This window comes from Phragmites australis, chromosome 19 (assembly GCF_958298935.1).
Source record: "Phragmites australis chromosome 19, lpPhrAust1.1, whole genome shotgun sequence".
NCBI lineage: Eukaryota > Viridiplantae > Streptophyta > Magnoliopsida > Poales > Poaceae > Phragmites > Phragmites australis.
Genome location: NC_084939.1, coordinates 17835014 through 17907102, shown reverse-complemented (window position 1 = coordinate 17907102; position 72089 = coordinate 17835014). Strand labels below are relative to the sequence as shown.

The window sequence follows — 72089 nt, the reverse complement described above, 5'->3', positions numbered from 1 at the left end:
TTTCAAATTTCATGAAAACTGTATACGAAACAATGATCATGCAACAAAAAATGTGTACAATTAATTTCATTTTTCATCAAATAACATGGTTTATCACCACTACTTTTGCATAAAACATAGTAAGCACGGCCATAAACTGATCCTAGCATTATTATAACTTTCCAAGAAAGAATAGAAGACTTGAGGGGAGACAATCTCAAAAGACAACGACTATGCGTTTCCCTGTTTTGCATTTCATGAAGTTTTGGATCCTGCCGATGTCTACTGTTCCTTAGAAGGATCGAGCACATGCCCAGCAAAAACAGTGGCGCCCGACGTCTCCTCCACGATGAAGAAGGCGAACGGATGGTCGGCGACGAAGTTCACAGGCTCGGGCGATGTCACGTAGTCATCATAGAGTGAGTACCCCATGTCGTCGTCGGATTCCACGGTGACGGCCGCAGCCTCGCTCCCCTCCTCGTTCATCTCGATCACAGCCTTGTGGAGGACTCCGTTCACACTTAAGCCCCTCTTGTCTTCCTCAAGAAGCATGTCGGTCATGTTCGCCTTCTCGTCGTCGAACGGGAGGTGAAGGCCCAGATCATTAAGGTCATCGACGATGTTGCTCTCGAAGGTTAGCTTGAACTTCGGCAGCCGGAACTCGCCAACCGGGACATACTCCGTCGGGAGGTGGTTGTGCAGGAACTTGGGGGAGGACGCGATCTTTTCCACCACGCTTCGCAGGCCCTTGCGGTCGTTGGGGAGGAAGACGCACATGGAGAACTTCGGTAGGCTGCGGTACACCTCCCAGTTGTACTCGCGATCGTCCATCTCCTCGTACGGCAGCTTGAGAACCTTGAACCCCTTGTGGCAGGCGATGCACTTGGAGCACCAGCTCTGCAGGAAGGGAACCTCAATGGAGCTGCCGTCGAGGCGGTGGAACTCGCGGTCGAAGGTGTTCTCCTTCTTGAAGGGGAAGCGCCACTCGCCCTTGAAGTAGATGGCGTTGGCGACGACGTGCACCGTGTCCTGGTTTGGGTCGTCCGGGTCCATGACCTTGGTGATGAGGCCTCTGGTGGCCTAGGCCACCCATGCGTTGATCTGCTGTCTTGATTCAACTGGCTGCAAGCGCATAAAGAAAAAGATCTGATGTTAATAAGGTAAGAAAAAAACCCTTGATGTTAACAATCGATCAACAGAATAAAGATGCATGCGTGTTCATATACTGACATTGTTCTGGAAGTCGACGGCCCATGTGTTGCCCTTGAACGTCCCGACGACGGTGTCGACGTACGCGGGCCTGAGCGGCCAGCTCTTGTCGGTCCACGCGCCGCACGCGAACGAGAGGCTCGGCCCGCCGATGCCCGACCGGTCGGCGAGGACGCGGTCCACCACCATGGCCCTCACGAACGCGGCGAGCTCCTCCCGTGACGGCGCGCCGGCGACGCGGAGGATCTCGTCAAGGGTGTCCCCTGCGGCGGCAGTCGACATCAGCGCGAGCGCGACGTGGATGGACAGCGGCGAGAAGACGAGGTTGTAGCCCTTGTCTGCGGTGGCCGTCGAGATGCCCTTGAGCAGGCGCGCCGCAAGCGACGCCTGCCCGGTCTGGCAGGCGCTCGTGGCTTCCTTTTCCTTACCCGCCGCCATGGCCTGATCGATCTGGTGGGTCTGGCGTGCGAGAAACTTATGAGTCGTGTGGGTGCGTTCAGGTTGGGATGCGATAATTTGTAGGCCGGGAACGCGCGATAGGACGGGAGGCAGGCACAACACGAGTTGTTTTGCTGCACGGCGCCGTGGCGTTCTCCGTATGGGTTTTCCGAGGATGGCCCATCTACCTGGTTGAATGGAGAAGTCGGCCCGTTTTGTAGCACTACAGCTTTTATTGACAGGCTTGCAAAAACATACCTGGAAAATCTTCTTTATTTTTTTATTTTTATTTTTTAATATTTGCAAAACACACTGTGTTTTTCATTGCTCTTAAAATTCAAAACACTATCCAAATAGTTATAATTTTTTAAAAAAACTATGTTATAGAGAATATTATAAGCTACATCTTCAAAAAATTTTAACTAACAAACGACGATAACCTAGATGTGAAATATTTTGAAACGAACATATACTTTTGTAAATATTAAAAAGTAAAAATAAAAAAATAAAAAAGATTCTGCCGATTCATATATATGCGTTGCCCCATTTAAGCCCCTATCGGTTGGAACTGGCTCCTCTGACAGGAGCTCCCCGTGACTTTTCTCCTGTTGGGAGCTCTTGGATTGGAAATAGACCACACAAATTTGATGCTACAGTATCCATGCTACAGTGAAATTAGCGCATTATTTTCATCAACAGTAACTGTATTATAGAGTTTTACTGCAAAGCACTGTTCATTCACTCACAAACTACTATTCCTCATACTGTTTATCCGTGACTTTCCTTCTAAATGTCAGAGGATTCAGGTTCATATCGGTTTCTATCTGAGATTGTGCGATCGGGTGTTCGATGGCTCCAATTTGAGTAGGGAGAGGCCCACCGCACTTTTCCTATGCGACATGAGGGTGAGGGATTGAGCCAGCCGGGCCCGAGTGCCTTCGTGCTAGCACGTGCCACGTGGTGCGCCGGTCGTGCTCGCGCCCATGAGCCAGCGCACATCACATGTCCTCGCCCCATGCACCCCCTCCGTGCCCAACTACTAACCATTAGAGGCGTGACCAGGTACGGAGAACTACTGAAACAACTTCTGAAAAAACTACTAATACTACTGAATCAAACTACTAATACTATTGACAACTACTAACATAAACTACTGAACAAAATTTACTATGATTTAGAACAACTGAATAACTACTGACACTACTAACCACAAACTACTGACACTATTAAATAAACTACTTATACTACTGACAACTACTGACACTACTAAACACACTACTGGCCAAAAACTATTGAAACTACATAATAAATTACTGATACTACCGACATAAACTACTGACGACTATTGACACTGTTGAACAATTTTTCTATAGCTTAAAACTACTGAATAGCTAAACTACTGTGCACTATTACACTACTCAACTACTGAGCACTATTGCAAAACTACAAGGCTATTACTGAACTACAGAACGCTACTGGACTACAAACTACTCGGCGCATAGCACACAGGGACGTGTGGATCGCGTGTGGGTGAGCGGACGTTGGAACACATGGTGCACGGGTGCAGAACGAGTGGTGTGTGCGCGCGGGCCACGGGGACACGTGGCGTGCAGCGTAGCACGTGGGGTCGGGCGCGGGAGCGCACTAGCCGCCGAGACACATGGTGGCACACGGGCGTGCATGGGCGTGGGCTGGCGTGTGGGCAGGCGAGTACGCGTGGGGCTAGCGAGTTGAGCTATGCTGTGTGTGTATATAGTATTTATTCTGCACACGAGATATATATAGCACACGTGTGTATATACATAAAATATATTTATTTTGTAGGTATGCTCAACTCCCACGCATGTTGCGCACATGCACTCCCCATAGGTCAAATGTATCCCGTGAGCCAACTCCCATCACTCCATTCATGGTCAAAGGCTGGTCAAAGGAATCCAACAATCCCATCTCCTCATCAATCTAATTTTTTAAATAATTTTTCTCCTAAACCATAACTATGACTGGCGAACCAGTTAAAGCATCTTACTTTAAAAAGTATGCTTAACAAAATTAGATTCATCATCTATATGTTTTGACAAACTTTGAAACAATTACAACCCTATAGTAATTGTAACTATCCGTTACATCTATAAGCATACAACAGTCATAACTATATGCATAGCGAGATTGCAACTTACCTATCTAGACTGACTTATTGTAACTAATTACGACCATGTTGCAATCGATAATATTGTAACTATATTGTTCAGCATGTTGCAACTAGGGTGTCTACCATGTTGTAACTAGACCACACTCGACAATACATGTCATAATTAGATTACCCACCATGCTGTAAGTAGAGTATTCACCATGTTATAACTAGAGTGTCTATCATATTGTAATTAGTACTCACTCAATATTGTTGCGACCATGTTGCAACCATCAATGTTGTAACTATATTGTTCAGCATGTTGTAACTAGAGTGCCTACTATGTTATAACTAGACCACACTCAACAATGCATGTTGTAAATAGATTGTCTACCATATTGTAATTAGAGTATTCACCATGTTGTAACTAGAGTATCTACCATGTTGTAATTAGTACTCACTTAACATTGTTGCGACCATGTTGCAATCAACAATGTTGTAACTATATTGTTCAGCATATTATAACTAGAGTGTCTGCCATGTTGTAACTAATCCACACTCGATAATACATGTCACAACTAGATTATCTACCATGTTATACCTAGAGTATTCACCATGTTGTAGTTAGAGTGTTCACCATGTTGTAACTATAATACGATCCTAAAACTTCATCAAAATATAGCATTCATAGATTTCATTTTGTTAAGCACATTTTTGCCAGAAATATGCTTCAAACGTATCGAAATTCGGATCCGTGGTTCTAGAGATATTGCATTTTAATGATTCGAATCAACAAAACAAAGCCTGCATGCATGCATGCTTTCTCTGGTGGGTGGGTTTGAATGTGTACGTGGTATCAGTAGATTGGCTCACATGGTTTGTTTGGTCATAGGAGGTGGGAATCTGCTCGTCGACTAGATTGTGCACAACATGGGTCTATTCTACTCGTATGCGCAGAATAGACTCACCGTGTGTATATATATATTTGTAAAATTACATGCCTATTTAAAAATTTAGCAAAAATAGGCTATCGTTGCCCGCTGGATGGGTCACAGGGCGACACCTTGACGTGGCAGGCCAACGGATGACACCTTGACGTCACCCAATCAGAGGGTGTTAGCAAAATGTTGCCCATTGGATGGACGACACCTTGCTATCGCCCTACAAACAGGCGATATCTTACTTAATTAGGGTTTGAACCCACTGTCGCTTTGGTTTGCGGAAAAATAAGCATCGTCCGTGCGTTGCCATTCTTTGTTGTTGGTGTGTCCATTGTCATTCGATTTTTTTGAGATATTTTGGGTACGAGGTATTGACGAAAAAGGAAGGTTGAACATGGTGATTTTAATCAGAGCTGCAATATACACGGTGACATGTATGGTAGACGATCATTCTAACCTATAGAAACTTGAGAACATTTCCTATGTACTGCCATTATCCTATCTAGGGGAGCATTTAGGTTTTTATTGAGAGAGAATGGAAAGATTTTTGTTAGGAAAATGGTGAAATTTATGCTAGTTGGTCCAGTAGTGAGAAACCAAATGGACTAACACGTTTGCCAAGTATATGCTTTAGTAGGTTTCATGGATGCAACACATGAGGGAATCACCAAAGCCAGGACAAAGATTGGATTGAATTGGACAAGTCCCAATAAATATATATACACCGGATGGTCCAGCACAGAGGTGTTTGTACACACCGGATGATCCGGTGATGGAGAAATTATGCAAGTCGGAGCATCCCAGAAGTTGGGGTTCAAGTGTTCTACACGTCGGATGGTTCGGTGCTTGCAGTTGTTCAGGCCGGATGCTTCACCGGAGTATTTTCCAGAAGATCCTTCGGTTCAATGGAAGATGGAATTATACATGCCAGATGGTCCAGTGATTGAAGTTATAGACACTGGATGCTTGACCGGGGCATTTTCCAGAAGATTCTTTGGTTTAATGGAAGATGTAATTATACATGTCGGATGGTCCAGTGATTGAAGTTATGGACACTGGATGCTTCATCGAAGCATTTTCTAGAAGATTCCTTCGGTTCAATGGAAGATGGAATTATACACGCCGGATGGTCCGGTGATTGAAGTTATGGACACCGGATGCTTCATCGGAGCATTTTCCAGAAGTGTTCCTTCGGTTCGATGAGAGAAATGAAGTAATACACGTTGGATGTTCTGGTGCCTGTACTACTGCTAACGCTGGAACATCTAGTGTTCATGATTTTTTTATGAGCTTTTGATAGAGAATTATGACTAACTGGAGATGGAGAGAAATGGAGTTGGAGAAACTTGTGTGCTTGTCTTATGATGTGTAGGTCATGGATGCAACTTGGTAGTCGACGGCGGGATGATTGGGGCTAAGCACGGTGCTTGATGCTGGAAGATCAAGGAGGGCCTGGCAGAGTCTAGGGTGATCCTAGCGTACACGTGGAGAGCAAGCAAAGCGTGAGAAGATGGATGAAGATGGTGTGCTGCTAAGGTCAAGTGAAAGGGATGCCAGTGCAAGTGACAAGGCGCCCGAGGGATCCGAAGCGAGAGAGACTTGCCAGTGGTTGAGATCACAAGAAAAAGTACATGTGTTGCCATCAAGAAGGTTACTTGGGACGGAAGAAAGCTAGGTTACTTGGGGAGCGAGAAAACTAGATTACTTGGGGGCAAGGAATCTAGGAAACTTAGTATCTAAGGAAGCTCCCAAGACCTATAAATATGGGGGGAGGACTGTGAGAGCCTCCTTGAGCCAGCCATTTAAGAGTGGTGTGCTAGGGTTTTAGAAGAGAGAGATGAGAGCTTAGCCTATGGTTTAGGTGAGAATTGTGTATTCAAAAACATTTTGTAATCCGCCAAAAATAGGGCATTCCTCTGCAAGTAATGAATATTATGTTTCCTCTTATGCTTGTGTTCATCTCTTTCTAATTTCCTCTCTTGGCTCCCTCGCATGATTGAAGTTTTTCGGTTTCATTGTGATTTTTGTTTTTGAAGTTATTCTTCTTGTTGCTAGAGGGATAAGAATCATCTATAAGTTAGTCTTGAACCATCCCTTACCTCTAGATTCATCACCTTGGAGAATTTCTTCACCCTATGCCTAGTTCTTTGGATGTAAGTGTTTCTTTTTCCAGTTGCAAGTTTGTTTGAGCTATGACACATGGAATGGTTTTTTATGGAACCTAGGGTTCAGATCCATTCATTGGAGCTAGGTTCTTTACGAAGATTTTTGGTGTGATTTATTCTTGTTTCTCTCGGTTTCTAGTTTCCGTATTTTGATTTGAGGTGCGTTGGATGAAAGATTAGGATAGGCCATCCAAGAATTTGGTGAGGCTCTTATTCACCCCCCTCTAGTCGCCTTCCTTAATCCTACAAGTAGCATGTTTTGAAGTATACGATGATATTTTGTTGATAGTGTTGAGTCTTAGATGTCTCTAGTATTTTGCTTGGAAGCATGCTTGTCCTGATTTTTTTATCTAAACCCACTACTACAAAACTGGGTTTATATGCTGGCCCATCACTGCCGGTTCCTCATGGGCTGGCAGTGATGGGGAATCACTACCGGTTCATTAACCACGCAGAAAGAATCAACCATCATGGTGTATGAACCGGCAGTGATAAGGGTCATCACTGGCAGCTGATTGATTGAGCCGGCAGTGATGCACCCACACCTCATCACTGCCGGCTTAATCTACTGACCAGCAGTGATATTCTACATCACTGCCAATGGATTATATGAGTCGGCAGTGATATCCTCCTCTTTCCCACCTTCTTCTACCTTGAGCTAATAAAGCCATTTCAGTACTCTCTTCCTCACAAAATCTCCTACGGCAACAACCACTTCATCCCTTCTCCCGCACTGATTCCCCCACCACAACTCAATTTTGGTCAAGAAGGAGGTCTAGATGAGATCTCTCTAGCTATCAAAACAAAATCCCTTCTTTTCTCTCCATTTGCTCATTTTCCCTTTCTTCATTTTTAGGATAAGTAAACTCTGGTTTTTTCCCCAACAGTAAGTAAGCTTCTAGCAGGAGCCTCTTGAGCTCAAGTAAGTTGAAATCCCCAAGGTTAATCCTATATTTAGCATTTTAACTCAAAATGTTACCTCAAAAAGCCAAAGTTGATCTTATCCCTATAGAGACCTAGGCAAATCTTCAAAGTTGATCCTAATGAACCATAGGAATAAATTTAGAAGTGTACAATATAGAAACTTTAGGTATGAGCATATTTATTTTTGATTTTAAATGAATTAGAAAAATTAGCCATGATATTTAGGTATGTTGTAGGATCCAAATGTATTTTTTATATTTTATTTAATAGCAACCTCCAATATAGAATATTTAGGTATGAGCGTATTTATTTTTCATTTTTCCTTAATGAGTCCTAGATAAGGGTTGAATAATAAAGAAAATTTTTAGGAATGGCACCAACAAATACTCATCAGAAGCGGACACGAAGCATACAAAAGGCGGCTCCTCCAACCCGGGCCAATTGACGGTAGGAGATGGCGAGGTAATTTATTTGCTGGTGATTGCAAAATCTTCTATATATTTTGAATTTGGATTTACAATAATGATATAATTGTAGATGGACAGAAGATGAATGTACAATGCGAGCTGTGTGAGCGTAGAGTACATTAATGACGTGGAGGGTTTGCTGGTAGCCGCCGAGGCACACAAGTCAAATATAGAGTCTCAATACATGTGTTGTCCATGTGTCGATTGTGAGAACAAGAAGCAGTTCTCCACCACCCAGTAGATACATTCCCACTTGATGTCAAGGGAATTTATGCCTGGCTATACCCATTGCACTGAGCACGGTGAAGCTGAGATCGTACAGGAAGGGCAAGAGAAGACAAAGACATGTGAACCTATATGCCGGTCGATGAATACATCGATATGCTGCCTGCCGGAGATATGTTGGCCAATGATGATCTAGAGGAGATGTTGGCCGACGCCGCCATCAATGATCTAGAGCAGATGTTGCGTGATGTCCCGGCTTATGCCCTCCGCGCCGGAACACCACCCGCCGCCTCCTCCCCAACGCCGCTGTCCCTGGAGCCCTGCCGTCCCCATCCTGGAGGCCACCGTTCTTAGTCCCGGAGGCTGCTGTCTCCGTCCCCAACGCCTTCGTCCCCTGTCCCGCTCGTGCCACCGTCGTCCGCGCCTGCCTGCCTCGCCGACCGATAGAGCAAAGGTAAATTTATCATCACCTCCCTCCCTACTATGTTAATCTAGATAGCAGGTTACATGTGATTTATACTCTGTGATGAAAGAATGCACTGAGACTGGGCTTGATTTCTGAGTACACTAGCAAAGACTTGGATATTACTTGTTGTATGTTTGGTTCTATACTTGCATACTAAGAAATAGTTAAATTGATCCCTGGATGTGGGCTGCTAAGAGTTCAAAGTATGTATAATATACTTGATACTTGGTAAATTGTTATGTTAACTTCTTTAAGTAGTCATTTTGCAAACTGATATTCAGTTCTCCTACCTTGGCACTTTCTTATTTGTTCTGTTCAAAGTTTGTGCACTTTGTTGGCATAGTAGCTATGTCCATGATGATGTCTAAATTTTGAAGAACTAGATCAGGTTCTATTTGCTAGCTGAAATCTCAGAAATATTGCCCTCTCTATGATGTATTTACTATAACAATTCGGGAGTAGAACTTTAACAGTTCTGGGGCCAATTGTTACTCAATATCTGAGAGCACTTTTACACAAATTATGTTCCTGTTGTCTATTACTTTCTGTATACATGATGAGATATACTGTCCTTTATGGCTTGTTGTCTTTTTATCTCAAGATCATGTGTAATGAATACTCTTGAATATTCTCTTGTATTTTGATATGTCCAATAATATCCATGCTTTTGAAATACTAATTGGTTTGGCTATCCAGTGCAATACTAGTTCAGAGAGCATTAGTTTGGTTTGTAGTATATAATTTTTGCATATTCTTTGAAATTTAGGACTGCTATGATATGGTATATTGTTCATCGTGGTCGGCAAAATGGAGTGTTCTCCAGTTGGGAGGAATGCCACGCAAAAGTTAATAGATTCAAAGGGGCATGTTACAAAGGATACAAGTCCAAACATAAAGCTATTGCAGCATACAACAGTCAAATCTTCCAAGCCGAGCTAAAATTGGCTAACTTTGAAAATAAGAAGAAGTGTGATGTCACGTGTAAAGATGTTATAATCCTAGTTCATGTTGTAATCATCATTATTTGGTTGTGCAAGATGATGTGACTTGTAAGATCAATGTGTCAATTGTCAGTACCTTTATGCCTATTTTGCTTTGTTAGATGTGACATCTTTTTGTTAAATGTGGTCATAATGTACTCAATTACAATATTATATGTATATGCATTCTATCAGTCGACTCCTTCATGGTTATCTCACTCTTTCGATAGCTGTTCGCGCGGAGACGCGGTCCTCATCACGGGAGACGTAGAGGGATACTAGACTGGCTCAACTTGACCAACTTTTCAGGGGTGACCTGTGAGAACTATTATGTAAATATGTGTGACATGAATTACTATGTGTGACATGAATTACTATGTATTAACGTAGGTGCCTTTATTATTGATTTACATTACATATATCTCATTGTATGCATGTATTGAGTGGGAGAGAGATCGAGGAGAGAGAGGGAGGATAGGGCTAGAGTAGAAGGGGGGCACAACACTACTGACTGAAGCTTTCAACCGGCAGTGATGCCTTGGGAATCACTGTCGGTTGAAACCACCAGCCGGCAGTGATAATCCCCGACTATCACTACTCGTTACCCACTGTCGGCTCCAAAACCGGTAGTGAATGGGGTTTCTGTAGTAGCGATATGGTTTTAATAGATTATTGATGGCTTGTTTTAAACAGATATTTTCTAGTAAGAGCTTGCACCAGTGAATTTCTATCATATTATGCTTTATTCTAAAATGTCCAGATTAAAAGTGGACAATCCCTTTGACAAAAGCTCAAAAATTATTGTACCGCGTAGCTGTATTATCATATTTGAGCTACATATAAGCATTTTGTCCATGATTTGTAAACCGCTAATTTTACGAACTTGTAGATGAAGTAGGGAATACTTCTTACAGTTGAATCACACATCACGTACAGTGGTTTATACAGGTTTAGGTCTTCCTTAAGATAATAACCTTATATCATGTTTGTCTTGTATTGATCTTAGAGACTGTTTATAAGGGTGTTCTTGGCTAGCCTAGATGGATCTAAACCTAGTAGAGGTGGGTTGCTAATGTAGATCTAAAGTACAGAAGACTTGATGGGTCAAAGCTCCTGTAAGCTTGAATGGCTTGAATGAACTTATCCTCCATAGGCCCCCCTGACTCTATATATATAGGGGTCGTCGTGTGGTTTCTGAACACTCCCATCTTGTCATTCTTAAAGATAAACTTCCCTTTTTGAGAGATATCTTAGATACATACGGGTAGTTTCTATACCCTGAAATAGAGATATACCCAGATATAGAGATATACCTGAAAATATATTAAATCCTAGGGGATCTGGATACGGTAGTTTTATACTACCATCGTCACATTCTGTTTGCCATGTGAATACTGTCTTATGGTATCACTCAAGATGAGTCATTTTATTTGCGTAACCCATTGATCTGTAGCCAATGTTTTCGGTATTGCCTATTCTACACTGGAATGTGTGGAAACTATGCTGAATATCCCTCCGTTAACCACATTAATATCTTTTGAGTGAATATTACAAAACTACACTAAGATGGTTAAAACTATCACAAACCCATAATTTTAATGATCAATTTCACAAAGCTACACTTTTGTTGTTACTTCGTATCACAAAACCACACTTTTAAGAATCATTTTCATAGAACACAGTTATCCTAACATTATGTATCGCAAAGCTACACTTCTATAGACATTTTATATCACAAGACTACACTTTTTTGTCACTCGGTATCGGAAAACTTCACTTTTAGAAGTGTAATTTTCTGAAATGGAATGACAACATAAGTGTGGTTTTGTGATATAGATTCTTTAACATGTAGTTTTGAAACACAAAATGACAATGAAAGTGTAGTTTCATGAAATTTATTATTAAAAGTGTGGTTCTGTAATACATAAGGACAATAAAAGTGCAGTTATGAGTTTGGTAAAAGTGTAGTTTTGAAATAGTTTTTATAATTATAGTGTAGTTTTGTGAAATTTACTTGTATTTTTTTTGGTGTTATCGATCCCTTGGCAGAACTTATTCATGGATGAGTCCATTCTTGTCATTGCATGGCTTGGTCCAGAATTCTAGAACCACAGAAGACATACTGGAGGCATAGGCAACAACCCAGAAGAAAACATAAGGTAAATCGCAAACTGAGATTGTGCCACGTGGAACATGCCTATGAGCCTCGCGACACACCTGGCAAAAAGCTCCAGATGAGGTGAATTATATCGAGATATGATTCCAGAGGTGTTCAATTAGCATATGTACCATCAAGAAGGATCATTAGCAGACTAAAATATAAAAAAGATGGTTTGAAATCAAGATACACTCAAAAGATTAAGTGTGGGGGAGTTTGCTCCATCAAATCTTGAAGGTCATAGAAAGGGCAGGAAAGGAAGACAAAATCATCATGGTGGAGCATATCTACGACAAGTGCATTGACCTGAACTCCCTAACTATTCTAACCATGTGCAATCTAATAGCAGCGACATCACCTGTGCCTTGAGATCATTATTTTCCACTGGCACATGTCCACCATTTTAAAGCGTGTGTCTCTCTTCGTCAATCATTTTCTTCGAATGATCTTTTTAAAAGGAGCTCTAATTTCTATACCAATTACTTTTTTACTTCATAATACCTAGGCATTAGTTTGGCTATCTTTCTAAGATCCACATAAAGCTTTGAATTTGATGTAGGATGGTGAGGATTTGAAACACACTGCGCAATTTGAGAGTGAGTTTTTTTGTTAAAGAAGGTTAGTTTGTGATTCTTGAAGATTGGGGGAGACTATTTTCTTATATTTAAAACCCTGGTGCTGAGCTTTGAAAATAAATGCCTTTTTAACGTGAGTTTTTAGTTCTTGATTTTTACCATAGTAGTACGTGACCAGATAGTCAAGTTTGGGCCTTCCTTAAAGCAGACAAGGTGATGAGGAAGGATCCAAGGAAGCAACTGATGTAATTGTCTTTTACATTTTGCATTCCCTTGTCCTCTTAGGCCGGAATACTGACATTTTTCCTTTTGTTCAGGGCGCCGTAAAACTGATGGCTAGTACGAGTGAACTGTACATGAGGTATTGCTACTTCAAGGATGACTGGGTAGAGAAGAAGACAAAGCTGGAGAAGATGTAAGTTGAGTCACACCGCTCCAAGTCTGCTCTGTGCGTCTTCTTTTCTGGTCTAACCTTTTCTCCCGTTCTCATTGTAACAGAACTGCGACAAATGAGAATCCTCCTTCAGTTGAACTTCAAAGGGAACTCGATGAGAAGAACATGACCATAGAGGAGATGAAGGCCAACATCGAAGGATGGATGGAGCTTCTGGAGAAGGAGAAGACCACCGCTCATAAAGCCACAGATCGAGTGAAGGAGGAGCAGCGTAGGAATCGACTCTTGGCAGTAGCTCTTGTCCGGGGAGAGCAGTACATCGAAAGCTTAGAACAGGCTAACCTAAAGCTCCAACTCTCCTTCAAGGAAATTCAAGAAGATAGTGGAAGTAAGCACCTCAAACCGGTCTTTTCTTTGTACTCTTATCTATTTCGACTGAATTTTCTGGTCTTTAACTATTATCTACCTTTCTATAGGTGGTAAGACCAAGCTCGAGAAGCTAGGCACACTACTACAAAAGTTATTTTTTGAGACACCATAAGTTTTATTTTTACAGGCGGTTCATATGACAAACCGCCTGAGTACTCAGTTGCGGCTCTGTGCGGATGTGAACCACCTATGGAAACTAATTTTCACAAATAGTTTCTTATGTAAACCACATGTGGAAATAGCTCCATTTTCACAGACGATTCACATAAGGAAGCAAGTCGAAAAATATCTATTTTCGCATACGGTTCCTTATATGAACCACTTGTAGAAATAGAGCTATTTCAACAGACAATTTACATAACGAACTGCATGTAGAAACTAATTTCCACAGGCGGTTAGGAACCGCCTGTGAAAATATCTTCATAATTAGTGCCTATCCGTGGGGAGCTCGATTCAGACCGAGCTCACTATTGTTCGAACAATGCTCAAGAGGCGGCTGCGAAATTTGAAAACAAAGGGGGAAGATTTTTTTTTTTTTGAATTCCTTGGAGGAGACATTTAACGTAAGAGTATCTTATCCCTACATAGCATCTTTTTGAAGTTAGATTGATGGCTTATTTAGGGTTTGAATATGTTATAGAGTGCTTATGGTTCTAACCATTTAGGTCCTTAAATTAGTTAAAATTTGTAGCAATGTTGAGTTCATTGTGTAGATTCACATGATTATAGCATTATGTAGCTTCAATTTGATGTTTTTTAAGCCTCTAGGAGGTTTTTATCATGAATGGGGATTTTTTTATCTAGATCTAGATCTAGATGTAGAGGGAGAGAGAGTAATGAATCCACATTCTTTTAAGCCATAAATTTGCACCAATGTAGATTCAATTGCGTAAACATATTATAATCATAACATGCCCAATTTTTCTATATTTTTAAAAAATTATTTTTAATTATGATTTTATTATTAATTAATTAATTAATTTATATATCTAATTTTGTGGTTGAAGTTAAAGATGGTCAGAGCATGGATGTACGATGCACAATGATATGGAGAAATATACATCAAACGACTTTTGGCCTTTATTGAAGCCGCCGAGAAGGACGCTTTGACTAAGAAAATAAATGAAATGTATTGTCCATATTCTGACTGTAAAAACTAGAAATTATGGGTCAAATAAAGCATAATTAAATTACACTTGATCTTGAAAGGTTTTGTCGAGGATTACACATGTTGGTACAATCACGACGAACAACATACAAGCGAACCAAATAACGACGTCACTGCTGATGAAGTGGTTGGTGATGATGAGGGAGTCGAATGTGACATTGATGTTATGGTGGATGATGATACTAATTTTGATCTGGAGGAAATGTTGCGCCACGAAGAACCGCATGTTTTAAGGGACACGAGAGGTTTAGATAATTTCGAGGCGTTATAGAAGGCATCGAAGGAACTTTTGTATGAGGAATCGAAAGGCTGTGATAAGGAGTTTACAATGTTGCATTCGGTGCTTGAACTTCTAAGGTTGAAGGCCAGCAATGGATGGTCTGACAAGGGTTTCTCGAATCTATCGAGTCTCTTGGCAAACATGCTTCCAAAGCCTAACTCCTTGCCCATCACCACTTATCAGGCGAAGAAGTTTATCCACCCGTTGTCATTGGATGTAAAAAAAATACACGCATGTCTGAACCACTGTATCATTTACCGTAAAGAGTACGAAGCCATGGATAGATGCCCAGTAGGCAATGAGAGTTGGTACAAGAGGAATGATGATTGTGAGGACGAAGATGCTTCTGCCAACGCGAAGAAGAAGAAGAGTAATGCTGGTCGTGACGAAGAAGACACTTCTTCCGATGCAGAGAAGAAGAGAAAAGTCTTGCCATGGTGATATGGTACCTGCCAGTGATCTCCCACTTGCAGCGTTTGTGCTCGAACCCTAGGGACTTTGAACCGATGCATTGGCATTTCAATAAGTGCAAGAAAGATGGAACTAAGCTTCGACACTCCGCTGATGCTAAACAATGGAGAAAGTTCGATGCCATGTATCCAGATTTCGCTGAAAACAAAGGAATGTAAGGTTCATGTTGAGTAACGATGAAATGAATCCTTTCGGTGATATCAGCACCTCACATAGCACTTGGCCTATGGTTCTGGCCATCTACAACCTTTCTCCATGGCTATGCATGAAGCGTAAGTACCTTATACTGTCCATTCTTATCCAAGGGCTGAAACAACCTGGCATCGATATAGATGTGTTTCTGGAACCACTGATAGAAGATATGGCGAAACTATGAAACGATGGGGTCCAAGTGTGGGATGAGTTCCGACAACAGTACTTCATGTTGAAAGCCATGTTTGTTTGTTACCATCAGTGATTATCCTGCCCTCTTTTTCCTATCGGGACAGGTTAAAGGAAAGCAAGGATGTGTAGTATGCTTGGATGAAACACCGTCTATGTAACTTCCATACTCATAGAATGTAGTATACACACGACACCGACAGCACTTACTCAAAACTCACAGATACCACAAAATGAAGAAACATTTTGACAACACGATTGAGTAAGGTACTGGCCCAAAACCTCATAGCGGGGCACTAGTGTTTGAAATGGTCAGGAGCATCAAGGTTGTTTTTGGGAAGCCGTCAAAGGGTAAAAAGAGGAAGAAAAGTGAGACGCCGATCAGCATGCTGTGGAAGAAGATGCCGATTTTGTTTAAGTATTTTCCCTACTAGAAGGACTTGGACGTTCGCCACAGCATCGATGTCATGCACATTGAGAAGAATGCGTGTGATAGCATCCTTGGCCTCTGACTAGACATACCGGGCAAGACAAAGGACGGAATTAAGTCACATAAGGACTTGGTGCACTTTGGAATCAGGCCAGAGCTACGCCCTGAAGACAGACCAAATGAGAAACATTATCTTTCTTTGGCTAGCTACTCTATGACACCTGAGGAGAAAAAGGCATTGTGCAAGTGCTTACGTGGGGTGAGAGTCCTGACTGGTTACTCATCCAACATCAAGAAACTAGTCTCGATGAAAGATTTGAAGCTAATCGACATGAAGTCTCACGATTGTCATGTGAGGATGATGCAGATGCTCCCTATTGCAATCAGGGGTATCAAGCCAGGATATAAAAAGGTGGTCATCACACGGTTGTGTCACTTCTTTAACACAATTGCTTAGAAGGTGATCCAGAAAAACTGGGTGTTCTACATAGTTACTTGGTAGAGACTCTGTACCAACTTGAGATGTGTTTCCCTCCATCCTTTTTTGATGTCATGGTACACCTCTTAGTTCACATCGTGAATGAGATAATTGCACTGGGCCCTATATTCTTACATCAGATTTATGCGTTTGAGTGGTACATGGGCATTCTCAAGTGCTATGTACGGAATCGTGCTCACCCAGAGGGTTCCATGATCGAGGGCTACACTACCGAGGAAGTTGTTGAGTGTTGCATCGATTACATAAAAGATGCTAAACCGATTGGTGTACCTGTATCTTGACAAGAGGGGAGGTTGCCTGGGAGAGGGATCAAAGGAAAGAAAAGATTCATCGATCATGATTATAAAGTAGTGGAAGAAGCACATTTCACCATCTTGCAGCAGCTCTAGATAGTGGTACCGTACATCGAGCAACACCTGAATGAGCTTCACACAGAAAATCAAGATGGCTCACATGATTCGATTTTGAAAGAGCACAAACGTTGCTTCACCACATGATTAAAGAACCAAAACCTTGTAGATGGTGACTTCATAGATAAAAAATTGTGAAAATGTTGGCTTGTGGCCATCAAGTTTAGTTATGTCATGGCAAGCGTATGACAATAATGGGTACGCGTTTTATACCAAAGCAAAGGATAAGAAGAGCATGGCCCAAAACATCACTGTTCGGATAGAAGCCTATGACACAGCAGGGGGGGGGGGGAAGGTCACCTACTAAGGGTTCATACATGAAATCTGGAAACTCGACTATGGAGTGAATCTGCATATCCCAGTCTTTCGGTGCAAATGTGTAACACCCAAATGGCGTGGTGGTGGACAACTACAGGTTACAACTGTCAACCTCAGCATTGCAAAGGTTTTCTATATAAACGACCCCACAAATGAAAAGAAGCACATAGTTATTGATGGAAAATAAAAATTGTCAGAGTTGAGAATCTGGAGGATGAGGAAGAATACAATCAGTTCGAAGATGTGCTGCATTTCGGAGATCTAGAAAAGATCAAACTTGTAGAAGCAACCCTCGATAGATCTGTGATGCCCTACATGTGCCTTGATGGAGTAGGAAAAACAGTTCAAGGCAAATAGTGCCATGTTAGGTAACTTAGTTTCTAGCGTGATTTTCATGTCATGCAATTTCTTTTCCAATGTGACATTCATGTTATGTAGCTTAATACCGAGGGCATGTATGGAGTACTAAAATGCTTTAATTAATTTACGGGATTGTATTAAGGATATTTATTAAATATATGCATCTACCAGGAAAAATTAAAATGATTTTCACAGGTGGTTCATTGAGTCAACTGCATGTGGAAATTATTTCCATAGGTGGTTGACTTAAGAAACCGCATGTGAAGATGTACTACCATAATTGGTTTCTTAAATCAACCGCATGTGGGAATGCATTCTATATATATATAGCAACATGAGGCCCCCGGACCCCTAGTCCCATTGAAGAACACATCGCAACACGCCCACGCCGTCAGACTGCCTCTGTTTCGCCACCAAGCCCTCTCCCTCTTGCTACTGTTCTGTCACCGTCCGCCACCGCTGACACAGTCCCAGAGTGGGCCGCACACCTTTCGATGCCGAACCCTAGTACTCCTCTAAGTAGCGTGCCCTCTCCCTCTGGCCTCCGTTCCATTGCCGTCCGCCACTATCAACTCCGACACCGACGGCGACGCCTTCCTAGAGTTCGACGCCAACGACATCCCAGAGTCCAACGAGGAGCTGCCCGCGCCGCCATCCCCGTCACACCTAGTCTGGTCTACCTCCTTCGGTCCTCGCATCCAACTCACCACCAACACGCCGTCCACCTCGCTGTCGTGGTCAGTAGCCATCCCCTCCTCTCTCTCTGTATATACCCGACCGAGCCGTCGTAGCCAGTGCTCCGGCTGAGCCGTGGTCCTTCTTCTCTATGTGATGTCTGGCCATCATGCCGCTGTGGTCACTGTGAACAATGGGTTCGGGGGCATTAAGCAGCTTAAGCAGCTCTACAGGGATAAGGTTTGCGTGCTTGTGTATCACTACCTACTATCTTGTGAGTCAGAAGTAGGTTTGTTCTTGCCATTCCTATCAGTACGTCAGATATGGGAGTATCACTATTGGATGGCAGCATTTCTGCGCAAATTTTTATTAATAAAAGCACACATCTTAATTCCCTAATGCTAGCATACTGCCATTTGTTCATCCACATTGAACCAACTAGTTATCAACCAGTTTAAGATGGTCACGTTTCATTCATGTCCCTACCTTGGCTATGAATAACTCCCATGCAAGTCTTATTGTGCATGTGATGGCTTACATTGAACCTATTATTTGTGTCTGTAAGCCAAAACGTTGGATATCATGTTGTGCATATATACATACGCAGTATGCTCAACTGTTGATGGGTGATATGGTGAAAGATACACTTCCTTTCTGCATTAAACTAATAGTGGGAAAATATTCAAGCAATACATGTTTAGTGTTAAACAGGGGGCCTCAGGCATGTTGGAGGCACTTTGCAACGGTTGTTACCATGAGTGAGAGTGGTGATTTCTGTTGGTTTTAAAGGTCTGTGTTTCGGTCTTCATTATTTTTAGCTTGCTTTGCAGTGTGGTGAAGTGGTGATACTAAAGCACCAACCTTTGATACTGGTAACAAATGAACAAAAAGATTGTGCCTTGTACAATGTAGCATACACTGAATAAGATAGGGTCGACTTAGGAACATAAACTTTGGTCTCTTCTCAAAATTCTAAATGAAAAGGAATACTTTCAACTCCTATAACGTCAATGGAAAACAACAGAACTGAAAGAGTAATTTTTTGTTTCCAGAAAATAGTAACTTAGATTAGAAACCATAGTCATCTACAAAATAAATAATCCTACTATTAGTGTTGTTAATAGTGCAGCAGCAAGGCCGTTTCTCCACACATAATTAGCTAAGATTTTTGAACCTTCCAGTATATTTTAAGGGCCTCATGGAGATTAGTCTTGATATATAATTAGCTAATATTACTCATTGCAATTTGATATTTATTGCATCTTGCTTCACAATGGCTTATTGGAACGAGAAATTTCATTGATGAACCATTGCATACTTGTCAGGTTTTCTAGGTAATAATAATCCAGTGGTCGAGTAAGTACCATGGGGCAGAAGAGAATAGTTACCACTAAAAAACCAGAAGGAAGCATGAGGTTGGATAGGAGCCCAAGCCCGCTCGCAATAGAGACCTCTCTGGCATAGAGGCCGCTCGCAATAGAGGGTGCCCGAGTACATAGGAAGCTCGCAATAGAGGCCTTATCGGCACAGAGGCCGCTCAAAATAGAGGGCGCCCTGGCACAAGATTGGGCAGATGCAAGCAGGAGGTCGGATAGGAGCACAAGCCCGCACCAGCTATCCTCCTCCGATAGTAGCGAAAGCTCGAGCTTGTATCACAACCTAAGCCATGTTCTGTGCGAGTGGGAGAGACAATGTCGGGAAAGTGACAATGACTACGATACCGCCGAAGAGGTATTTAGCTCAGTCAATGCATTTTATACTTCTTAATTAAATGGAGGAATATTTTTTGTTTATTTCAACTCTCCTTTTCTCTCTCTAGATGGTAAGGGTGCAAAGATCTTCACATCAATCATCTGCGCCACAACTTTCCGTGCCACAACCTTCTGCTCCCTCTGTGCCTGAAACTTCGTGTCCCTCTAGGGGTACGCTGAAATGAAGATGGGGCGAGCGAAGTAGAAACAAATTGTCATCTGACACTTATACAATAATGCAAGTTGGTGTAGAAGGAGAGCCTATTGCACTTCGTGAGGCATGCGTCAAATTCCGCAACAGTTGCGGATTTTTTATCAAGGAGTACGTCCCAATCACAATAACTGATTGGTAGTTGCTGCCGGATGAGAGAAAGGACTTCCTGTGGGTAACATTGTAGAGAACCATCTGATTCCCCTCAGGAACAAAGGAAGCCACTAAATAGAATGCATTGAAAACTATGGGAAAGAGCTTCTGGGGCTTGAAGAGTGAGCTCAATAAAGACTTCGTGAAGAAGAACTTGGTACCCTTTAATAAATACGGAAAGATTATGCCAGACCAATGGGCAGAGTTTGTTAGGCAGAAGACCACACCTAAGGCCATCTCCAACGAAGGGTGATCTCGTGAAAGAGACTAGCAAAACATTAAGTACCCGTTAGTTGGATTTCCTGCCTACACTGGATGTTCCTGAGAAATATGAGAATAGTAAGCTATTTCTGCCATTGTTTCAACTCCAAGAAGGTCCATGGGAGATGAGGAGATTTCACGAATGGCACATGAGGGCATGTCATGCGGGGTTCTCTTTAATTACTACTTCTATCCCAGCTAACGTTTTTCTAAGCGGAGACTCCTATCTCATAGTGGATTTTAAGGACATGCACGCTTTGTTCTGCCGCAACACACTAGACATCAATGTCATAAGCGTGTGGTGCTTGTAAGTGCATACGATCTACCCCTATGTTCATATATCTACCAATATATGCTATAGAAGCAATTTAACAATGCAGAAAAGTTGAAAGTACCGGTTCCTTAAGTAAACCGCCTATGGAAATATATTTCCACATGCGGTCTATTTTGCGTCTATGGAAATCATTCATTTTCGCAGGCCTTCGATCACAGGTGGTTGCGTTACTGAAAACCAGTTATGAACCGCCTCTAGAAATAGTTTCTGTAGTAGTGGCAAGTCCTATAAGAAGGTGAAGGCCCATGAAAAGGTGATCACCGAGTGGTCTATTTCTTTCGAGAAGAGCCTATATGGATTGGGGACTTCAACATTATTGCAGACCATGTCGGGGCCAAATTGTTGGATTCCAATGCATCTGATGCGGGAGCTATTCTCAAGACCATCAAAGGGCTGGCCAAGGAAATCATGAAGCATACCGAAAAGATCATGTAATATCAGCAAGCCAACTTGAAGAAATCCGCTAAGATGGGTGTACATGCTACCCTTATGAAGCTGATGGCTGGTTATCCTGATCTAGACCTGAGTCCGACTACTGGAGACTTCTGGTGCGCTGAGAAGTAAGGCCTCAGGTACATTGAAGCAATTGCAAGCTCGGTTGATCTAGTGGCACTATATGTTTAAAATGTTATGTACTATGTATAATATATTCATGCACTATATGTTTAAAATATTCTATGTTTGCCTGTTTACTTCACAAAAATGTTCTAAATTTTCATAAGTATGATATCACTACTACAGAAAACCCCTTTACTGCCAGCTCTAAAACCCCCTTCAATACCGGTTTTACAGCCGGCAGTAGATAGCGGGCAGTGATAGTCAGGGACTATCACTGTCAACTCCGTGGACCAGTAGTGAAAGGGGTTATCACTGCCAGCTGAAGGATTCGGCCGGCAGTGATGCCCTGGGTATCACTGACGGCTGGTGGATTCAGCCGGCAGTGATGTGCTTCCCCCCTTCTACTCCGCCCTGTCCTCCCTCTCTCTCCTCGATCTCTTCGTCTCTCTCCCAATCAATATATGCATACAATGAGACATATAATGTAAATCAATAATAAAGGCACCTTCATTAATACATAATAATTTATGTCACATATATATACATAATAGTTCTCACATGTCACCCACGAAAAGTTGGTCGAGTTGAGCCAGTTCATTATCCCTCTACCTCTCCCGCGATGAGGACCGCGTCTCCGCACGGATGGCTGATGATGTCTCTACGTGCAGGGAAGCGGGGGGCCGATGGTAGCGGAGCGGAGGACCCGGCCGATACAATCACGCACTATGTAAAAAATAGACTAATGAGACACGATTTAGTGATAGGTCATTATACGACCCTAACTTATATAGCCTCGGGTCGGGACCCGATATTGGCCCGTCACTAATAATATGTCATAATATTACCCATCACTTCTCACATTGGTGATGGGTTATAACTAGATCTGTCACTTGTGACCGGGTCATAAGTGATAGGTCTCCCTGCACCAGTCATAAGTGATGGATCATAAGTGACGGGTCTCCCTACACCAGTCACTTGTGACCAAGGCTAGAAATACTGCTTTCTTGAAGACCTCGGGATGTACAAGAAGAGGAAGAGGTTTGTAGTGAACGTGGATGCATTGACACAAGACATCACCCGGAAAGTTCACGCAAACATCATCCAAGTGCTTGCATCACACGGAATACAGATTTTTATGGCAACGGAAGCTAGCCCCGGAGCTGCAGGAAAGAGTAGTTACACCTCCAAGGAGGTCGAGCAACAAGTAGCTGCTACCGTGACTGAGCCGGATGTAGTTGACCTGCTAGAAGGGCCCACACCTTGCAGCCTTGTAATTAGGCCTTGCGGGTATTACATTGAGGTTGCAAGGGGTCAGGTGCTTCCAGGCGTTCGTATCTTACAGACGGTCCCGGTATGTGTAGGCTATGCCATGGTTACGGTGGACATGGTACAGAGCAATGCTACCGATCACGTGTTGGAGCTCCCACCCGATGATGAAGTCACAACTCTGGGTGAATCTCTTCGTCAAAGGATCTAGAGAAAGTGGCGCGACATCGTGGTCTCCAAAGCATCATAGTCTGGATGAGCTCCAAGTGCACTACCACTGCGCCCCTCACTTCGAGAGAAGCTTCCAGAGAAGGAAGCTGCACTGCCTTCTCCTCCTCCAGAGAAGCCTGCTTCACTGCCTTCTCCTCTGCATCTGGCAGCCTCGCTTCCAGCTCCAATGCGGTCTCCCACAAAGAGCCCAAATAAGAAGGAAAAGGGAGCCGAGAAGGAAGGCTCTAAGAAGCATCTGCCGAAGAGGTCGAAGGCCATTGTATCGGTGAAGAAGTGCATGGACATTGGAGCAATGTGGACTAGTACCAACACAAAATTCTAATATGGGAAGCCCATGATGATGGTGGATGACCTAATAAGGGCAGGACAAGCATGTGTCGACCTGCATAATTACTACATGCAGACTTCTAGAGACACCAATGCTTAATCCATAGTCATACAGTATAAACAACGACACTTCTCAAATGAAGATGGCTACTTCATTGTGGGTTTCAATGACTTATACGATCTCTTCAATCTTGATGATCTGGATGTATCGTTATTACGGATCTTCACATTATAAGTCCCTTAAAACAAGATATTCATTAATTAATACCACTTAGTCTTAAATCTAACTATGTTCTTATCTGTAGACACTTGATGAAAGAAATAAGGAAGAACAAGTAGCCTATCACATTTCTTAACCCAGAGGCCATTACAATCTCAGTCATCCAACTTCACTCCGACTACGTTGTGGACTATGTGGCTAGGGTAATGCAACAATATTCCAAAATTGACTACCTGGTTGGTGCCCACAACACTGGTGGCTATTGGATCTTACTGGTCATTTGTCTCAAGTGGAACTTGGTGTTTTACCTCAACTCATCAAGACTAGTAATACCAAAATGCAAACTTAGACATCGTGATTATAACGTTGTAATAGGACTCCTCGACAAGTAACTTCTGCCTGGCTTAGTTCTTAGTTCTCATATTTAACTTTTCTAACACTCAAATGTTCCCTAATTGATCCCTCTTTATGCAGGGCTTTTGACAAATACCTTCAAGCTAATCCTGACTATGACAAGAAAGCTGGCCGTAGCCTGATACATAAGACCGGGTTCACGGTAAATGCTTCCTAACAGAATATCAAATGCTCTCTATTGCTATTTTTTTCCTTTTGATATAATAGTAAATTTGCTTTTTAGCAGTGCTACCAACAATCACTGGGCAACGAATGCGGATTCTATGTTGCATGGAACATGATCCTCACGGTCCAAGCAAAGGATATCAAATCCCCGATGTAAGTTCAATACAAGATTATTCATAACTAATTTCAGTAATTAGTTTAATTCTATGATAATATGACATTGGTTACATGTCAAATTATACAAAAATTTTCAGCTTCTTTTTTCGACGACAGTGCACTCACGGAGATTCGATGATAGAATCATTAAGTTTATAGTGTCTGAAGTCATCAACCCACATGGTGAGTTCTACTATAGAATCTCTAGGTTGTGAGGTCTTATGTAATGTGTGTTGATCAAAACTTTGTAACATTTATGATTCAGTAATGAATTGATTGGATCTTTGTAACCTTTACGATTCTGTGATGAAGCGAGTTCTTACATAAGTGTGTTTGTCGATATAGATTTGGATTGCGTTACTGTTGTTTGCAGGGAGAAGATGACTGTCAAATCCTAGCTATGCTCTAAGATGCAACCAGAAAATTGAACAAACATGCAGGATAACCTACACATAAGTGACGAGTAACCTTTTTATGCGTCACTTATGTCTTCTCTTCAGCACATTGGTGGCAGACATAAGTGACGGGTAACCTAGTTACCCGTCACTTATATCATTCTGCCCAGCACATAGGAGTCGCTTATAGGTGACGGATAACGGTTACGATCCATCACCTATAACCTTATTAGTGACGAATCTTTACCTATCACTTATGATTAGTCATCAGTCACATAGTGATGGAAAAGTATCCATTGACTATGGTGGCAACAAGGACACTACTCAAAGAGTAGATTGTAGCGCCCTTGCTGGTATAATCATTGAAAAATGTCTCATGATCGTGATGACAGTAAGGACTAGTATTGGTTCTCATAGACTAGGAATTAACAAACCAGTACTTATGCCAATATAAAGGGAGCAGATTGCAGTCTTAACATGTAAGATCAGACTATAGCACCCTAGCTAATGTAGAATGAAAGTAAAGAACAATATTCTTTTAATCTACATTAGTTAAGAACATATCTTGCCCAGAATTGTACAGATCTGTGTTTTGGCATGTAGAAAGATCAGCTTAGGAAATTCCTTCAAGTGGGTAGTACCACATGCAAAAAAGGAGATACTTCGACTAGGTATTTTCCTTTTGCATCAACGTCACTATCTTAACACTACTGCAAAAACCTTATCAGCGTCGGTTCAAAATTGCCATCAGTGGCGGGTTTTGAACCGACACTGATTACTCGATATTCACTATAAAAAAATCCCTTCACTGCCGGTGCATAAAGGGGTTTTACTGTCGGTTTTGGAGCCGACAGTGGGCAATAGGTAGTGATGATCCTCTACTATCACTACCGGTCCCAGACCGACAGTGAAGGGGTTATCACTGCCGGCTGAAGGCTTCAGCCGGCAATGATAGTCGGGCGCCGAATCGATCTTCTTCAGCCGGCAGTGATAGACGGGTGCCGAATCGATCTTTTCGGGGCTGGAAAAATTGAAAAAAAAATTGCACCCGAGGAACCCCGATGCCCGCGCTATGATTTTTCGTGATTTTTCACAAGTCACGTGATTTTTCACGTGAAATACGCACGCGTGCGGTTTATGGCACTCGAACTCGAAACCTTTCAACTCACGCGATACGTCCTTGCCATCCCACCATAGAAGTACTAGTGATACCATTAGCATATGCAATCCTTTTGACATCTTCTCTCTGAAACTTCAAACGATTATTTGGGTATCTAACTGACATCAAATGAAAAAAAATTTAACTACAAAGTTGTAGATCTCGTCGAGGGCTACAATTTAGATATAAAGTTTGTACCTATCCGACTTTGTATGAAAAAGTATGAATTTTTAAAAATAAGAGCCGACAGTGATAGTCAAAGTTTCACTGCCGGCTCATAATATGAATCAGTAGTGATACTATCACTGCAGTCTCGTGGCTAGAGCTAGCAGTGATAGTGGATTTTTACTTCCGGTTCTTTTTGAATGGCCTTTTAGTGCCAGTTCATGAGACGAACCGGCAGTCATATTCCATTAGTGCCGGCTCGCAAGAAACCATCAGTGATGGTCCGACATATAAGACTATTTCTGTAGTAGTGATTGATAGTCAATTACTATCAGTGCCGGTTATGGAACTAGCACTAAAAATCACTATAAGTGCTGATTGGATCTACCAACGAGCACTAATAGTCTCGGTCTCGATTCAACGTTTTTTGGGTCAAAAAAGCTTCAAATTTTTTTTCGCGACCAGGAGCATCCGACCAGAGGCTGCCCACCCAACCGCACCCAACATTTGCAAGTCACGTGATATTCACTCGCATGCAGTAACCAAGACTCGAACTCAAAACCTCATAGCCTATGCGCGCGCATGACCCCTCTAACCATCTCAACTATCGTCCGTTTGTGAGTATAGTAGCACAATAAATCCTTTTGAAATCTTCTAGCCAAACGTTTGAATGGCTATTTAGACATCTAAATGACCTCAAATGAAAATTTATCAACTACAAAGTTGTACATCTCATCGAGAGATACAATTTTTTCATATAAAGTTTTTCCCCATCTGACTTCATGTGAAAAGGTTATGAATTTTTTAATATGAGCTATCATCGACCACTACTGCAAGTTTATTATAATTATTTAGGCATTTAAATGACCTCAAATTAAAAAAATTTCAACTACAAAGTTGACATCGTGTGAAAAAGTTATGAATTTTTTAAGATGAGTTGTGACAGTAGCAAGCAGTTCATGACTAGAAACGGATGGGTACTGTTCATCCATCCACCAATCATTCTCCTTTGCATCATCTTCCTCCTCCTGCAGACCGCATGCAAAAGTCATGCACCATGCGGCTGAGCTCACCCATGCACATCAGAGCACCGTTTGACACTACTTTTTCCTAAGTCTAATAACATAGTAATTTAACGTGTAGGAACACACCTAATTATGTATGTGGTGTCTACAAGTTTGTAAAGTTTCCTTTTGCACATTCAGCGAAAAGATATAAAATATTGTACCCATGCAAGAATTGTGTTAATTGCCAATGTAGGTAAGCTGACATTATCTACGAACACTTGATATGCGAAGGATTTAAAAATAGGTATAAACTATGAATCTTTCATGGGGAAGCATCCTCTTCTTCTGCACACCATAATGCATGTCAATGGGTTCAAGTAGAAGACATTGTAGAGGATCGTGATGAAATTCCTGAAATGCTTAGAGATATGGCATTTGGGTTCAATCAAATGGGAGTGGCTGACAGCGATGATGATTGTTTTGTCGATGTCAATGAAGATGTGGAGGATTTTTATAGATTGATAGATGATGCAAGCAAAGAACTATATCTTGGTTGCACATCCTTCTCTAAGTTAAATTTCCTAGTTCGACTGCTTCACACCAAGTCTCTTGGTGGATGGAGTGATAAAAGCTTTGATGTGCTACTTGACCTGCTCTGTGAGGCATTTTCAAAAAGCTCAGCATTATGAAAAAACTTTTATGAAGCAAATAAATTGGTTAAATGTCTTGGTCTTGGGTATATAAATATACATTCTTGTAAAAATGACTGCATATTATTTTGGAAACAACATGAAAATGAAACACGCTGCCCAAAGTGTAATACTTCTCGATGGAAAAATGAAAGGAAGAGCCTTGATGGGAAACATTTCCATAAAGTTCCTAGAAAGGTTCTTCGATATTTTCCTATTAAGGAGAGACTTCGGAGGCTGTACATCAATCCAAAGAAGGCAACAAACATGAGGTGGCATGATGCAGGGAGAACAAAGGATGGATTGCTTAGACATCCAGTAGATTCTCCCGCTTGGAAGGGCTTTGACTCTATATATCCGGCCTTTGGTGGTGAAAGTCACAACATTAGATTAGCGCTGGCTACTGATGGTTTCAACCCATTTTGGTCAGCACTTGGCCTGCTATGTTGATTCCATATAACCTACCCCCCGGATGTGTATGAAACAACCCAAGTTCATCTTATCCTTGTTAATTCCTGGTCCAGATGCTCCTGGTAATGATATGGATTGGCCTGCTGTGTTGATAACATATAACCTGCCTCCCGGATGTGTATGAAACAACCCAACTTCATCGTATCCTTGTTAATTCCTGGTCCAGATGCTCCTGGTAATGATATGGATGTATACTTGGAGCCTTTGATTGATGATTTGGACTCCCTATGGTGTGAAGGCATTAGGACTTATGATGCTTCAAGGGATGAATTCTTCCAGTTGCGTGCTGCAATTTGGACCACCATAATTGACTTTCAAGGCATAGGATATCTACATGGTTGTGCTACTTCAAGAGAAGTAGGTTGCCCTCACTGTCACATAGAAACTGGCTCAGTTAAGCTAAAAAAATGGCAGCAAGGCTTGTTATATGGGGCACCGTAGGTTCTTGGATGCAAATCATAGGTTTAGATCAGATTCAAGATCATTTGGTGGCACCACAGAATTTAGGGCAGCACCTTCTCCACTCTCTGGTGATGATGTCTTGAGGCAAACAAATCATATAAATCTAGTTTTTTTGCAAGGATCCAAGTGGAAAGAAGCCTGTAGAAAGTAGGCTCAAGAAAGGAGAACCCCCAATCCAGTGGAAAAAGCAAATCTATTTTGTTTAGGCTACCCTATTGAAAAGATGTTTTGATGCGATATAACTTTTACGTGATGCACATTGAGAAGAATGTATGTGATAGATAATATAGTTAATACACTTTTTGGAATTGATGGGAAATCTAAAGATAATATGAATTCATGCTTAGACCTCTAGCTGCTAGGCATAAGGAAAGATCTACACCCTGTCCCAGTTGGGGACACATTTTATTTACCACCCACCCCATACTCAATGAGTCCTAATTGCAAGAAGAAGTTCTGTGAATTGCTGAAATGGGTGAAGTTTCCCAATGGCTACGCATCAGACATACGCAGCCGTGTAGATATTGGTAAGAAAAGGTTGGTTGGACCAAAGAGCCTTGATAATCATGTTCTGCTATAGGAGTTACTTGCATTAGCTATTCGAAAGATCTTGCCAGAGATAGTTAGTGCAGCATTGATACGTGTTAGTAAATTTTTTAAACAAATTTATTCTCCTGTGATACGCATAAGTGGCATGCAAAAGCTTGAGGCTGAAATAGATGAAACATTGAGCATCTTGGAGACTATATTCCTACCATCCTTTGTTACGTCAGTATGTCCCCCCCCCCCCCTCGATTCCCGACATGCTATGATACCCCAGGGTGTGTTGATTCTATGATACATTTAATGGTTCATCTTCCTGCCCAAGTGCGTGTTGGTGGTTCAGTATTGTATCGTAATATGTACCCAGTGGAAACGTACTTTCCTAAAATTGATAATACTATAAATCATATTTGATTGAATGAACTCATCTAGTTAATCTATATGTTATGTAGGTTTTTGATGGCATTAAAAAGTTATGTTCGTTCTAGAAGCCATCCAGAGGGAGCAATAGCAGAGAATTGGGTATTCAATGAGAGCCTTACATTTTGTTCTTAGTATTTGAATGATTGTGAGACTAGATATACTTGAAAAGCTAGAAATGATGAAAGGAAACCCAAATAAATATTCTAGTGCTATGCCATACTTCGCTAAAAATGTTGGTTGATATTTGGTTGGAAAAAGTACACCAACCTTAGACGACTAGTCATGGCTTCAAGCTCATAGATATGTCTTATTTAACTATGATCATATAGAACCATTTTTAAAGTAAGTTATCCATATTATCTCCTCTATGCTTATTTTCTTTTAAATATAGCTACTGAACTCATTAGTAATTAATCTTTATGTAGCAAGCACCTTGAATATCTTTCCTCTGCTGGTCATCAAAGTAGACGACAAATGAACCGTGTACATCATGAAACTTTCCATGAGTGGTTCAAGAATCATGTAAGTAAAAAAATAGTTACCTATGCGAATATCTTAGGCATATATATTAACCATATAATTCCATAACTATAGGTGGACGAACAAATGATGATGGGTGAACAAGGGACTCATGAAGTACAAGCCTTAGCTAAAGGCCCTTTGCTGGTTGTTAGGAAATACAGAAGTTACTCAATAAATGGTTATAATTTTCATATAAAATTGTATGATGAGGGTAGATCAGTTCAATGTAGTGAAGTAGCTTTAGTTGCACACACTTCAAGTTACTCTAGAAATAATGAAAGCCCTATTATTAGAATCAAGACATATTATGGTATTATTACAGAAATCATAGAGTTGGACTATCGACGCAAAGGAAATATTGTGATTTTCAAGTGTGCTTGGGTTGACAACCGAGTACAAGATAAATGGGTAAAAGTGAATGTAAACTTCAAGCATTTGTTCAACACTAGTGTGAAGTCAATGGATGAACCTTTTATTTTGGCTTCACAAGCAACTCAGGTATATTATGTTCCAAATGTGATAGATGAAGAGTGGTGTGCTGTTGTGCAGTCAAAGCCACAGGACTGTTAAGACATGGACGAAGTGGAAAATGAACATTTCAACTATAGGAACGAACTTCTGGAGCCATGTGCTAATCTGAGTATAGATGCAAACCTTTGTGTTGTTGGAGATGGCAGTTGACTTATAAAAGATATAGATGGTGTAATAGTTGATCCCAATGTCAAGGGAAAGCAAGTGTTTTACTTTTGTTTGTTGTAAACTCTGGTTCCATATTTCACTTTGTTTGTTGTACATTCTGATTCCACCTATGAGCGTTGATATATTTTCATTTTTATTTTCCAAACCGTTGCTGATTATAAATGCTAAGACACATGATTTTATCTTGCAGTGGAAAAAATGGGAAGAGGAGGAGGAAGCAGGGGTACCACTTCCACTGAATATGAAAGAGGGAGGGACACAAACATTGACAAGAACAATGCAGTACTGAAGTCTTTGAATCTTGGACCCATTCTTCAATCCTTGAGATCTAGCTCTTCACAGCCACACAAGAAAGCAAAGAGGATATGTCCTAGAGACGCATGATAATTATATACTTTGTAATTTGAATAGTTGAGGCTAACAAGTACTTTGTGGAGTAATGTAGGCAACAGATCACTCAACCTCTTTGCCAAGTGAGCAAACATGAGCTCCAAACTTGAGGTCTAGATCAACAAGACTTGGGACACAGAGTGGTCATGAACAACATGGTGAAGATCCTGAATACGCACCTAAATAGTATATAGCTAAAGAAAATATATGGCCCTCTTTTGTTGACCTAGGTATTCATTTTTTATTTATTTTAGATCTTAATGGAAATTAGGAAAAGAAGCGTAATGAAAGAGGATACACTAGAAAGGATAATATTTGGTTATGATTAAGAGGGAAGCCCTTAGTTCTCACATGAGGAAACTCTTTAGCATCTTTCCTCATATATGAGAAGTAAGGGCTTCCCTCTTAATCATGATGATTAGAGAAATGTTCCTGAAGAATTGAAAGAAGATTTTCTTGATGTCTTAGTGGTGAGTTAGACATTGTTATGTATGTTCATGAATACTTGTATTCCATGAAGTCTTGTAGAAAAATGAATTCTTATCTTTTTTTACTAGTGTGTCTGTGAGATGGACGAGTGGCTTGAAAATTATGCTTTGCTCACTGCTGCGAAGAAGTGGAAGGACTTCAAGGCTGATTTGAAGAAGAATAGGTTCGATGAAACAAACTGACGAGGAACTTATTGCTAATGGTGATAAAACAGTTGACAAGGGAGAGTGGAAGTGGCTTATTGATTATTGGAGATCATCGAAAGCACAGGTATGCCATCAGTTAGACTTGAATTTTGGTCCTATATATGTTCTCTGTTTACTAATCACATTGAATCTTACAAGCTCATAGTGCAAGAGGCAAACTAAATTGTTCTAAGTTGACAACGCCTCATACAGCTTTGCTCATGTTAGAGATGGATCTGTAAGTTCTATATTTTTATTCAGTGCCATTTGTACATCGTAGCTAATTAGTTATCACTCATCAACACCAACCATTCAACTAATATAGTCTAAGGAGCTTGGCTACATGCCTCCAAGACATGAGTTGTTCATCAAAACACATACATGTAAAACTGGAGTCCCCTTGAAGTAATCTGAAGCTATAATTGTAAGTATGTCTAGTCTCACAATTAGATAAAGGGATAAACAATAGTATGTATCAACTAATATTTCCTTTGTCCATGTAGAGAGAACTTAAAGAAGCTGTCATAAAGCATCTAGATCTGAAAGGAAAAACTGTGAAGCAAGGTGATATTTGCACCCATGTATGTGGACATGAGTCAAGGGGGTATGTTCACTATCTTGGTTTAGGGCCAACTCCTGCTGATTTGGGCATACAAGGGTACCGTAAGTACATGCCAGCGAAGGTTCAAATGGCAGTCCATGGATGCTGCAAAGCTGAGCAAGAAACCACACTTCTAAAGGGTACAATACAAGACCTAAAGGATGAGCTTGCTGATTTGAAGAGAGCTTTTTATGCTAGTCAAGGTAGAAAGGAAACTGCACCAAATGTTGGTATTCCTCTAGAATTTGGATCCAACCCTGCACAAAATGGGGTAAGGTTAATAACCTTTCTTTCTTGATTGTTCCCAAAGTGAATGCTTCATAGTTTTTTATTTGATATTGTTTGTGCAGATGACGGGAGCTGAGAAAGACATTAGTTGTGATGAGTCCAACCGTGACGTGAGCAACTATCCTGATTATGATGAGGTATGTGCACTTCCTGACGTCAGTTTTCCCTTCGGATTATTGAGAGCCTAATGAATAATTGACCATTCAATTTCTGCATGGGTAGGGATTGGTAGGAGAGCTGCTATTCCACTGAGAAGCCATGAAGAGGTATTCTATCTCAATAATTCCTAGAAAGCTATCGCTGATGTTTGAATGCAATAAAAACTTTCTTGTAAAGCTATTTTGTAAATATTTTGTCCTGTTTCTATAGGTTGGCCAAGAAGTGATATTACTTTCTCTTGTGAGGCCCTATGATCTTCCTCTGGCTAAGGCAACTATCCAAAGAACTAACACAAAAGCACTAGTGGGAGGTACTGCTCTGAGTAGGTAATGTTGCGAAGTTGTTGTCAACTATGTGATGAAAAGAGATGCTATATTGCCTCGTCCTTATGGGAACATAAATATTATGGCTGACGCTGTTGGGTAATCTATTGGTTGGCCACATGAGAATGTAACTACATACAATATCTTGTTCATATTGCTTCATTCAGTTTTCATATGAAACATACACATTTTTTTTCTTTTTTTGCAGATGATCTCTTCCGATGGACATGTAGCTAGAGTATCTCAAGTTCGTCCTGGTATGTTACTTATTGGTGTGGTAAATTTATTGTGTAATATAAAAGTTGATTTATATAAAAGCTAGATAAGTGTCCTTGTGAGTGATTTTTTTAACTAAGTTGTATTATCTTCAACGTTACTTACTTCTACATGCTTTTGTTCCAGTTTCTTCAATATTATTCTCATTACTCCGAGGTCACATTGGATCAGCCCACTGTCACTTTCCATCTCACTGAAATGCATGGAGGCTAGCTGTATGTGCCAAGTGGATTCACATATTGGATTTGTCACTTTTTCGTTTATGCCAATAGCAAACTGATGTAGGAGATTTATTCTATGCATGGAACAAATTGGCATGCTAAGTAGATGTAACAAAGGGTTCTGGAGAGACTCTTCATTAAGTATATTTGGGAAACTTAACCATATATTCTGGAGAGGTTCTTCGTCGGGTATATTTTGGAGCAGTAGACTATTTATAACTGCTCATATAACTTGTGGCTGGAAGAGACCGCATTATATTCAAACTTATATGAAGTGAAATGTTATTTGACTATATTATATGTCTTATATTTGGATGTGGGTTATGTTCTATTCTTATTTCACTTTGTTTTGATCCGTACAAGGCTATAAGTAGCACATGTTTGTTTTAATGGATACAATCGTTATTTTTATACAAACAAACACTCTACGGCTCATGTTCTCTTGCAGCACATAAAGAAATACATACACTCTACGGATCAAAACAATGTTGCATGAATTTGAACAAAGACAAATCGAGGACAACAAAAAAAAGAACAATGGTTGGGAGATTCAATCTTGATTACTGTATGTTGTGGCCCGTTAGCATACGTATATATCACTATTACTGTAGAGCCACGAGATGTGTCACTACTACAGAAATCATTTTTATAGACGGTTTGGAAACCCCGTGCGGGACGGTTTTTCGAACCGTCTGTGGAAAGAGTCTGTACAAATCAGATTTGTAAATACGAGTTTTGAACCATCTGTACAAATCTTTTGTACATATGGCTCGTAGTCACGATCCATTGTGATATAGTAATAATACAAACAGCTGCAAAGAAGAGCCATCTGTACTATGTAATATCACAAACGGCTCGAAACTTCGAGCCGTCTTTGATATAGCAACAATACAGACGGTTAAAATTTTGAGCCGTCTGTACTATATAATAGAGGTCGTTGTAAAAAATATTTGTATAGACGGTTGTATTTCTAAAGCCATCTGTACTTTCGTATATACAGTACAGAATCCATATATTACCGAATGTAACTGACATATCAACAACAAAAACACAGCAGTATTACAAAGGCTCAACAACATTACAAAATATAATACATAATCAATATATTACTAAATGTAATCCATATACATCACAAAGTCACACATTTACAAAGCCTCGCTACATTACAAAGTCACAAAGTCAATATTACATAGCCTCATGACATTTCCATAGCATTCTTCACTCTTCATTCCTCATTCTTCCATGAACCCCAAGCCTGACAATATATAAACCAACAAATTAGCTATAGCACAGTGAATTAAAAGAAAGTAATGAGTACATTTGCTTCATTTTCAATATATTGAACTAGCCGGCTTCTGTTGATATTACAAACCTTGCCTAATAAAGTTTTTCAGGATCATGAAATTCACCGGTGTCCTTTATGATCTCCCCAAGTATGAAACTGACAATCCTTTTTTGAATATACATGATAGCGTCCTTCGAAAGATTATTTGTAGGAAATTTATATGTCTATAGAAAAAACTTAAAATAGTTAGACACAACGATGAAAAATGCATTTTAATATACTATTATTACACTAACCGACGGATATACTGGTGGACTAGAGCAAACGATTTGTATTATATATTGGGCAACATAGAACCTACAGAGGTCGGTGCCCTGCGGTTGCCTGTGACATTGCAGAAATTTGTATACGGTACATTTAGTTGTATGGAACGCATATTATAACAGTAACTTAATAGGTGACGGAGGAATTTTTACCGAAAACTTATGTTGATGGCAAGCCGAGGGTTTATCTTTTCGTACAATCCAACTCATCGAAACATACTTCGCGAATGCCCTTCTCAACAAGTTTGTCAGATCTAAATACCTCTCTTTGTCGTAGTACATTGAGTCAAGATATGTGCAGTGTTGATTGTGTGTAAAGATACAAACTAGCATCCAATGGTCTCGGTAGTTGTACGGTAGAAGAATTAGGTCCTTCGATCCACAGAGGGCGACCATGGACTCTGCGACGTATTTCTCGACCTCCTCCGAAGACCAAGTGATTGTCGACCCACATACAACCTGTGGGTCGAGGAATCCAATTCTCGAAATCTCTCTCTTGACTTCTTGAATCATAATTCTACACATAAGAGTAATATAGATGAATGAACGTATCAATGAGTTAGGCGGTTCATTAAACATAGACAACGATTAGTAACACTTACAGTGTTCAGGATCTCAATTTTTAAGTGGTTGAATATTAGTGCCGGTTTTCTCCAAAACTGACATTGTTTCTAGCCGAATCAACAATGATAGCCGGTCAAAAAAAAGGGGGTTTCTATGGTAGTGCTCTCCTATAAATGTCCCTCATTTGTCTCACTTCAAGCATTCTATAAATACAACCACTGTAGGACTCAATTATCCCACCACGGACAAAGAAATACTTCTCTACGCTCTAGCTAGCTCCTCTACCCCTTTGCCACCAACAATCCTGTTCACGACTCCGCTCCCTATCTCCTTCATTTTTCTGTGCCTGTTGCTGCCAACAATACTGGCCGTGGATACACACCCTGAAAAACCCCAGTCTTGGTCGTGGCAGTGCGAGTGCCCCGAACCATGTGAGAATCGCTTGCACATGTATTTGCACCAATTCCCTGCTTGGCCAAACGTCTCAAATGCTAATGAAGTAGCAGTGATAAGCACACCCCCACCTATTGCGTTTGGCCAAATGTACGTTGACGACCGGTTCCTAACCATTGGACCTGATCCAAATGAAAATATTGTTGGCCGTGCGCAAGGTTTCCATATTCAGGCTGGTCAAACAAGAAGCAGCTGGTACATTTCTCACATCTGTGTTTCAACATGATGGGTGTAGAGATCAGGAATGTCTTAAGAGAGGGATAAATTAGAACATTTAAAATTAATTAGCTCTAAAAACTTCATAAGATAAATCTATATGAATTTCTATCTAAATGATCTGTAGGTTAATCTAGTGTATCACCTCTACCATTAAAACATTTGCAACCTATAGCCAATCCTAGCAAACTACTCTATGAATATAAATATGCAAGGATAGATTGCAAGAAATAAATACGGAAACATAAAGATGGTAGAGAGAGCAAACTCGGCGTAAGGGTTTTTTATCCTGTGGTATTGATGGCATAAACGTCACTCCAATCCACGTTGAAGCAACCACCTAAGCTATAGCTCCCGTACTACACACGGTCATGACCCTTGAGCCACCACGACCTCAAGTGGGTAGAGCCACCAAGGTAAGGTCTCACCACAAGCCTCTCTTCTGGTCACTTGCCGTTATCTTCACTTCGAAGCTTGAGCCAACAAGACAAAGGTCTCCGCATCCCTATACAAGAGTCTTGCCGCTGCTTCACACCAAGTCAGAGGGTCAACAAACTTGAGCCACCAAGGTCCAAGGTGTCGGCGAGTCACCAAGACTCTAAGGTGTCGGCATACCAATTGGTAGAAGCTAGGATCACTCCTTGATCCCCTCTCTAGGCAGTGACACCTAGACACAACCCTCTCTAGACCTATTAGCACTAATTACTCTCTAATCATGTGCTTAATTGCCTTAGATGATCACTTTAAGCACTTTGATGGCTTGGATGTCTTCTCAAATGTATGTGGGCTTCTCTAGACTCCAGCACCTTTAACTGGCCAAATGGAGGAGTATTTATAGCCTCAAATACGCCAACAAGATGTCACCCCAACGGCTCACAGACATTGTGAACATCGGTTGTTCCGGCATTAACAGTAGTACAAACACTAAAACATCTGGTGTGTATATCAGCAGAAACTAGCCGTTGGAACTCCACTCAAAACCATCTGTGAACACCGGATATTTTGGTGTATCTTGAACTCTATCGTCAAACCATCCAGCGTGTACACATGAGCCAGACCACCACAGAGCCAAATGCTCAATTCGATCAGCTTGAGATTCCTCCCAGTGAGGAGTGCACGGTGGCAGTTCTCTCTTCCTCCTCTTCCCGCCTCCTCTGGAAACTCTCTTGACATCGTGTTCTCGTTTCTCCCTAGCACTGCCCCTCTGCCACCATACGACGAGATTAAGATTAGAGTTTTGAGTTTGAGAGGGGGGGTGCGGGTGGTCATCTCATCTTGCTACAGAAGCGCAAAAGAAGGGGTGGCCCAGCAATGACAGCTGGGTGTCTTGGCTTGGGAGGTTAGCAACAATTAGGGAGAAGGGGCAGTGGCAGAGGATGGCATGGCAATGCGACATGGCACATTTGTTGGTGGAATAGGAGGTGGTGGCGGCTGTGGGAGCAACGGATTTGCTGGAAGGGCTCCAACCATGAAGATGGTAGAGGCAAGGACAAGTGGACCGGGCCGAATAATATTGAATTGGTTGATGTACAAAATATACACTACTACAGAACATGTAATCAATGACGGTTCAAAATCATCATCAATGACAGCTATTGAACCACCACTGATTACTTGGCACTGTAAGTGAGTAACTATCAGTACTAGTTCTAGAACCAGCACAAAAACTCACAATCACTATTGGTTCGAATCATGAACCAGCAGTGATGGGTGGATCGGGAGCAAAAAAATGGAACCAACTGGCTCAAAATTGAGCCGGCTCGGTTGCTATTCCTGTCGCCACTTGATGTTGTGCTCCTGCCGCCTTAGCCATATGAATACATATCACGATCAAATCAACTCATCTCATCCATACAAACACATCTCACAATCAAATCGACTCATCTCATGCTCAAATCAAAAATGCGGCGGTACGAACGCCGCCGCCACAGCACAAGAAAAAACGACGACATGAAGGTCGCCGCCACAGCACACACGGCCGTGGTGCTCTCCCGGAGCTGCTCGGCCATCGTGTTTACTCGCTCCACAGCACGCTCGCCGTCGCGCTCTCCCGTGGTCACTCGGCCACCCCCACCCTATCAGCTCCTTCGCTGCCGAAGGCACAACAGCCACCGCACTCGCCTGCTGCCGCTCGGCTGCATGACTACCATTCCACTCGGTCGCTCGCCCACCGCTGCACAAGCTCCGCTACACGCCCGAATGCATGGGAGAGAGAGAAGCAGCATGCATATAGGCATGGGAGGGAGAGGAGGAAGAGATAAGATATGGAGAGAGAGAGATAGATGGGTAGAGAGTAGAGGAGAAGAGGTTTGGGTGGTGAATCTGTGCCGAGGAAGGAGGAGACCGAGCGAAGCATTTAGAAAATATCAGCATGTGGATGTGAGCCGGCCGAGCGTACTTGAGCCAAACACCGATTGAACCAAAGTTTTGGGTCTGCATCATCAATGGTAGTCCATGGCTAGAATTGACACCGATACCAACTATCAGTGCCGGTTTTTAGCGGCTCCATTATGGTTCGGGCGCTGGAGTTTAAGAACCGGTAGTGATATATTTGTATTGTCAGTTTTTGCACAATCGGCAGTGATGAGCTGTCATTTATGACTGGTCTGTAGTAGTGATATATGACTTAGAGATATTTTTCAACTGGTCTATTAATAGTTTTACTTGAAACTGAATCATGTAAATACCAGAGCTTACTGGAGAAGCACGTACTGCTCGTCTTCAGAGGAAGATGAGGAGAAGTGGATTCACTGGCCATTTAGTCCTCCTGACCTCTGCAACTATCACCTTCCAAGTTAGACCGAGAATGTTCTTCTGATCTGATCAAGCACACTTACTATGGCGCCGATCTCCTGCCATTCTTATAGCACCCAAACATGAATATATTTTAATTTTTTTAAAACAACAATTTGAATGTTCTATTTCAAAAATTCATATACGCCACTTTAACAAATCACATACAAAATGTTGAACATGTTATCCTAAATTATGAAAGTGATTTTTTAAAATGTTAAATTATGTCTTCACATTTGATAAATTAGGTTTCATAAATTGTTGAATCTTGTCTTTTCAATGTTGATAAAGACAAAAATGATAGTTCCAAAAAAATGATGTAAAAGAATATTTTGAATGAAATTTTTTGTATTTTCCTTCATGTTTTCTCAAAACTATACTAAAAAATCATTCACAAGAAATTGGAAAGAACCCACATCCTCCTCCACATGCGCTGCCCGCGTGGTCTCCATATGGGCCAGCGACTGCCATTCGGCCCACTTCAACAAAATTTCTGGGCTGACCGTTGTAGAGTCCCGCGTTAGCCAGAGTTTTTTATATTTTTATATTTTTTTATTAAAAATTTAAATAAATAGATTCCTCGTGGAAAAAATTATAAAACTAGATGCATGCAGCCCCCTGAGAGGGCTGCAGCCCTCTGAGAGGGCGGTTAGGCTTGCTAACCACCTCCCGGGATGGCGGGTGGTCTAACCGCCCCCTCAGAGAGCAACAAGGAGGTGCCCGTCCTAGCCCGCTCCTTACCGCCCCCTGAGAGGGCGGCAAGCCGTACCCGCCCTCTCAGGGGGCGGTGAGGGGGCTGCCCGCCCGCACCCGCCATCCTCTACCTCTCCACCCTCCTCTATAAAAGGGGCTAAAAATAGCTAAAAATCATATTTTATTCAAAGAAAGAAAAAACTCTGAAGAGGGAGGAGAGGAGAGGAGAGGAGAGGAGAGGAAGAGAGTTTGGTGAAGCCCTACTGCATTTGATCTGCGGATTTGAAGATCACTTTCCGATAAGTCCTTTTTTCTTTTTATTGTTGTTAATTAGTGCAGTAGTAGTATATAACATAGGTTTTAGACATGTATGACCTAGGGTTTAGAAAATACTATGTTTAGTAGAAAATTGTCAAATTTACTTAGGACATGGTAGGATAGCAGTGAAATATAAAATATTATTTGTACTATGTTAGTTTTGAATATGTAGATTTTATAGAATAATAATTGTAGGGTTGTATTGTGTGACATAGGAGCTAGCACTGTATGATAATAGGCGAATCTAGGATGTAACGTTTAGAAAATGGTAGTATAATATTAATTCAGACATGGTAGAATAGCTAATAAATGTAGATTGTATAGAGTAATATTTGTAGGTAAGTTTAGGTAGGGCTATTATTGAAAACCTATTGTTATGTATGAATCCGTTCGCACCTCATACTCGCGTAATATGCTACGAGTGCTTCACATATACAATTTGTTCACAATTACTAATTTTTTATTCTCCGACAATTACGTAACCTACTCCAAATTCTCGCTTCCTCAGTATACCGTTTTCACTCCTCTTCAATATTTTCAATTCCAAATTTTCTAAATGTCCTATTTTAAATTTTAATGAAATACACAAAATTTTGTAATTTTCAGAAAAAAAAATACCATTACCGCCCCCTCAGAGGGCGGTTAGCACCCTTGCCGCCCTCTAAGGGGGCGATTAGGCCACCCGCCCTCCCAGGGGGCGGTTAGCAGACTTAAGGCCTAACCACCTTCTCAGAGGGCTGCAGCCCTATCAGGTGGCTACAGGCGTCTAGTTTTGCAATTTTTTCCATAAGAAATCTATTTATTTAAATTTTTAATTGAAAAAATATAAAAAAAAACTCCGTTAGCCATCCTATAGATAGGATCCCTCATCCGGCCCAAGCATCAGAGGACTATTCAAGAATAGATTATGGACAAGAAAAGTGAGAAGAAAGCTCGCAATCCGTTCTGACTTGATGAGAGTTAAGATCACAAACAAAAGTGAATTAAAAACCCTTGAATTTATGCAGCAGCAAAGACTCTTAAAATAATCAAAATTGAAGCCAGATGCGTAAAGTAGGGCCTAAGAATGACATTTTTCCTTCTCCTAGAATCAAAATCCAGAATTTTATTATTGCCTTCTTGTGTGTTTGTAACTAAGTATGCATTGGTCTTATTGATATTCTCCATGGCATTCTGGAAATGTTTAAGAAAGAGACAAGAAACGGCCTTAACTTTGGAATATACAAAGACAATTTCTTTTGAAAAGATCTGACACAGTAAGAAGACGAGGAACGGTTGGGCCAGGGCAGCCAAGCAGTTCGTTAGGACGAGTCTTGTTGAAATGATGGAGATGGGAAAAAGCAAGCGACGATGCATGAGTTGTGGGAACAGGTAGGAAAGAAGAGACAAATACCCATGAAATTTAATTTTAATTGGTGGACTAATTGAGAGGTTGGCTGGCTTCCAATCCCATCGCTTAGATAATGGAAGGAAGAAGAAAAGATGTGTTAGGGGAGTGGTACCATGTTGGTCCCTATTTGTTGACTTCGGCCGAGTCAACTCTAAAGGCAAAGTAATAATACTAATGTCACGATAAAGATGTTTTCACTATGCTATGTAGGCATAAGGCCGAATAGCATACAGCGAATGACCGGGGATGCAGTCGATGATCCTGAAGGGAGCATATGAAAAAAGGAACACAAAAGGGTGGAAGCGATAGCGAAGCTTGGAAGGCAAAGCTCAGATACAAGGCGAAGGCCGATGCCCAGGAAAAACCCAGATACGAGACGACGGCCTACCCTAATAGGAGCCTGCAGGTTAATGAGAATCTAGTGGGAAGACGACCAGATGGAATTCGTAAGTAGCACTGAAGGGAGACCCGATGTGGGTCTCTTACAACACATGTTGGGCTCAGTTAGGTTAGGGTTTTGTAAATGTACATTGATTGTAATACCCAAGAATATTTCAGAATTATTGCTAGTGTCAAGTAGAATATTCCTGTGGATAAGAGACACAAATGTAATGATGATTGGGTTGGTTGAGATATGGCAATTACACTCACTGTAATGTCAAGGTAAAATCATTACATTCACTGTTACTAGTCCACTGTTCAATGTGTTGCAATCAAGATTCCAACATTTGGCATCATCCGTGCAGATCGAACCCACAACCACGTGATGCTCCATCATGCCATTGAAAACTAGGAAGGGAAAAACGCAGGAAGCTGAAGATACAGAAGGTAGTTCGGTCACCCCTTCACAGCAAGGAGAGGCCACGACCATCGAAGGGGCCAGAGCTTCGGCCAAGGCCCCCAAAAGTTGAAGTACCTAAAGTTGGTAGATTTGGAGAAGACGGAAAATGGAACATCCGAAGCGATTGCACTGGGCACTCAAGATGATCAAGCGATCGCACTGAATGTTTGAGAGGATCATGTGACTGTACCAAACATTCAAGGGGATCATGGAGCTAGATCCCACGAAGGCAACAATGCTCAATACAGACGTCAAGTGGAGGAAGCAAACAAGCAGATTCAAGAGCTATGCAAAGAACTCAGATCCCTTCGTCGGTCCATGTCCTATCATAAAGGGTCTTCGGGGGGACTTAGCAAAAGCAGAGACTCGGAGGTGGCTCATCGGCGAGGGTCGGAGGAGCCTCTCCACTCACAGGAAGTAGACCGAACCTCTCCACTGTGTCTAGGTCTACAAATGCGGCCATGGCCTTTGGGGTTCAAGATGCCACGGTTGCACCTATATAACAGTGAAACTGATCCAAGAGTGTTTGTGATGAGTTTTGAAGCTAGGGTGGAATCCATCGGGGGAGATGATTCAACCATGGCTAAGGCCTTTGTCCTTGCCGTCAAGGGAATTGCCCTCTCATGGTATATCTCCTTCCCTCAGGGGAAAATATACTCTTAGGAGCAGCTTCAAGAGGCATTGTTCTCACACTTCAAAGGGAACTACGCGGCTCTAGTCACCGTTGGCGATTTGTTTGCGGTGAAGCAAAAGGAGGGCGAAAGTCTAAAGGAGTTCACCCATCATTTCGTGCGGGTGAAGTTTCAAGCCAAGGTTCTTAGCGATGACACTATAATAGATGCTGCATGACAAGGGCTTTGGTTCAGGGCATTGGCATCACTCCTGGCATGGAAACTGGTCAAGGATGTCAATGAGTTGTTTACTAAGATGGAAGATTAGTCAAGGGCCCAAGAGGACGACCTTTGGAGGCGCACCAATAAGCCATCTTTGGAGACCTGATGTCATACGACAGGCGAGGAAAGAGTGCCTTGCGGGAAATAGAAGGAGGAACACTCAAGGGAGACCCGCTGGTCCTCGGACAAACACAAGTCCCATCATCATCATTATCATCACTTCCACCAATCAAGGGGTCACAAGCGAAGAGTAGTCAGCATTGAGGAGGGTTAGGACCAAAGTAAGTAGAGAAATGGAAGCTCAATGAGAGGTCGTGGGCGTAGGGCCAAGGTGGCCCAGGCATCGGGTCCACTTTTATGGTCGCTCACCCACCTTACTATCCCACGGCTTGGATTGGAGCGCCCCCCTCATATCACTCCCAAACACCCAAGTTGCCACCGCCACCACCCAGAATGGCTATCGAGGCTCCCTTCGAGGGGGCTAGGGGCGTGATATATGCTATCTCTGAGGGATCCAGCTCTGACTTCGACTCCTAGAGGTCATGAAGGGAGTATGTATGAAGGGTCAATCACATGGGAACCAGTTCCCCAATCATTAAGTCTCGATGGTCTCACCTGCCAATCGCTTTTTCTCAAGACATGTGAGTCCTCGATTACCCTCGCACAGATGTTGATGGGAATTGTTGGCCTGATCTTCCGATAGGTAGAGATAAGTCGGTAGGTGGAGAAATCGACGTTGATGATCCAAAGGCTTCGACCCGAACAGATCGTCTCCCTTGCAATCACTACACCACAGCTCCGTTGGTTATCAACCGTGTCGTGCGGTTGACCTCACCAAGAAGGCTCAATCCCTACAAGCGTACCGAGAACACAAGCAAGAACGTAGAAGATGCAATCTGAAATATTGCGAATAGAATTCAAGCACTCGAAGTTGGGGTTCCACAAACGCTTGCGGCGGCCTAGTCGGTCCGAAACAAGAGCGAAAATCTCACAATCTGTGTGTAGATCGATATCTAAGGAAAACCCAATCCTAATTGGGGTGGTGGCTATTGTATATAAGAGTCTAGGGTCGGCCAAGGACCCCTGGACGCGTCCCTAATGGACTCCAACACGTTACACGGCCCAACGGGCCAAAAGATGGTGGCGCAGCACCCTGATAGATTCTGGACATCCACTTATTTCGATGATTCCTGTTGACTTAGAAAGAATTTTGACATAGGACCATTCCCGTTGGAAAGCCTATCTCCTTAGCTTTCCAACCATGTGTAGAACGTCAAAAACGGAGTCTGTATGCGTCCTAGGCGACGATTTTAGTGCAGTCTGGTCCTGGACTCCGAAACGGACTCGAACTTGATTGGACCTCCACCTTGGCTTGGGCGCCCTTGCTGGTCTTCTCCCGTGTTTCTAAGTAACAATACATCACAATTATTCAGTAGCATACCATCTTTATCAAAATATAAAGGAACACTAAGGAACGAGCTCACCTCATGATTTAGTTGACGTGCACGAGCTCGTGTCAATGGACCTATTGTTGGAGGAATACTCGGTGTGTGTGTATCCGAAAGAGTGATGTCCTCATCAGATGTGTTCATTATTTCTGCAAATGTGTCTGGGTCTGAGGTGCGCCAGGTACTGATCGACAAGGGGAGTTTGACAGATCATTTGTTTGTAGAAGCCTTCGATTAGATTGGAATTCCTAGGAGCTTCTTGCAACCCTCAGAGACCCCACTGCAAGGCTTTGGAGGAAGTTCTATTGAAGCTCTTAGGTAGATTGTGCAACATATTTCCATTGGCAGAGGAGGAGTGCGGACAGAAAACATCTCGTTTGATGTGGTGGATGTTCCTTACCAGTACGATGCCATCTTCGAGATAGAAGGTTGTGTAAATTTAGTGTAGTCATCCGCCATGGCTACTTGTGTATGAAGATGCCCAGCCAGAGGGTATCATCCCCGTTTGGGGGGATCAAGTCACTGTCAGAAGGATATAGCATTGGCATGCTCTGGATCAGTGAAAGGTACACTTAGTTGTCCAAAGTAGATATGGAGAACAAGAGAGCCCACCTCCAAAAGCCAAGCTAGAGGGTAACATCAAATGGGCCCTGTTATGCCTCGAGAAGAAGACAAGTGTGTACACATAGGTGCCAAATTGCTACCTGAACAAGAGATGAAACTATTGTTTACCCTCCAGGCCAACAAAGATATCTTCGCCTGGTCACCTTAGGACTTGCTAGGGGCTCCAAGGGAATTGATAGAACATCACTTGAATGTGGCTTCGGAAGTGAAGGTTAGGAAGGAGAAACTCCGAAAGATGTCTGCTGATCATCAAGAGGCTACTCGAGTTGAAGTTAAAAAGCTCCTCACAGTAGGAGTGATACGCTAGGTCATACACCTGGAGTGGTTGGCAAACCCAGTGCTAGTGAAAAATAACAATGGCAAGTGAAGAATGTGTGTAGACTTCACTAACTTAAACAAGGCGTGCTTGAAGGAAAATTTTCCCCATAGCTAGGATAGACCAGCTAGTAGATGCAACCACGGGGTAGGAGCTTATAGTTTCCTCAACGCATATTTTGGGTATGACCAAGTCTTGATGGCTGAGGAGGATGAAGAAAAAACAAGATTCATCACGCCATATGGGACTTATTGTTATGTCCGGATGCCGTTCAGCCTTCGCAATGCTGGTGCCACCTTCGCACATAGCTAGACCACAACATAGCCACGTATGTCGATGATATCGTGGTTCGAAGTCAGTTCAAAGGGAATCACCATGCTAACATGGAATATATGGTCGCCAACCTTTGGGAGGTAGGCTTATGATTGAACCCGAAGAAATGTGTTTTTGTTGTCTGTTTGGGCCAACTACTGGGATGTTTGGTATCTCAGAGAGGCATTGAAGCCAATTCGGAGAAAATACAGGCTATCATGGACATGAAGCCACCAAGGTCCATTAATGAAATGCAACGCTTGGTCAGAAAGGTGACTTCGCTGAATTGCTTCATCACCAGGTCCGTAGAGAAGAGCTTGCTGTTCCTTCAGGTCCGCCGAGGGTTGGACCCATTTAGATGGACAAATGAGCAGCAGGCGGCCTTTGAAGCCTTGAAGAGGCACTTGGCAAAACTCACCACGCTAGCAAGTCCAAGCTTGGAAGCAGATTGTTATTGTGTGTCACAGCATCACACTTGGCGATCAGTGCCATTTTGGTTCAGGAAAAGAACATGGAGGGGAATTTTTTATATGTACCAGTCTACTTCGACTCGGAGGCGTTGAATGGCATAAAGGAGAGATACTTCGAGCTTGGGAAGATGGCCTATGTAGTATTCATGGTATCAAGGAAACCGAAAAAATACTTCACAGCTCACCCAATCACAATCTCGACTTCATACCCTTTGAAGGACATTTTGAGAATCATGAGTCCACTGGGTGTATAGGCAAATGGGCAACTGAGCTCTCCCCATTATGTATCACTTTTATGGCACGCAAGGATATTAAATCCCTTGCCTTGGCATATTTCATAGCTAACTGGACACCTAAGGCAAAAGAGCCAAAGGAGCCGCAGCTTGACAAAATATGGACCATAAATACCGATAGAACCTAGTGACTTTCTGGTGCAAATGCAACAGTCGTAATGACATCGCCCTGGCGGTCAAAGTTGTTCTACACAGCCAAGCTCCGGTTTGACACCACAAATAACATAGCGGAATACGATGCAATATTGTTGGGTCTTCAAAAGATGAATGCCCTAGGGGCAAAGCACACTTCTCGTGTTTCGCATTAAGATCCATACAAAGGGGGGAAACACCAAGAAGCAAATACATTGGCGAAGGCTATGGCTCAGGGTATGCCTTTATCCTCTGAAGTGCGACAAGACCTGACGTGGGTCACTTGGGACACTTGTCGGCTTAGTTAGGTTAGGGCTTTGTAAATGTACATTAACTATTATACCCAAGAATATTTCAAGATAATTTCTAGTGTCAAGTGAAGTATTCCTATGGATAAGGGACACAAAAGTAATGATGATTGGGGTGGTTGAGGTATGGCTATAAATACCCCCACCTAACTGATGTAATGTCAAGGAACAATCATTACACTCATTGTTACTTGGCCAAGGCTATGGCTCAGGGTACCCCTTTACCCTCCGAAGTGTTCTTCAAGATACTTGAAGCCCCAGCCATAGGTGCTAACAAAGTGCTGGCAAGCGTTACCGTGACAGAAGAGCAGGATTGGAGGACACCTTTATTGGCGTATCTTCAAGACCGGACAAAGCCTCAAGATGAATTAGCGGTGAAAAGAATATTATGCTAGGCCTGGAGCTATAAGATCATTGATAGAAGGCCATACAAAGGGGAGGGGTGTGCACCCCTACTGCGCTGTGTATTGAAGAATGAAGGTGAGGAGTTACTCATAGAGATGCATCACATGCTATGTGGATCTCATGAGGGGCCTCGACAAGGATTCTACTGGCCCACAACGGCCTTAGACATGGAGGAATTTGTTCGATCATGCCCTGTGTGCCAGTGGATGGGAAGGCAATCACACGTTCAATAGTATGCTTTACAACCCATCCCTCTAGTGTGGCTGTTAGCGCAATGGGGCATTGACATCGTTGGCCTGTTCCCACGAAGCTTGAAGCCGCGTCGCTCACCCAGATTACAATGAAGAACATCCATTGTTTTTTTTTTTGCAGTCCATAGTATGTCTGTTTGGAGGGCCTCAAGAGGTTACGCTCGACAACGGGACACATTTTGATCGCACACTATTTAGAAACTTCTGTGAACGGTTAGGGGTGAAGTTGTGCTTTGTGTTAGTTGGACATCCACAGTCTAACGGAGCAGTTGAAAGAGCCAACAAAAGTATCTCCACTGCAATAGCCAAGCTACTAGTAGGACTACCTAAGGGCAAGTGGGTTGAGTAATCGCCAAAGGTTTTGTGGTCCCTCCACATAACAGTCACTCGGCCTACGGGTTCCACACTCTTCTGTCTATTATTTGGAGATGAAGCCATCAGAAGAGGCTAGAACTAAATCTTTGTAGGTTCTCTCTGCTGACTTTGCGGATGAGGCACCATCGAAGGACCCTTATAGAGGAGACTCGCTTGATAGCAGTGAGAAACCTCATGAAGTACCAAGAAGAGTCAAAACGACAGGTACATAAGAAGGTCGGAAGCATCATATATCAGCCTGGAGATCTCATGCTCCAGCGAATGCTAAATCATGAAGTAGTTAGGATGCTCCAGTCCAGGTGGGATAGTCATTTCATTGTGATGGGCTCCTAAAGACTAGGGTCATATGATTTGGCCAATCTCAAAGGTGGTGCTATCTCCTCCAAAGAAGGCACCCACGAGACACTGGCTTTGGGAAGCCAACGTTTCTCCACCATCAACCCAAGATGATCTTTGGTGAAGTGGCTAACTTAATGTGCGGTGTTGAATGATGCTTGTTGCTCACACGCTAAATCACGAACTTCGTCATCATATCGAAGGGGGTAGAGGAAAAAGCAAAGAGGATGGATGGTTAGCTCTGCGAAGGATGTGGTGTAGCCAAGAACTTGGCGAAGGCAAGGGCATGGATGTAGAGGAAAATGAGAAAAGATGTAAGTGGTTGGGTTACCGTCAAATGGGGTGGTAACTCGTATATATAATGCCCCCTCCTCGGGTAACAAGAGCGAAAAAGTCAGGGTGCACTACCGCGCTTAGGGCAAATGGTAAAGTGACACATGTCCTACTGCACAGTTCCCATAACATCCGTAATGTGGGCGAGGTACATGGTTAAAAGAGCGGGAAGCCATGTAATGCCTAGAAACCACACCAACCGCCGTACAAGGCCATAAATAAGCGTGGAGGAGTTACTGTGACTCCTGACGTCCCATCGAAAATTGCAAGGGTTGCCATTAACTCCGAGTGACTTGCGATTGTTTACCTCCTACAAAACCGGCTTAGCTCGCCACCTGTAAATACAAAACCCATCACTGTAATTCTCTCATAATCTCTCCAGAGCACAAACTCACTCATCTCTTTCACTCCTCGGTTAACAACGCTTACCTCGGTAGCGGTCAAGATTCACCGAAGGTTACCATGGAATGGACCGCACTACGTAAGAAACAAGCAAAGGGGACACCACATTAGTGACAGCTGCTCAACACGCGTCACTCATGTCCTATCAGTGACGGGTCCAATAAGGACACGTCACTAATGAGTGGTCATTAGTGACAACTTGTAACATGACGAGTCACTGATGATAATAGTGATAGGTCAAATTATGATCCGTCACTAATAACTAGGTCATCAGTGATAGATCATCCTAGACCAGTCATTAGTGATGAGTCAAATTGTGATCCATCACTAATGATAAGGTCATCAGTGACCAGTCATCTTAAGCTAGTCATTAGTGACAGGTCTAGGTCATCAATGATGGGTCGTCCTAGGCTAGTCATTAGTGATAGGTCAAGTTGTGACCAATCACTAATGACCAACTCTAGTCACTAATCACGGTATTCACAAATATTTTTATTTTATTTTATTTTACTCTTATTTTTTCTCACCTCAACCGCACTAGAATACAAAATTTAGCAAAATTAGTCATTAGTGATGGGTTATGGTTATGATGCGTTACTAATGACCTTTGGCAAAGAAGTTTAAAAGGATAAAATATTGGGTTTCTATCACAACTACGTGATAGCATAGGTGATAAGGTGCTACACACGCAAGGAGGAGGTCGCGGGCTTGATTCCCACAGAATACAAACATGAAAACATTATGAAAAAAGCGTGGCTTGTGAGGCATATGAAAAATATTTTTTTTGACTTTTTTGTGTCAAAAAGTACAAAAAATGTTCATCGGTCATTAGTGACGGGTTAACATTACAACCCGTCACTAATGTTCAGTTAAGAGTGACGAGTCACAGTTATGAGCTGTCACTAATGACTGAACATTAGTGATGGTCACGGTTATGACCCATCACTAATGACCTTAATAGTAACGGGTCATCATCCATCACTAATGACCAATCATTAGTGACATGATAAGAGTGACGAGTACAGGACCCGTCACTAATGCCTGTTATCACCTGCTACTAATGACTTTTTTTTCACGTAGTGTCAGGCTCCCATGGCCTATTATCCGAAGCATTGCCACTCGCCTCGCCGAACCTAGGGACTTCACGTCCTTCAGAGCAGTCTACCCGCTAGGGCACAATGACATCCGTTGTGAAGACCACTCGTAGTTCGCGCCATGGATTCTTAAGAGTGACGAGGTCCATGAGTCAAGCAAGGTATTCTTTTACTCACTGGCTGACGAGAACCTCTTCAGCATACGCATCCCTATGTTTGACAGGAGGCGAGTGAGGTTGGCAACCTTCGGGACAAGCCACCTCATAGGGTTTGACTGGCACGATGAGTTCTTGTCCATGCTTGTAAACCAGCTAACGGGGGAGACCATCGTGGTGCCAAGACTTCTGGAGTAGATTCATGGCACCCTTCCGATCGGGTTCTTCGTGTGCCCACAAACAGGGGCCAAAGCGGACACCACCTTCATTGTCATCTACGCGTAACACGACCGCTACCTCAAATATGGAGGCAATGAAGGCAGCTGGACCTTCGAAATAGCTCGAAGATTTCTAGGTGAAGATATGGCCCGAAGAAGGCGAAGGCACGTGTATCATTTAGATTGGAGGCCAGGTGCCCTTTCTCCACTATGGCAGTCCATGGGTCTTGCCTCCATAGGCGACACCAAGACCTGCGGACTATTGGGCCCCCGAGAACACCCGATGGGTATTGCCTCCGTGAGCACCGTCCAGGTTCACAAATCGATACATGCTCAACAACATCTCGGCTTGCATGGACTGGCACTAGACCTTGGAGCTACATGACAAGATTTTCTTGCAGAGTTGGGATGACAAATGGTATGTGCTCCCGGAAGACAAGGACTCCACGGATTTTCATAAGTACTGCATCCACTTCCTCGGTTGGCAAGACCACCACGGCAAAGTATTATACTACATGTGGTGATAGGACATCGCATCACGGGGTTTGACCATCGTCAAGCGTGTTCCCGCAATTTCTCAATGGGCGTCGGGAACTTGGTTCATGCTGAGCTTCAAGTAGTGTTGTCGGTGAATCAGGAACCGGGGGTCCCCGAATCCCGAGGCCAAGCCAGCAATCCGCCACATGACGCCATCCCGCGGAATCTCCTCCGCGAGGTAAAAAAGATTAAGTCCCGGGAGAGGGTGCTCGGGGCCACAGTCAGTGGTCCCCGAGTACCCAAGTTCCCCGATGATCTGCGAAGTCTAAGTGCCGGGAAGAAAGTGCTCGGGGAGGTATACGGTGGCCCCCGAGCACCCGAGTCCCCCGACGATCAGGAAAGCTAAGTACCGGGAGAAATGTGCCGAGGCCGCGAGCGGTGGCCCCCTGGGCACCCAAGTATCCCGAGGACCCACTAAAGGAAGTTCCGGGAGAGAGTGCTCGGGGCTGCGTGCAGCAGCCCCCAAGCACTCGGTCCCCTGAGGATCCGTACAAGCGTTCCCAGGAGAGAGTGCTCGGGGAGGTGAACAGTATCCCCGAGCACTCGGTTCCCTGAGGATCAAGAAAGGGCATTCTCGGGAGAGAGTGCTCGGGGAGGTGAACAGTGACCCCCGAGCACTCGGTTCCCCGACGACTCAGAGAGCCCCCTGATAGTGGCTCCCGAGGGGCCCACTGATGAGGTGTCAGCCAGTCAAAGGCCCAAGGCTGCATTTAAAGAGCGCGCGTGGCCTGTCACCCCAACTGCTCCCGCCACGCTCGGTATCAGTTCCTGCCACATTCTGGCAGAAGGGCGTGGGGTCATTAAATGCACGGGTCCCATCTCGTGCCATCCAGCCCATCTCGGGATAACGTCGTAAGGGCCGAGGCGTTCCGTCTGCCGCGCTGCTGTGGCAGGAGAACAAGACAGGGCGGGCACGCCGGGCCACTCTGCGGCTGCCCGGTGGGCCCTCTCCATAGCGCCCGTTGCTAGTGCATTTATGGTGACGGATGACTGGGCGTGGGGTGCATTTTCCACCCCCAGTCACTTCGCACAAAGGCTATGATGACACCCTTTCCATTTATGGTATCTTGGAACTCGTGCCCCCCTCCCGTTCGGGGCACGCTACTGCCGGCGGGTATTTAAAGCCGCCGGCAGCACGGACAAAAAGGGAGAGGTTTTTTAGAGGCTCTGAAGTGAATCAATCACCCACAAGCAAAAGAAGTTCTTGAAGCTTTGAAATCTCTGAGCAAGCTAAGTACCGAAGAGAAGAGAAGATCGAGAGCACCCAGAGCTAGCAGACACACGCAAATCGAAGAACAAGGAGCCTCATGCTCTAAGATAGACAAATATTCTTGTAACCAGCAACATCCTTGAGGGACATTCTCAAGGTATTTATAGTATCCATACAGGAGTAGGGTGTTACGCCTCCGTGCGGCCCGAACCTGTCTAAACACCAGCGCATTTACTCCGTTCAGCACTAGATCATTCCACCCCACCGGCCATCGCATTCATACCCATTTATTTCTCCTGCAAACATATTCAGGATCATCCCCCCAGCCGAATCTCTAAAAAGGGGTCCCTCAGGATCCCTGCGACAGGAGTTAACCCTCCGACAAGTGTGCCTCGCCTATGGATGATAGCTATTTATTTTGTATAGGTGTTGCGATGGTATATTTTTGTTTCATCATGTGATCAATGGAAATGTACATTCTTGTTTAATGTATATATCTTTTTGTTTCGAAACACATGTTATCTCTATTGATTTTCGGTTGATTTTGACTGGCCGAAGGGTGGCTGAATGAAGGGGGTACAACCCTACTGTCTAAATATTCTAGGCTTTGGCCGCCCGAAGTCAGACCAAAACCGCAAAGGGGGCACTATTGGGGAGTATTATGCTGGCCCCTATTTATTGATTACAACCACATCAGCCAACCCCAAAGACAAAGTAACAATGCCAATGTCGTGATAGAGATCATTTCACTATGCTCTATAGGGATAAGGCCGAATGGCATACGATGGAGGACTAAAGGCCCAGGAATGCAAGCAATGATCCCGAAGGAGCATATGAACAAAGGAACACAGAATGGTGGAAGCGTTAGCAAAACCTGGAAGGCGAAGCCAAGATGCGAGGCGAAGGGCGAAGCCCAGGAGAGGAGCAGAGACCGAAGCCTGAAGGAGGAAGGGATACAATGAAGCCCGGAGGATGAAGGGATAAAATGAAAAGAGCTTCAGCAAGAGAACGAAGGCGTACCCCAAGAGGATCCTACAAGTTAACGAGAATCTGGTGAGAAGACGACCATAAGGAATTCACCAGTAGTCCCGAAGGGAGACCTGACGTGGGTCCCTTGGGAAACGTGTCAGGCTCAGCTTGGTTAGGACTTTGTAAATGTACATCGACTGTAGTACTCAATAATATATTCTGGAATAATTTTTAGTGTCAAGTGAAATATTCCTATGGATAAGGGACGTCTACTGTAGAATACCTCATTAGTGTCAGTTCAAAATCGCCATCAATGTTGAGTAATCAGTGTCGGGTATGGAACCGGCACTGAAAATCACTATTAGTGCCGGTTTCAACCACGAACCGGCACTGATAATGAATTATCAGTGTTGGTTCCCTGTTCGAAATTGGCACTGATACTAATTATTAGTGTCGGTTCTAAAATAGAACCAGCACTGATAGAACCGGCACTCAAAAAACATTGCACAATCCAAAATGCATTACATGCACATGCATCCATTCTTCTAATGTTAAGTCAAGATAAACACTTAATACATTAATTGAAACTATAGGCATTTCTAAAATTACATCAAATACCATTACATGCATAGTTGATATCTAAAATTTCAACTCCAAATATTACATCAAAATGATTCAATGCATAAATAAGCGCTATAGTTGTTGCTTCAAACGGAAGTTCTACTGAACTTCCGTAAATAACGAAAGTGTTACTATCACACTAAAACTTAAGGTGTGACTGGTACTTTCCTTCTGGACCTTCCTGCATTAAGGATCAAGTAATGTGTACCCCCATTGTTGGGCAAGAAGACGTTAGATTGAAGTCAAGCTATGATCCATCTGTATCCCAGTGTTCCAGTAAAAATCTTATAGACAAAGAGAAACAATATAGAGGAAAAATTTAATATTATTAAAATAATCCTACTACAAACTACATGTTCATGTCATCAATTGTTTTAACTGCATGTAACCGCAAGAGCCTAGGAGTCATTGCAAGCGCATCCTCATTCTGTTCAAGCGCTTTCAATTTGAAATAGTTGTAGTTCGGAAATATATACCCAAGTTGCAGGTTAACCGATTGTAGAAGCATATGAACAACAAATCTTTCAGCCATAAGTCATTAGTCTGTTGCAGAGTTTGATGCTATTAAAGTGATATATCCTTCTTTAGGAAAAGCAATGCTAAAAGAGATAGTGATTTTCATTTTATTGTTATCAGCCAATGTGGTCATCACCACAGGTGGTGTGCCACCATGGTCCACAATAATACCATGTAGTCATTGTAGATAAGGAAGCATCTACATCAATCGGCATGTAGTTTCTAAATTTATTAACTACAAACATTATAATTTATAGCAAAGAGATTTTTATCTCTGAGTATGCAGATGTACCGAACTAACACAAATGTAATGATGATTGAGATGTTAGAGGTATAGCAATAAATTCCTTTACCTAACTGACGTAATGTTAAGGAACAGTCATTACACTTATTGTTATTAGTCCACTGTTCATACTGGGTTGCCATCAAAATCTCAACAAGATGTGTTCACTAGAAGGCAATTCTTTCATGCAGTAGAGGGAAGAATCAGGTGGCTGTAATGCTAGTAATTGACAATCTGACGACAAAAATATTTCTGGTGATGTGGCTGAGCATACACAATATTGTCCATACATTGAAGTAAATATTCCCAGTGAATACTCACACGCATGCCTTGAAGTAATATTGCTAACCGTATCTGTTGCATTTGCGTTGCGATACCGAAGAGTCCGTCAACATATGTGTGCTTTTAACAAATATAGTTTAATTGCGCTTGAGTCATCTGCAAATTTTTCAACAAGTTTCGTCCCAGAGCATCTCATTCATAAATAATGATGATTCCAGAACATCTCACTTCATTACTAAGTTTCTTAATACATATTAAGATGAAGAGAATGAACCCCTGTACGTAGTCACTACAGCATGGTGGATTATACGATGCTTACAGTTTTCGGGCCCTGGCGACCGGTGGATGGTTAAGTGTGTCCTTTTATTTTTGCCTACTGCTGTGAGCATATTTGAGGGCCCCATCCTAAAATTAAATTATTATTACACACGATAAATGCATATCTATTTTCCTCGATAGATGAGCATTTTAGTTTGCGAGGACTAGCCGAGGTCAATCCCTTGTTCCATCAGAGGCTGTCGCAGTTGGCCGGCTGGAACGAAAGCACCGAATTCTCGACGTCGTACCGTATGTGGTAGTTCATCTGCATGATGTTGCCGATGATGGACATGCTGCTGGACTTCTGCACGATCCAGCACAACACGCCGTGCTCCACCTCCATGAAGAAGTTCTCCGTCGGCAAGTTCATGTCGGCCCCGTCGAAGTTCAGCACCATCGGCGGTAGAGTCACGGAGCTCCCGTTGGAGAACTGGAAGCACGCCTCGAATCCGTCCCTGTTAGCCACCCGGGGTAGTGCCGTCTGGGACAGGATTGCCGTCTTCGCCGCCGAGTAGGCCGGGTCCGCGAGGAGCGTCAACGTCGTTCCGGAGTCGAACACTATGCCGTTATTTCCAGTGCCGGCCGTCGTCGCCGCACCGATCGAGATGCTCTGCAGGTTCACGACGTAGAAGGTGTCGATCCCAATAAGCAGCGGTGTGGACTGGACGCCGGTGCCTGTCAAGGTGGCGAGGGAGCCGAAAAGGAGAGGGCTCGCCTTGGAGGCGTCAGGGGTGAGGCAGTACGAGAATGCACCGACGCCGAGCTGGGAGACGAGGGACAGCGGCCCGCGGCCAAGCCCAACGAGGCCAGAGCCCGTGCCATAGTTACCCTCCGACATGGTGGTGCAGCCGAAGCCCACGCCCGGCACGACGTCGCTGCCGAGCGTGAAGGTCTCGCTCCCCATGTACCCCTGTGTGTAATGGTGCGAATTAGTACTAAGGCCATAGGGGTACCGGTAGTCGCACTCGGCGCCGCCGGCGCTGCACGTCGCGAACGACTCAGACTGCAGAGCACTGCAGAGAGAGTCGGAACACGGAAGCTTGGAGAAAGAGGATGATTTGTCGGGGTAGTAGGAAGGGGAGCCCTGCGGCGCGCAGGACGCGCAAGTTCCGCACTTGGTCCAGATGAGGTCGCTGCCGGTGTCGGCAAGGGCCAACAGTTTCAGCGGCGGCGTGCCGATGGAGAACTCCATGTCGTAGCCTGCGCCGTCCGCATCCACACGAAGGGGTGTCTGCGGGCTTGGCCGGCTTGCGGCGGCATCGAGCCGTGCGGCAAGCATGGACAGCCGCTCGTGAGACTGCCGCGCGGCACGCGTGAAGTTGATGGCCGTTTCCCTCCGGATCATGGTGGCGCGGAACCCCCGTCGTTCGGAGTTGGCCGGAGAAGCGGCCAGGAGGAATGATATAATGAGCGCGAGGAGAGCTACCTTGGCCGCCATTTTTGGACTTTGAAGTCTGTGTATGTGGCTATGTGCATGCTGTGGTGAAGGCTTGGTAGAGTATATATAGATGGAGCAAGTAGCAGGTCCAAAAAGACATTGCGGTCTTCACGCTCGTATACAAAGTTGGCCACTTGTTTGGAACTTTTGAACTTTTAAGAAATAGAACAAATCGTTCAAACATGTTCCTAAAAAGTCTTCCCAAAAGTACAGTTGGTTGTCAAATTTTCATAATAAATTGGCTCAGGTTTGTTGATAATGATTCAAACAGATAAAGTCTAGTCTTAGTCTAATACGAAGCCTAAAAAGATGTATATAAATATGGATCACCCTTGTACACGTACATGTACCATTATATAGTTGATATTATCTCCCGTGGTTTTCCCCTCTGCATTAGAGGATTTTTTCACATAAATTTGTGCCTCTTGTTCCAATTATCCAAAGCAGTGGTAGCAGAGCTAGATCGGTTTTGGCTCATCATCTACAATGTGTGATGTACTGTTCATTGTTCAGATCGGTTTTGACACTGGTCTTCGCCGATTTAGATATTGTTATTTCGTTCAGATTTGGCTCGTCATACTTAGTGATTTTTATAAAGAAGGTTTATTTCTGGTTATATCTTTTTTCTATGTGGTCGAGCCTTCATTTGGAAAGCTTCACTTTAGTCTATTACTACTCTTTCTACTACTAAAGCATAATATATTTCAGCTACTGAAGGTGTCAAGAAAACTATTTAGATGTGAGGTCTCGCTTCTGAACTTGGTATTCCGTAGGATGTTAATATTATTTATTGTGATACCAGAGTGCTATTTGTTTGACCAAGAATGATATGTTCCATACCAAGACCAAGCACATTGCTATCAAACACCACTTCATTCGTGATATTGTTGCTCAAGGGCAAGTTACTGTTGGGAAGATACAAACTGAAGAAAATCCTGCTGACATGCTTACCAAGTGACTCTCCAAAACTAAGTTCAAACATTTCCTAGACTTACTAAGTATTCATGGTGTTTAGGAGCCCTTCAAGGTTTTGAAGACAATTTTCCTACTACAGAACTAGTCAAAAATAATGACTCATCAGTGTTGGTTGAACAAGAATCGGGACTGATAATGTATCAGTGCTGGTTCTTAATCTCCCATGCACGAACATTGATCGAGCCATTGAGAAACTAGCACAGACTATTAGTGTCGGTTCGTGAGTGCCAGTTTGTAACAAGAACTAGCATTGATAGTCCGATTCAGTGCCGGTTCATGCCACAAACTGCCACTGATGTGGGCAGACTCAAAATTTCTCTTTAATAGCGTTATGGCTCTAACCGTTCGCATCCTTCCGCTCCTTATCTCTTCGGCTCTGCCCTCTCTCTCTCCCTCTCCACCTTATCTCTTCCTCTCTCTCCCTCACTTACTCTTCGCTGCTCATCATGCTCACGGGATCTTCACTGCGCCTCGCTGCTCACGTGCTTCCCTTCACGTCAAGTTCATCATGCTCGTAGGAACCACAGAGAAGGCAGTCGGATTCACGCCGTGCTACTCCTCTAGGCCACATCATGCTTGTCCACCCTGACGAGCTTGTCCATGGTGCGGGCATCCACCACGGCAAGGTCGTCCATGACATGGGCATCCACCATGGCAAGCTCATCCACGATGTGATCGTTTTCCATGGTGAGTCACAGCAAGGTCGTCCACCATGGTGAGCTCCATGACGAGGTTGTCCACGGCACTAGTAACGTCTAGATCTGGTCGTCCACGGCTACGAAGGTTCAATCCCCTATCCCTTCCCCTTCACTTCTTCTTGAGATTTGTTTCTAATTTGATCTCTTGGTTCTGCTGCTGTAGATTGGGATCGACGCTTTTGCTACTAATTGCTATCTATTGCTGTAGATTAGGGTCGACGTTGTTGTTGCTAATTGCAAACTGCTGTTGTTCTTTCTGCCTTGCTTTGAGTAGCGAGATCTTGTAGTGATTTAGGTGCACATTCTTACGTTGTTGTATTGAACTTGATTGTGAGATGTGTTGTATGGATAAGATAAGTTAATTTGATTGTGAGATGTATTCGTATGGATAAGTCAATTTAAGCATGCCGTGGCGGCGAGAGCACCGCATCGAGTGACGGTAGGAGTAGCAGCCGAGCTAGCTCTCTCGAGCTGACTCATTTATTTTTTTGGCTCCCAGAACCTTTTCACTACCAATTGGAGTCAGGAACTGGCAATGGAAGAATTTTTGGTACCAGTTCTAAACTCGGCATTGATAGTTATTGACTATCAGTACCGGGTAATCAGTAGCACTGATGGTGGCTTTTGAACCGCCACTGATTGTGTGTTTTGCTATAGTGTTCCTCAAGTGCATAGTTATAGGGGTTTTGAGTCAAGGGGATGTTTGTTGGATAATGACTCAAATAGATAAAGCCTAGTCCTAGTATAATACAAAGTCTAGTAACAGTCTAATACGATGCCTAAAAGGATGCATATAAATTTGGGCCACCCCTTACATGTACCCTATACCATGATAGAGTTGATATTGTCTTCTGTGGTTTTTCCCTCTACATTGGACGGTTTTCCACATAAATATGTGCCTGTCATATCCAATAATCCTAACACATGTGAAAAAATAGTATGTGAACATACATTATCTTTAGCATGATTTTGCATCCTAAAATCATTTGATTTTCGAAAAATCCAACAGCCTAGCTTCACTTGCATCTTCCTATTCTACAGAGCTGTTGACAACCTCCCAAAGTTTCGACCTTCTCCCATCAAAGACTCTCGACTGTGCCCTACCACCACCACACCTTTATCCATCTTCCACCCGATGCCATCCTTCCCCCTCTGTTTCTACCTTTTCGCAACACTCTGTTGTTCATCCCCGTTGAGATAACCCCACCCTGCCTTCATTTCACATCTCAAGCGGCCCTGCTGCTAGATATATTGACTTCATAGGACGCCTCCTAACCAATGGCCAACCATTGCACCCACTACCAAGCCCACCCACGTCACCCTCTTGCCACTTGCCACTTGTAGTTTACGTGGCACAACCGTCATTTTGCGGCCCTACCGGACCACCACACACCGCCAGTCCATGCATTGCCCTAGTCTTCCTTCTAAAGCCCAGTGGGCATCCACAGCTGAATCCTAACCCAACTTTGGACCTTAAACCCCGCCAGGGACGATGACCTCAACGATGAATACCATGACCCATTTGGCGAATGCGATTTTCTAGGAAAATTGTATGCGAATTCGATTGATTTGCAAGAAAAAAATCTTTTGCAGATATCTAATGATTCGGAAAAATTATAAAAGGGAGAACATGCGGAAATTTTATGAAGTTGTGGTGTCATGTGCTATGCCATAGAATCTAGGTAATTAGCTCAGAACATTATATATTAAGGAGGTTTACATCACCTTCATAGCAAGGTCACAAACACTACATGAAAAACAAGCAAAGCAGACACGAAATTAGTGACAGGTCATCGTGACCCATCACTAAAGACACATTAGTGATGAGTCCCACTATGATCCATCACTAATGTGTCTTTTGGTCTAAACTAGATATAGATCCATCACTAATGAGTGGTCATTAGTGACGGGTCGTAACATGACCCGTTACTGATGATAGTAGTGACGGGTTAAGTTACGACTTGACACTAATGATCAGGTCATCAGTGACGGGTCGTCCTAGGTCAGTCATTAGTGACAGGTCAAATTGTGACCCGTCTAGAGCAGTCATTAGTGCCAGGTCAAGTTGTGACCCGTCACTAATGACAATATTCATCAGTGCAAAACTTTGGTAAGGGCCTTGCTTGTGGTATTTGCCTTCGATAAAAAAAAAACATGGGAATGGAATCATACGACTATTTTGTAACATGCTAGTCTTCATCTACTGAACAAGTGTTCCCTGCTGAAATAAAACATGCTATTTTAGCTCTCCATTTAAATGCTCAGCAATGCAAATCTAATCTTGAGTTATTCATAATTTTTTTATTTTTCTCTTATTTTTTCACACCTCGGGAGCACTAGAATAGGAACCATTGTATATTTCTTCTAATGTTTAATGTAAGGGGTGGCGTCTAGAGACACAAACGCGCATTCTGAAAACAGCGCAGAAACTTCAAGGGTGAGAACTCTATCATCAAGGCCGAAGTTGGCCTTGAAATTTTTTTTGAACCAGACAAGTTTTGGGAGAAACGGATGTAATTTTTTCTGTAGATATCCGTAGAGTAAAGAAACATCAAAATCAGAGTCCGCATGCAAAAGTTATACCTGTTTTCGAAAGCACTCTCGATCACCTATCAAGTTGTGATCATTTGCATGAGATATTCAGAAATTCATCATATACCAATTTGGATGAAAAAAGTTTATATGTAAATTATAACCCATGAAATTTTTTTGCAAAATTAGTAATTAGTGATAGGTCAATATTACGATAAAATATTAGTGACAGGTCACGGTTCTGACGTGCCACTAATGACCTTCTGCAAAGAATGTTAAAAGGATATAGTATCTAGTTTTCACCACAACTATATGATAGGAGAGATAGTAAGGGGCTACGTACATGAGGAGAGGTTGCCAGTTCGTTCCAACAGAATGTAGTCTGGAAACAATGCGAGCAATAGCGTGTCTTGTGGGGTATATATGATGGGCTTGCTTTGAGATGGATCAGGTGATTTTTTTATTTTTTGTCAAAAAAATACAAAAAATATTCATCTGTTATTAGGGACGGGTCAAGATTATGACCCGTCACTAACGACAAACTCATCAGTGATGAGTTATAGTTACGATCCGTCACTAATGACTTTATTAATGATGGGTGTAACCTGTCATTAATAACCTCTCATCAGTAACACGTTTTGGATAACGGTACAGAACCCATCATTAATAACAGTTATCACCGTTATTAAAAATGTTTTTTCATGCAGTGAAGAAAGCTAAAGAGCTACCATAGAAGCTATCTTTCGTTATGCGCTAGCGTTAGAAGAAATTCTCAAATTTGTAGATAATGTAGTTCAGGTTCGAACAAATCATTGAACCATAGCACTTAAGAGGGTAGAAATATAATATAATAAAACCATAAATCATAATAATTTTTTAAAAAATACTTCAGAGCAGGGTACGGTTTCTTTCTAGGTTTTCTTGTAGTTCAAACTTATGCAAGATGCATTCGGGTTATTTATTAAAGTTGGATTTCAAAATAAACTTCTTGTTTGGCCTATGGGTACAAATGTAGGAGCTCGTACATATTGCTAGCTATTTAGAATTAATATTGCTATTTATTAAAGTTGGATTTCAAAATAAACTTCTTGCTTGGCCTATGGGTACAAATGTAGGAGCTCGTACATATTGCTAGCTATTTAGAATTAATATTGCTATTTAATAAGATATTTTCCTGATACTTTGGAATTACTATTTAAATTTCTTTTGCGATTACAACAATCATCCACATGCTAGTATATCCCTGTCACACATTACCAAGATCAACCATAGCTAAAATATCAATAATTGTAGCTAAAGGATTTTGATCAAATCTTTCTACAACATAGTATATTTCGAAATCAGTGGAGTACTGGTTTCCATATGTAACATTACATACTTTTCTTATAGTGGACGTACTAAATAGTTAGTAGTCAGAGCATTATTCGACCACATTAGTAGTCAGAGCGTGTGTACCCAGACACTTGACAAGAGCGTAGACCGGGGTCATAGTCACTCGTCAAAAAGACAAATGATTACAAAATTGACAAGAGGGCGAGGAGAGCTACGTTAGCCGCCACTTCTGGACTTTGAAATTTGTACGTTCATGCTGCGGTGAAGGCAGTTCGTGAGATCATATGTGATGAAAATTGGTCTAGCGATGAAATTGGTAAATATTTGATAACATTTTACTTTGATACGCTCATGGTAGCGTAATCACGGTTTTGATATTGATGCAATACTCTCAGGTATGAGTGGTGTTGCGATGATTAATCTAGAGTTAACACTACTACAGAATTTATTTAGTGGGACACTCCTATACAGACAGATCTATAAAACGAGTACCACAAATAGCTTCAAACTAGATTTGTCTAAGAAAATGGCAACGAGTAGTTGCAACAAAGCGAGACGTTACAGTACAGATGTTTACAAACTTACAACTATTTCAATTAATAATACCGACGGTTGTAAGTTTATAACCATATGTACTATTCTTTTTTTTATAGACGGTTCTAATTTGGAACCATTTGTACTATTGACAGTAATACTACAGACAGTTCCAAATTAGAAAAGTCGATAAAAAAGAACAATATAGACGGCTCTAAACTAGAACCGTCTGTACTAATAGTACATATGGTTCTAGTTTAGAAGCGTGTATACTAATAGTGTCCAACTCGTTTTGAGTGTATATCTTATATATATTATTTTCATGCAATGTTCAGTAATGAACAACATATGAGACGGTAAGGAAGGTTCGCGCGAGGTTGGAGGTTGCGGGTTTGCCTCCTAGAAAACACACTCACGGTATTTCGTGTGAAAAATCGTGTGACTTATGACCGTACCAAAATAATAATATAGGGGGCTGGTGTGAGTTGGAAATTTTTTTAGGTTTTTTTAATCTAAAAAACTTAGTACAGACGGTTCCAATAATGAGCCATTTGTACAAATCTGACAGACTCTTTTCTAGACGGTTCAAAAAAGTGTTCCGCATGGGATTTTCGAACCGTCTATACAAATTCTTTTCCTACTAGTGTAAGATGGGAAGACGTAGGACCAAGATAAGTGATTAGAGGAGGGTGAATATGTAACTAAACAATTTTCTTGCGAAATTGATGGTTTTCTCCTATTCCTCAACCCAATACAACTCAAAACCACATGCAGAAGCAAGAAAGACAAGTGCAAATTGCAAAAATTTCAAAACCAACGCTCCTCTTAGATGAATATGAACTCTAGGTTTTGGATAAGCCTTTATTAAGAGTCATAGTGAAAGGAATCAAACAACTTGATGAAAAACTCCTAAACACAATAGAACTAGCTGTCAGAAGAAGAGATTCTTCAAGTTGATGGATCTAGAGGGTTGGAAGAACAACTCATATGAGATGATTAATCCTCTAGCAATAAGAAGAACACCTCTTACACGACCCAAAACAAGCAGCTCTCTAGGAAAAAGAAGATCAACAAGAAAACACTACGAACTTCTATAAAACCGTGAGATCCAAAAGCAGGAGACTAGAAGGAGATGAACTCAAGCATATGCAAAACACTCTCTTCATTAAGCTAAGAAGAACACCTTCATTTGGTAGATTACAAAGTGTTTTTCTCACAAAATCTCTCATCTAAACATAGGCTAAGCACTCCTCTCTCCAGCTCGACACAACACAAGTGGAAGGCTCTCAAAGCTCTCCAAAAACTCTCCAAGGCTCATATGTTTCCACCAGCCATACTCCTCTATTTATAGGCCTATAGGGCTTGTATAACCCTTAAGCAATCCTGTCCCTAAACTACCCTTCCCTTACAATGCACTCCTACTTACTACCAGGGGTAGTTTCATCCGAATTTTTCTCTATCCATTAGATGGTTGTGGCGCCTTCTTGAGTTAGCTTCGCCTCGATGCAAGCTTCATGATGATGCCACATACAATCCATTCTCCCGTGGCTTCTGTGACCAAACTGGCAAACTGCCATGCACTCACAAAGCGTGACTCAGAACCACTTGCATACACCTTATGCACTTATCCCGATGATGACACATGTACTCTGTCTTGCGATCTTGACTGTCGGCAAGTCTCTCCCACTCCCGATCGCTCGGACCGCCTTATCACTTACACCGCCATCTCTTTCTCTTGACTTTGTTTACACACATCCTCCATCTCATGCTTTGCTTGAACTCCACATGTATAGCTGGGATCATCATTGACTCTGCCTAGCTCCCTCGATCATCCAGCACCATGCTCCCCGCTTAGCCCTCATCTTCCCACTGTCGGCCACCAAGTTGCATCCACCATCTACACATCATGATATAAAGAACATGTACTTGTAACACCATTTAACTCCATCACAAGTTAGTCAAAATCAAAATCCATGCAGAAATGACACATCTTTAAAAAATCATAAACGCTGGATGATCTAGTGTTCACTCCTCCTGAGCACTGGACCATCTGGCGTGTTCAACTCAGCAGACCAGACCTCCTGAAATCCTCTCTACAAGAAATAGTCCGGTGTGTTTTCAGTCCTATTGCCGGACCATCCGGCGTATCCATTCTTGCCGGAACCTGTTTTGCACCATCTTTGGAAAAAAAAATACTACGACGAAGCATCTGGCATACACATTGCCCTGCGCTAGATCATCCGGTGTATATAAGTTTGTCAGAGCCAGTTTGCAACCTATCTGCAAGAAAAGCTCTGGCGTTCACTGTTGCCCAACGCTAAACCATCTAGCGTGTACTTTAATATTTCCTTCTTCATTGAAATGCTTCGGCATATATTGCATATGAACGCCGGATCATCCAGCGAGTTAATTTTCTTTAGCACTGTTTCATCCAGTGTGTACAATTTCCTGGACTCAGAGACAAACATGCCAACTCCATTTTCTCTGCAACTTTGGTTAGTTATGATCATAATTGTTGTACATAACCATGCCCATGCAATCTCAAAATCATCAAACATAATCAATACCATTGCTAATCACTCATCACATATGAACCAAGGCACATTTCAACTTGTTTTTTGAATCTCCCCCTTGATGAGTGCATTGACAACTTCACAAAGCACACAGAATTGGTTTGAAGAAAACCCAAGAAGCTCATCCAAGTGACCAAGAACTCAAGAAGGAGCAAAAACCTAAAAATCGCAATGAAAATTCAAATGCTCCCCTTTGATGAATGCATAGGTACATTATAGCATATTTTCTCCCTGTTTCATTTATGCAGGATTCTTGTGTATAGCAAATTTTCTCCCCATTTGGCAATAAAGACATCAAGGATAAAAACACCATGCAGGGCATGAACATGCAATCCTAATGAACTTTCACAAGTATACCACAACACATTTGCAAGAGTTAGAAACTTCAACGGGCTATGAAGAGTGGAATGAGGAGCTCCAAATTGCACAAATGCTCAAAATGATACAATTACACAAGAACATGAAGCTACATAAGCTAAACTTAAAAATTGTTGCTCATTTAGGTTCACATAGCCAAATCATGTTAAGTGAGATCAGCACATAGGCATCCACTTGTGCCGAAGTAATACAATCATTAAGAACTAGCCAATTTCAATATCAAACTAGGCAAACAAGCATTCAGGACAGAAGGCTTTGCAAACGCTCATATATGAAACAAAGAGTTAGTTATATCAAGTGATTAAAATAGAGTTAATCATTTTAGCATATTTTTTATTATTATTCTTTTTATCCTCAAGTTGTATCTTATCGAAGTGAAGTATCGCGCGACTGGGTACGGCAAACAACTCGAGGCATGAAGACAACCATATTGAATCTCATTATCAAGTTTGCTTGATTACTTAAGATTATTCAAGAAACTTGATTACTTAATTACTTAAGATTATTCAAGACAACCATACAAGAAACTTGACTACTTAAGATTATTCAAATTGCATAAATTATCAAGTTTTTACTTAGATCAAGTCAAGTAGTGTCTTTGCGACACAATGAACACATGTTCCCCTAAGGTTCTATCATTAGCTAAACATTTGACAAAGACAGAAAACATAGTGTAATGTTACCCAATCCACTATTTTGAACCAAGATGACTAGAGCAAGATATTTATCGAACTAGACTTAACACAAGCATTGACTAAGTAAAAACAATTACAAACATGGTGATAAAGAATATAGCATTTTATAGTCTATATGATTCATAAAACTGTCAAATTTTATCTTTAGGAAAGCTAGCTTGCTTGAAATGTTTCATATCAAAGCATCAAGAGGGGCCTAAGATTAAAAGGTTGTTCCACATAACTACTCAACTTAGTCAAAATCCAAGTTTAGTAAATTGAATGCTAAAGACATACAAGTCAAAGCTCAACTACTAAGTTTGTCTTACAAGATGTTATGCAATGCAAATGCAATAAAAGTAAGAAAGATGATGTACAGTCACTACTCCCCCTCACACAATGTCATAGGGATGGCAAACTCCATGTTCTCCCATCAGAAAAGCAAATCTGGAATCGAGAGGCTTGGTGAAGATATCAGCAAGTTGGTTTTGGGTATCTATGTATTTCAGCTTAATGTCTCCCTTCTCATTGTGCTATCTCAAAAAGTGTAATCTCACATCTATGTGTTTGGTTCTGGAATATTGGACTGGTTTATTGGCTAGGCTTATAGCACTGGTGTTGTCACATAGGAGTAGCACACTCTTGAAGTTTAACACAAAGTCTCTCAAAGTAGCAACCATCCACAAACTCTGAGAACAACAGCTAGCAATAGCAACATATTCAGCTTCAGCAGTTGACTGTGCACACATTACACTATTTGCGAGAAGATCAACACACAAGAGAAGTACCCAAGAAATGACAAGTACTGAAAGTACTGTTCTTGTCAATTCTACAACCAGCAAAATCCGCATCCGAAAAACCACAAAGAGAGAGAGAGAGAGAGAGAGAGAGAGAGAGAGAATTAGATGCAGAAAACCAAAGAACGTACTCAAGGGTGTGTTTGAGATACCTCAATATGCGCTTCACCACTTGGCGGTGAGATGTCCTCGGTGGCGCTTGGAAGTGGGCACTCAAGCAAACGATAAAGTGGATATCAGGTCTTGTCGCCGTCAGCTATAGGAGGGAGCCGATCATGCTTCTTAACTCACGTTGGTCTACCTCCTCGCCATCTTCATCCGGATCAAGTACAGTCAAGGTAGCAATTGGTGTCACCAGGGGCTTCATATCGCTCATGTCGAACTTCTTCAACAAGTCCTTGGTATACTTCGTCTAGTGAACGAATGTACCTTGCTTGCATTGCTTGATTTGCAGTCCAAGGAAGAATTTGAGCTCGCCCATCATCGACATCTCAAATTCCCTGCTCATAGTTTCTGCAAACTTGATCATAAAAGCATAAGAAGAACCACAAAAAATGATACCATTCATGTATAGTTGAACAAGTAATAAGCCATTGCCATTCCTAAAGGCGAACAAAGTTTTATCAACTGACTCCATCACATACCCATGCTCTATTAAGAAGGACTTAACCCTATGATACCAAGCCCTAGGCGCCTGTTTAGCTCATACAAAGCTTTCTGAAGCTTGTATACTCTATGTGGGTATTTAGGTTCCTCAAAGCCAGGGGGTTGCTTGACATAAACCTATTTAGGAATGCACTTTTGACATCCATTTGGTACCACTTAAAACCTTGGGATGCCAAAAATGCAAGGAGGATCCTAATTGCTTCTATTCTAGCTACCGGTGGAAAGGTCTCTCCAAAGTCTATTTCCTCTATTTGGGTGAAACCTTAAGCCACAAGTCTAGCATTGTTTCTCACTACAGACCCATCCTCCCCCTGTTTGTTTTTTAAGACCCATTTGGTGTTTATGGTCTGAACATTTAGGGGTGGCTCTACAAGGATCCAAACTTGATTTCTCTCAAAGTTTACAGTTCTTCATGCATGGCATTGACCCAATTTGAATCAATAAGAGCGTGTCCAACATCATGGGGCTCAAAAGAAGCAACAAATGCAGAAATAGTATAATGAACATGACAGACAGATTTGGATCTTGTTACCCTCTCACCAAGGTCGCCAATGGTCTGTTGCGGGGGATGTATCTACAGAATGTGTTGAGGAGCCTTGCGTTGTGAGACCACCTCCCCTTCAAATGTAGCTGGTGTAGGCTTAAAAGTAACTGAAGTGGAAGTAGAGGCTGCAGGACCCTCTGCTGGTGTAGAAGAAGTAGGAGCCCGCTCGGGAGGAGGTGTGATGGAAGGAAGTAGTGGATCATTCTCCTCATCAACGAGAGCTAGAGGTCGCCATCTAAGAAGATGCTTTCGCCTATCTCTTTGTCACTTGCAAACTCGAAAGCAAAACTAGAACACGGGGTTGATTCATCAAAAGTCACATCATAGGATTCCTTGATTTTCTTAGTGTCAAGATTATAAACTCTGTAAGAATGAAAATAAAGAGAATACCCCAAGAAAATCGCATCGGAAGAGCATGACTTGAACTTGTCAAGATTGCCACACTATAGGATGAAGCACCGGTAGTTAAAAACTCTTAAGTGAGAAACCTTCGGCTTCCTCCCAAAGCGCAACTCATAAGAAGTCAAATTCAAGATCGAGCGTAAGAAAATTCGATTGGAGATATAGCAAGCTATGCTAATAGCCTCTGCGCAAAACTTTCTAGGAGTTCTATGGTCATCAAGTATCGTCCTAGCCATCTCAACCATACCATTATACTAAGGAACATGTGGGATAGAAAATTGATACTCAATGCCATGTTCAAGATAGAAACCATCAAAGAGATAGTTCTTGAACTCGGTGCTATTATCATTGCAAATTGTTTCAATGCACTAAAGAGTTCCATGAACAATCTCAAAGACAAGCTCCGAAAGTGTGGGAACACTTCATCCTTTCTCACAAGAAAGAATACCCAAGAGTAGCGAGAGAAATCATCAACAATGACAAGTATATACCACTTCCCACCCGCCGAAGGAACCCAGGATTGACCAGTAGTGTCCATATGGAGAAGTTATCCCGGTTGTTCAGTCATCACCAGATTGATTGATGGGTAGGAGGTGGCAACCATCTTGCCATATTGACAAGGAGCACAAACAAGATTATTCTCAAATTTGAGCTTGGGAAATCCTCAGATCAAGCCTAGGGCACTCAAACGAGTAAGCAAATTAAATCTCATATGCCCAAGTCTCCTATGCCACATCCAAAGCTCAGAAGAAGATTGAGCAATCAAACAATGAGAAGAACCAAGATACTCTAGAAATCCAACAAATCAAAGCGCCCGAAGAATCAAGAACTCGAGAAGTATCATGTTTGAAACACACTTCCAAGTCCTCATCCAACAACTAAGATATAGAAAGCAAATTGTATTCCAGATGCTCTACCAAAGCCACATCTTTGAGAGTGAAATTCTCATCACCTTTACCATATATTTGGCTTTCACCCTTCCTTTCCTATCATCTCCGAAAGTGATGTACTCATGTCGCTTCATTGGGGTGAGGCTAAAGAACCATGATGCATCTCCGATCATATGATATGAACAACTGGAGAGCCACTTGTTCTCCAGACCTTCGCCTGCCACCTACATATAAGAAGAATAATAGGTTGATGGCTCATTACCGTGGTTAGATAAAAACCTCTTAGAAATCTAGTACTAGGTCATCCGCCCTGAAGCAGTTGAAGTGGGTGCATGCAAATCAATACTAGTGTGTTGAGGGCTAGTGCCACAATAAGGAAAATATGGTTCGTCAAAGCACTACAACTCAAATCCTCTTACATATGAACCAAAACCATATGAATGATGGTAAGATCTACACTTGGCACCACCTCTAGGAGGAAATTGAGAAGCATCGAAACCTCATGAGTAAGAGTGAGGAAAAGGCTCATGTATACCACAAGAGGGGCGGTACATGTTCCAAGTACTCCACTTCTATGGTGAAAGCAAAACCCAACTAAATGACTCTCTCTCTAGTAGTAGGTGTAGTGGTAGCGTCTCTTAGAAGTTGGACTACCAGGCACCTTAGACTCTCTCACAGAGACATTCACCTATGGTTGTGGAGCTCTCTTGGGTTGTGGTGTGGATTTCTTCTTTGTAGGTTGTGGTGGGGTATTGATCTTGGATTTCTCGACCTCAAGGGTAGTTGGTGTGGTGAAAACAGTTTTTCTATCCCCATTGTATGCCACCATCTCAAAACCCAACCCAAAGGTAAACCCGCCTTATCTGTGCACATTTTGGCTTGGCCAAAATCAAGTTCATTTTGCCCTTACGTTCTGAGCATTTCTCAACAAGAGAAAGGAGATACTCATTCTCAGCCATGAGTTTCTTAACTTGCCCTCTAACCTAGCTGAGCTTGTTCTTAAGGACGATGCAGTTGGAACAGTTTGGCTGCACATCCTTAGAACTCTTAGCACTCTGCAATCTAGACTCTAGCTCCTTTATGCGCTTGGCTTTCACATCTACATTCTTTGAGAGCAAAGAACAATTCTTGCAAGCGCCTAAGAGAGTAGGTATAGACTCCTCCTCAAGGAGTTTTTTCTTGGCAGTCTCAAGCTGACTAGTTACTTGAGTATGTAAAGTCTAAAGCTCGGCAAGTTCACTCATGACCACAAGGCAACTATCACACCTCATCCCTGGCCCTAACTTAAGAAACTCAAGCTTAGAAGATGAACATTCTAGCCTAAACTTGAGTTCCTTGACTTCACAAACCCCTTTCTTGAGCAATGTATCATAGCTAACAAGCGCATCATTCAAGGTATTGACCTAAACAGAAAGCTGGTCGTAGGAAGGTGATACCAGAAGAATCAATCTTAGGGTCGCTATTGTTGTCATCCGTCATGAAGCAAAGGCCGATGAAGTCATTATTCTTCTTCTTGTTCTTCATGGGGAGCCGCCCCTCCTCTGAGCTCTCCTCGCCTGAGGAAGTGTAGACGTCGCTGAGCATCGCCAAAAAAGCTTGAGATGTCGCCTTGGCAGTCTTCTTGGCCAGCTTGTCGCGGTTCTTGAAGAAGGGATTCTTGTTCTTCTTGTTCTTGTCGTGGTCGTGGCCACGATC

At 42.4% G+C, this 72089-nt stretch overlaps 3 protein-coding genes across 3 annotated transcripts; all 3 read right to left on the bottom strand.

The window, feature by feature from the left end:
• Positions 1–261: 261 nt before the first annotated feature.
• Positions 262–1032, bottom strand: LOC133900223 (putative serpin-Z5). The gene has a single exon (XM_062341342.1). It carries the CDS (start codon positions 1030–1032, stop codon positions 262–264), a length of 771 nt encoding a protein of 256 aa, XP_062197326.1.
• A 27-nt stretch (positions 1033–1059) lies between these two features.
• On the bottom strand, positions 1060–1626 carry LOC133900222 (putative serpin-Z5). The gene is made up of 2 exons (XM_062341341.1): positions 1210–1626; positions 1060–1101 (listed from the first exon to the last, which is right to left on the bottom strand). Exons 1-2 carry the CDS (start codon positions 1624–1626, stop codon positions 1060–1062), a joined length of 459 nt encoding a protein of 152 aa, XP_062197325.1.
• A 54216-nt stretch (positions 1627–55842) lies between these two features.
• On the bottom strand, positions 55843–57418 carry LOC133899985 (aspartic proteinase nepenthesin-1-like). The gene has a single exon (XM_062341046.1). It carries the CDS (start codon positions 57397–57399, stop codon positions 56152–56154), a length of 1248 nt encoding a protein of 415 aa, XP_062197030.1. The 5' UTR covers positions 57400–57418; the 3' UTR covers positions 55843–56151.
• Between the last annotated feature and the right edge of the window lie 14671 nt (positions 57419–72089).

Coding starts and splice junctions, on each gene's coding strand:
- LOC133900222 (XM_062341341.1), bottom strand. CDS start 1,626: ATGGCGGCGGGTAAGGAAAAGGAAGCCACGAGCGCCTGCCAGACCGGG. Junction 1,102..1,209: donor CCGTCGACTTCCAGAACAAT/GTCAGTATATGA, acceptor ATGCGCTTGCAG/CCAGTTGAATCAAGACAGCA.
- LOC133900223 (XM_062341342.1), bottom strand. CDS start 1,032: ATGGACCCGGACGACCCAAACCAGGACACGGTGCACGTCGTCGCCAAC.
- LOC133899985 (XM_062341046.1), bottom strand. CDS start 57,399: ATGGCGGCCAAGGTAGCTCTCCTCGCGCTCATTATATCATTCCTCCTG.